Genomic DNA, 65,034 nt, shown 5'->3' on the forward strand with positions numbered 1-65,034 from the left:
GGGGACAGTGAGCTCCACCATGTTAAGTCCGAAGGCTCACGTGGTTGGAGCTCCCACAGTCGATCCGCAGCAAGAGGCCGCCAGCTCCACAATGTTAGGCCGCAGATAAAAAATGTTTCCCCCAACCCCCCCATCCCTCACATAAAACAAGCTAAAGGGCACTAAAACATACATTTAACACATACTAAAAAACAACAAAGAAGAAAAAGACGAGATGGACTGTTAGCGAGGCAGCCACTTTTCATATACGACATCATTTTTCTTCAAGTTTGATATTATTCTTATTCATCTAGAGGTATTTTTTTCCCCTTTCTGACAATCACAGTAAATTTAACACTTTGTTTTTTAAACTTCCTCTGTTAATTTTCTGGATTTTTTTTCTAACCGATTAACAGATTTTCACACTTAATAACATTTTCTTTTTCATCCTGTTGAAGATGGTTTGGCCATTTCACAAAACCCAGTAGCTGTTTTACATTTTTTCTTTCAAAGTCTCCCTTGAGCTTGGTTGTATTCTGACCACAAATGTTCACACACCATTAGGCTTTTAACTTGATCTGGCTTGTTATTTCGTGCTAAATCTAAACCTCTTCCCTTGATGGCATTTGTAGTATGTAAATATGTGACCAATATTCAAGACCTATGTGGGCAGTCATTCAGAGAAGGTGCAAAGGCCTAGTCCACATCTAAACAACTCTCCAAGATTCACCATGTATCATTACAATCTAGAACACATCGCAGTGCAAACTATCCTCAGCAATCAAGTCATGTGTTTGTGTGACCAGGGTTTGCTGGCTTAATTTAAGCTATGCAGAAGTTAAAATCCCTCATTAAACTCCCCCTTCACTGCATGCCTGTCTGATCAATGAATTCCCATGCATTGCACTTCACAAGAGCAAGAGATCAAAAGATCACGGGTTTATTTATCGCATGCACCGGATATGAACAGGAACAATGCGATTCTAACATGCGGTGTTACAGGCACATTAGACACAACAACAACAACCACAATATATCATCAGTTATTCCACGTAACCCAGACCATGACAGTGCACAAACCAACACACCAAGAGCAGAGGAAATGTGCAGGAAGGAACTGCAGACGCTGGTTTAAACCAAAGATAGACACACAAAGCTGGAGTAACTCAGCGGGTCAGGCAGCATCTCTGGAGAAAAGGAATGGGTGACGTTTTGGGTCAATACCCTTCTTCAGACTGAGAGTCAGGGGAGTACTTAGGGCAGAGACCCAGTTACCCCGGGTCTGACAATGAGCTGGAAGAGATGTTCGTGTTGAATGTTGAGTTGTAGTTGATGAAGAACAGCCTGTGGACCATATAACTGTACTTCTCATAACATGCATGGAGGCCATTTGGCCCATCGTCTCCATGTTGGCTCTCAGTTTATTCCCGTCACGTATTTCCCTGTAACCTATTCTATTACCAACTCACCTTCTCCTTCCAGCCATCTACACCAAGGGCCATTTAACTTACCAGCTTGATTTTGGGGTGTGGAAGGGTTCTGGCACACCCTGAAGGAATAGACGCAGTTATGGGGAGGATGTGCAAACTCCACACAGACAGCAGCCAGGGGCAGGATTGCCAGGGTTGCTGCACCAACCATTGTTTGCAGTTGCCAGACTTGACAACCATGTAGCCAATGACTGCCACCTCGTGCCAACTCGTTGTGCAAGATGGCAGAGACCCTGGCAACCCTTTGCTTGCTGTTCCCAGGAAGGATCTATTATCGTCCAAGACAATTATTCTCTCTGCTCCACCTGTTGACCTTGTGTGTGGCTTCTTTTATTGTGCACTATCCAGTCAGCGGAAAGAGTATGACTACATTCATTTATAATATCTGATTTAACTGGATAACACACAATCAAACTGTGTCTCAGTACGTGTGACAAGAATAAACTGATGCCAAATAATTTGCAAGCCTGATGCCAGTCTTCAAAACCTGAAAATGGTTTTATATTAAACATTCAGCTGTATCACCTGCCTTCCATCCTATCACCAACTAGAGAGTGGCCCTGACCTCCCATCTACATCAATGGAGACCCTCAAACTATCTGTAATCGGACATTACCTGAGTTTATCGTGCACTAAACATTGTTCTCTTTACCCTCTATCTATACCCTCTGTGGATGGCTTGATTGTAATCATGTACAGTCTTTCCGCTGACTGGATAACGCAGAACAAAAAAAGCTCTTCACTGTACCTCGGTACACATGACAATAAACTAACCTAGATTGGTCTCAGACTGAAGGGTCTCGTCCCGAAACGTCACCCATTCCTTCTCTCCAGAGATGCTGCCTGACCCGCTGAGTTACTCCAGCATTTTGTGATAACCTAGACTATCCATCAGAGCACGAGTTGACCGGAATGAGCAAATAATGCAAGTGTGGTCTGTAAGTCCTGATACAGTTGCTGGAGTAGGACTGTGTTCGGGACAGGGTAGAGTTCGATGAATTAGGGGCAACAGGAGGTACACAAGGACCACTGTTGGCTGGTCGCAATGGTCCATCGCCATACCTTCTACATACTGAACCAAGGCTGGTGTATGAGCTACCACACATGCATCAGTTACTGCGGATAACAACAGGTAATGTCATTGCTTAAGGATGAGTTGTCCTTACTTACGTGCCACGATTACTTACAAATTGATTCCCAGTCCTTTCTCTATTATTTGCTGCAATAATTCTGCCCATTCACTGGGTAAAGTTGTTCTTGATCTTCTAATCGGTGAGCTGTGGATTTGGACTCCCACATAGACACACCTCCTCTGCCAGTGCAATATCAACACAAACTGCTGCTCAATCATTCCCAGTAACCTGGTGCTTTGGTGACCAGTAATAGTGCCAGCTGTTTGTGGATCTGCTTGCCCTTGATCACTGGGCTCTGTGGTGGCCAACACACTGCTGAAGGCCAGGCTCTTTAACCTGACAGCAGCTCCTGGCTCAGCTCAGCTCACCCACACACTAGGTATGACTTACTCCCCTTCACTTGATATCCTGGAGATGTCAGGTAATTGCAGAGTTTGAGCTCTTGGGAAACATTAATTGGAGTCATTCACTTCCCTGAACTGATTAAATAAATTAGTGAACAGCCAAGATTGTTAAGATTGTATGTGGTTGATTGGCAAGAAGTGTCTTAAACAACACATGACCGTTTCTCATTTCCCTCCATTTGCTTTATATTCTCACTGCTGCTGCAATGAACAAGCAGCCAAGCTGTCCATTGGGAATGTTGAGACTCCTTAACGTTCGCTAGACTGAGCCTGATTATGTTCAGTTCTTCTTCCTCATGCCACCAAGCCAACAGCTCCTAACGAAGAAATAAACTGGCCAGTTGCTCAGAGAAATCAATAACGCAGCAGTTTTGTGGAAAGGAACCTATTGTAATAAAGACAGAAGAACTTTAGTTAATGTAGAGTTTTCTGATAGAACGAGAGGCAGGAGATACAGCTGAACTTTTAATATAAACCCATATTATCTGGATCAATTTTAACTCATTTACTCAGAAAGATAGCAAATAAAAACCTAAGAGTAGGAATGATGATGCAGAAAAGGCCAATTGGTTTACAGTGATGTTGATGCTCCACACAATGTCTTCCTGCTTCTCAGGAAACCCCCATCCCTCTCTCATCTGCCCACTCTCACCTGCATACCTTTCCTTCCCGCCCCCCCCCTGCCTCCATCTCCTGGTTCCTTTCCCTTCCTAACCCTCCCACCCTCCCATCTCCAGGTCATCTCCCACCCTCCCATCTCCAGGTCATCTCCCACCCTCCCATCTCCAGGTCATCTCCCACCCTCCCATCTCCAGGTCTCCCATTTCCATTCCATCCCCCAACCACCCCTGATACATGCAGATTCCAAGTAACCAGACCAGATACAAACACCAGGAACTGCTGATTGAATCTTGCACAAAACACACAGTGCAGGAAGAACCCGGTGGGTCAGGCAGCATCTGTGGAGGGGATGGACAGACAACGTTTCTGGTTGGGATCCCTCTTCAAATAGAGAAAGAGCGAGAGAGAGAAAGAGGTAGATAGATAAATCGAGAGAGACAACATCAATCTTGATGAGTGAAATTCAACAACTGCTATGATTTTGGCATTACAGCTTTTAGGATGGTTCTTTTGGGTTTAAAATGAACCCAACTGGCTGTCTCTATTCTAATCCACTTCCCTCTCATGTCCACCCACCTGCCCATGATTGTTGGCAATCTCAGCTGTTTGTTTTGACTCTGATAGAAAGGCAATTCAATGATGCAACTGCGCCCTGCCATTCTGAGTTCTGTAAGACATCTGTCCATCTGCTGCCTGTGGTAGTCATTGGCAGGACATCGAGGATTAGTCTGCATGTGGAGTCATGCGTAGACAGTCAGCACAGTAGGTGAGTTCCTCTTCCTGGGTTCCACTGGGGAAACCACCTCTTGATAATCTCTGGGCTATTTTACAGCAGAAAGTTCCTGGGGGAAGTACCCAGCCCCAACGGTTCACAGGAAGCCACGACTTAATGAGATGGCCGTGAAGATGGAGGCCTGTGTGGGCTAGCGTTTGCAGGAACAGTAAGTGTCATTCGTTACTGAATCAGGTGGAATTTTACATCAAACCTGCAATTTTTATTCGGTCACCATTACTAATTGACCGTCCTTATGCAATGACAATAAACTCGACTTGGCCTGACGAATACCAGCTTTCAGTTCTGGATGATCCAATTAACTGAATTTCAATTTTAGTTGCTCTGGTGAGATGTTAACTTGTGTATCCACATCATTAGTACTGCTTCAAGATCTCAGGTGCATTAAACATAACCACCATGTCACTCGGCCCCTGTTAAACCTCTCGTAATGCCTCACTGCTAAGGACTCCAAGGAGACACATTTAACCTGGGATTGTGTGGTGCAAGTGACTTCAATTTGCAAATGGCAGTGATGTGAGAACATCACACGATTGCTGCTGTGAATCTGGTGATGGGGAATGTTGTTCAGTGAGATAGCTGTGAGTCAGAAGCATAACTGGATGAGGCAGATGTAATACTATCCATGTGTAATGTTGTTTAGTGGAGCTTTGGCAATAACTTGCTGCTGTTCAGGAGACACTGCATTACACTTTGGTTCCCACCTGACATACAGAGGGATATGGGATTTCTCTTTGTAAGATATTTAAATAGCACTTACACCAAATAACCCAAAGTTTCTGGTCCTTGTTTTTCAAACTTTAAAATTCTGAACTTCAAAGACGATGTTGGGTATTGAGTGGCTCGGCTGAGGAGAGGCAGCTGAAAGGGCCACAGTGGCCTTCTGTGAATGAAGACCCTTTGTGCTGCAGGCTCAGGATTCTGTCTTTACATGATCTCTGACCCAGATATGATCTCATGGATAAAAAGCTCCACAATGCCAGCATGGATTTTGACCCCTTTTGAACCCCCTGCCCAGCATCGTTCTGCATCTCCTCCTCTCCACATCACTCAGAGAGAGATCACTCTGCAGGATGTGACCTTGGAAATACAGCCAGTGTTTCACAGTGAGCAGCCAGCGTTCACTAACAAGCCCTGGGACTTCAATCACCCCCTCCCTCATTGTACACCGACCCCATCTCTGTGCCACGGCCTTGTGTGAGATCGACAGCTATTTACCACTTGCACTGCAGTTGTGAATGACTGCCTTACATTCCTGCATTTACGCTCCTGACCCCATCTCCATCAGGACCCTTCCCCCAGTCCCACCCAACCCACCCACCCCTTCCACCAGACCCACCTGACAGGGACCCCTGCAGTTGTACAGGTGGCTGGATACAACTCTGTGGTCACCACGGAGACAATGAAAGGTAAGAACAACCGGCAGCTGCAGGAAACCAGAAATAAAAACCGAGAATCCTGAGAACATTCAGCAGGTCAGGCAGTCTCTGTGGAGGGAGAGACAGAGTGGATGTTTCAGACTGATGTCCTTTCATCCGAGCTGTCACCAGGCCTGTCTCTGCTGCACCTCTGCAGTACAGGCACTGTTGTTGTATGGGAATCCTGGCAATCAACATCCCCACTCAGTCCGACTAATTGAAAGACACGGCATGGAAACAGGTCCTTCGGCCCACCAAGCCCACCCTGACCATCGAGCACCCATTCACACTAGTCCTATGTTATTCCACTTTCTCATCCACTGCCTACACTCCAGGGGCAATTTACAGAGGCCACTTAACCTCGGGAGGAAACTAGCACCCAAAGGTCACGGAGAATGTGTAAACTCCACACAGCCAGTAAGCGGTCTCTGCTGCTGAGGCAGCAGCTCTAACATTTATCACAGAATCTGAGCAGACACGTGCCAAATATGCTTCCTCGTAGCCTTGAGTTCCCCGACTCTTGAGCCTCCTTCACCAGGCTATGTCCATCGCACTGGGGCCGCATGCACTGCACTGCAGAAGGAAGTACAGAGCTTTAATTCCTTGAACTTTGATGTCTCGATTTCACACCTTACTCTTCCTTATCTCTGTCTCCCTCTGTCTCCCTCTGTCCTGACTCTCAGTCTGAAGAAGGGTCTTGACCCGAAACATCACCTATTGCTTCTCTCCAGAGATGCTGCCTGTCCCACTGAGATACTCTAGCATTCTGTGTCTACCTAAGGAAGTAGACATGGGGCGATTCACAAATCTAGGCTTCTAACCAACCCCTCAGCTGGGAGCAAGGTTATTTGAATGAATGAATGAATGAATAAATGAATGAATGAATGAATGAATACGTTTATTGGCCAAGTATGTGCATATACAAGGAATGTGCCTTGGTGCTCCGCTCACAAATGACAACACAAACGTACAGTTAACTATTAAGAATAAAACATAAACACATCAAAACAATAAGGATACAACATTACGGTCTAAGCATGCATAAGCATCAGCTGCCCTGTGATGTAAACTCTACATTCTACCATGTAAATGCAAGCCTTGATCATAATTTAACCAACGTTGCAAAGTTACATCATTGGTGCTGTGATTTTGAGTCAATGAGATTGTGTTCTGATTCTGCTGAGCATCTGACGATGGTGGAGGTTGTCGCCATCTTGTGGAGGGAAGGTATCAGGTGCCATTCTCACAAGAGCGCCTCTGGGAATTTGAGTATCTCCTGTTACTGAATACATTGGAAGGAGATTTGGACTGTTGATGGGTGTGCACCTTGTGTCAATGCCGGGACTCATGGGCCTGAAGTATACGTAGAGAACGGGCAGGCTAGGAGTTTATTCCTTGGTGCGCAGGGCAGCGAGAGGTGATGTTATAGAGGTGGATAAAATCATGAAGAGAATAGACAGGATGAATGCACAGAGTCTTTTTCCCGGGGTAGGGGGAATCAAGAACTAGAGGACATAGCTTCAAGGCGAGAGAGGAAAGATTTAATAGGAAGCTGAGGGGCAACGTTTCCACACATAGGGTGGTTGGTGCATGGAACGAGCTGCTGGAGGAGGTAGTTGAGGCAGGTACAATAACAACATTTAAAAGACATTTAGATAGGTGCATGGATAGGAAAGGTTTCACGGGATATGATTTCTCCGTTTTTCCGGACCAACAGAGGTCACAAAGTCAGCCTCGGAAGTTGGCTATGGGACCGGAACTGCCGGCTCCGGCCGGGCTGGAGATCCAGGGCCCTGGCAGCAGGGGGCAGGTCCAACCCACTGATCAGCGCGGAGGTCCTGATGAGGTCGAGATCGGCCGCCTCACCCGGCCTAGGGGCCACATTTCTGGGGGGACTTCCAGCGGGGATGTCAAGTAATTTTGGCCAGATTAAAGGAGGTGCCGGGCCAACAGTTGCTGGAAAACCAGTGGTGGAGCTGCAGCAGCCAATGAATTTCAACTGTGTGGTCAACTGTGTGACGGCAGGGGTTTGCACAAGTGGCTTCTGGCATCACCCCCACACCTGACCCTTTCCCCAGTGCCTGCCCTGGGTGAGTGCTTTACCACAAGCATTAGTTACAGGATAGCTCTGGGATGACTTTGGGCAGTCCAGTGGTGTGAACCTCCCCTGCCCTCTGGCCAATTCACCATTTGTGCTGTGGACAACGCTGGCAGGCTTCAGACAGGGATCTCATCTTTCTCTACATATTGTTGGTGGCACGGAGGTGGGGGGAGTTGACCCTGCCATCAGGTGCCCAGGTATGGTTGGGCCACGTTCATAGCACAGCCCTTGGTCACCTCTCCTCTGGAGCACTTGGCATCCATTACAGAATGGATCCATGCCACTTCCCACATTACAGAAAGGTTATAGAGAACCTTGGTGGAGAAAGGACAAAAGGAAATTTGCAATAATGGTACCCACTGTGGGAGATATCAGCAACAGGATACATTGAACAGACTGAATCTCTTCGCCCTTCAGATGAAGCACAAAGGATTTTCTGATAGTGGTTTTTAAACTTTTGGGTGATACCAGAGGGTGGATATAGGAATGATGTTTCCTTTTACACAAGAATCCAAAGAAAGGGACTATAAATAGATAATAGACAATAGACAATAGGTGCAGGAGTAGGCCATTCAGCCCTTCGAGCCAGCACCGCCATTCAATGCGATCATGGCTGATCACTCTCAATCAGTACCCCGTTCCTGCCTTCTCCCCATACCCCCTCACTCCGCTATCCTTAAGAGCTCTATCCAGCTCTCTCTTGAAAGCATCCAACAAACTGGCCTCCACTGCCTTCTGAGGCAGAGAATTCCACACCTTCACCACTCTCTGACTGAAAAAGTTCTTCCTCATCTCCGTTCTAAATGGCCTACCCCTTATTCTTAAACTGTGGCCCCTTGTTCTGGACTCCCCCAACATTGGGAACATGTTTCCTGCCTCTAATGTGTCCAATCCCCTAATTATCTTATATGTTTCAATAAGATCCCCCCTCACCCTTCTAAATTCCAGTGTATACAAGCCTAATTGCTCCAGCCTTTCAACATACGACAGTCCCGCCATTCCGGGAATTAACCTAGTGAACCTACGCTGCACGCCCTCAATAGCAAGAATATCCTTCCTCAAATTTGGAGACCAAAACTGCACACAGTACTCCAGGTGCGGTCTCACCAGGGCCCGGTACAACTGTAGAAGGACCTCTTTGCTCCTATACTCAACTCCTCTTGTTATGAAGGCCAACATTCCATTGGCTTTCTTCACTGCCTGCTGTACCTGCATGCTTCCTTTCAGTGACTGATGCACTAGGACACCCAGATCTCGTTGAACATCCCCTCTTCCTAACTTGATACCATTCAGATAATAATCTGCCTTTCTATTCTTACTTCCAAAGTGAATAACCTCACACTTATCTACATTAAACTGCATCTGCCATGTATCCGCCCACTCACACAACCTGTCCAAGTCACCCTGCAGCCTTATTGCATCTTCCTCACAATTCACACTACCCCCCAGCTTAGTATCATCTGCAAATTTGCTAATGGTACTTTTAATCCCTTCATCTAAGTCATTAATGTATATCGTAAATAGCTGTGGTCTCAGCACTGAACCTTGCGGTACCCCACTGGTCACTGCCTGCCATTCTGAAAGGGACCCATTTATCCCCACTCTTTGCTTTCTGTCTGTCAACCAATTTTCTATCCATGTCAGTACCCTACCCCCAATACCATGTGCTCTAATTTTGCCCACTAATCTCCTATGTGGGACCTTGTCGAAGGCTTTCTGAAAGTCGAGGTACACCACATCCACTGACTCTCCCCTGTCAATTTTCCTAGTTACATCCTCAAAAAATGAATCTGAAGAAGGTTCCCGACCCAAAATGTCACGTCTCCATGTTCTCCAGAGATGCTGCCTGGCCTGTTGTACCTATTGTACAGAGATGCTGCCTGGCCTGTTGTACCTATTGTACAGAGATCCCATACTTTAGTTATACAACCATACGACACTGCGATTGGTTGTCAACGTTTGTGCATTGTACAATATTCTGGAATTGTTCCAGGTTCTTTTCCAGGATGTATCTAATGATTCCAAGTGGAATAGCTACTGTGAACACAAAATCAGAATGCACACCCTTCCCCATCTGCACCCAAAATCCTGCCAACATCAAAATGGGGAGGAGTGTAAAACTATTGTATGTAAAAGATGATCCCCTTTCTTACCTGACTGTCCGAGCGTTAAGAACCCCAAGAATGACAATTACTTATCCCTTCCTCAGAAGGAATGATTTTTTTCGGATTTATTGAAATTAAATATCCCACTCTTCCCATGGTTGGGGCTTAGCCAATAGGTGTAGGAGTAGGTCATTCGAGCCAGCACCACCATTCACTGTGATCATGGCTGATCATCCACAATCAGTACCCCGTTCCTACCTTCTCCCCATAATCCCCTGATTCCGCTATCTTTAAGAGCTCTGTCTAACTCTCTCTTGAAAGCATCCAGAGAATTGGCCTCCACTGGCTTCTGAGGCAGAGAGTTCCACGGATTCACAACACTCTGAGTGAAAAAGATTTTCCTCATCTCCGGTCTAAATGGCCTACCACTTATTCTTAAACTGTGGCCCCTGGTTCTGGACTCCCCCAACATGTTTCCTGCCTCTAGCGTGTCCAATCCCTTAATAATCACATGTTTCAATAAGATCCCCTCTCATCCTTCTAAACTCCAGGTGCAGGCAGCTCTGTGACAAAGTATAATACAACTTTCATTGGGACAAGGGGCTATTGATGAAGGTGGAGAATGACCCAGGGCCACAGACCCAGGGGATTACCTCCAGTGGTGCAGTAGAGGGAGACCTGATACCTGGGCTCATTGTACACTGCTTCTCTTCTTACGTTTCCTGACCTACACCAAATCCTGTCAGCACAGACAGACAATCCCGCAATACTCTTTCAAGGTATAGAAGTGGTGTTGCTTGGGGAATCTGCTTTGCGTAACTCTCTGGGATCATCTAGAAACGTCAGCCTTTTCTCTCCCTGACACTAAATCATTTATTGTCCCACATTTTAAATGCTCAGCCTCCACCTGGTATTGTCTTCCCATAATCTCAAGATAAGTTCACAAATCATAGGAGCTGAATTAGGCCATTCGGCCCATCAGGTCAACTCCGCATCCAATCATGGCTGAGCTATCTTTCCTTCTCAACCCCATTCTCCTGCCTTTTCCCCGTAACTCTTTGCACCCGTACTAATCAAGCACCTATCAATCCTTGTTTAAAAATACCCAAAGGCTTGGCAATGAATTCCACAGATTCAGTGTAAATCCTATAATTATATATTTCCATTTTACTGCGTTCACTCTGAAATAGCAAACTCCTATATCCAGGCAGACAGGATTTTATATGGAGAGCTCTATTCCCCATGTGTTTCTGGCTGTGTTAATTACCTGTTATAATGGTTAGATTGATGGTTTAATTGACAAATTCCCACAATCAATGTTCAGATTTACTTGCAGTATTGATTTATTGCCAACCTGGTCTGCGAATAAATAAGCAATAAATAATGTAGCGACTGCCTCTTTGTTTGATGATTAAATGTCTTGCAACAATTGATCTCAGTCCTCCTAACGATGAAGGAACCGAGCTGGGGTCGGTGGCAGGCAGGTAGGGAGTGAGGGAGGGAGGAGTGAGGGAGGGAGTTTGTGTGGGACAGTCAGCTGATTACTGTTCCTGATAGAGTGACTTCTTTGCAAGTGAAAGAAGATGATTCTCCCGTAAGGACAAGATTAAACTTGGTTGCGCTGCAACTCTATCTTGGAGTCATTTTGCTTCTTAGAGTCATCGAGTGATATAGTGTGGAAACAGGCCCTTCGGCCCAACTTGCCCACACCGGCCAACATGTCCCAGCTACACTAGTCCCACCTGCCCGTATTTGATACATATCCCTCCAAACCTGTCCTATCCACGGATTCTTCTAAAGCCTGTAGTGCCCCCATTGCCTTGCTAAGTCTGCACAGAGTTCTTGCTGTGAGATTCCACTTACCCATCATCTAAATTATTGGGAGTCACTTGGAACTGCTGGTACTGCCTTACAAAGAAAGGTACAAAGTGCTGGAGTACCTCAGTGGGTCAGGCAGTACTGCTGGGGAACATGGATAGGTGTTGTTTGGATCTGAACTCTTCTTCAGACTGGGAGGTCGGTTCATGTATGTTTGACATTAAGATTTAGTGACATTATGCTCATAATGTGAAGCGAGTGAAGTAAAGAAATGATAAAAGAAAGGCCGATAGCGGTAAATGAAATGTGGCTGTAGAAATAACACAGGTCACTTGGACATAATGGCATTTTGTGGCTTATTTATTTGCAATTATTTTTAAAATTCCATGTGATAAATGTTGTCAATGCACCTACATCTGAATGTAACCTGGATTTCTTTGTCAAATGTTAGTCCAGCTATTTTGGTATTTTTCACACCTATCTGTATTAATGGAGTTGTTGATCTTTATTGACCGATCAGTAAATGGTGCTCCACAGAAAGAGTGGTCACTGTTTAACACTGTTTATTTAGCTGGAGTATTACAACATTCAGGGCAACAATGACAATCACAAACCTCAGCAGTTCTTGGCTGAATACATAGGACGTGTCCAATTTTCATCAGAGTACAATATGTTGCAGGCATCACGTTGGAGGAAAGCCCACATGCCGTGACAACTGATGGAATTCCATTCCAGTTTGGGGTTCACGTAACAAACAGCCTCTTGGCTCGAGTTAACAACTTGCGTTTTTTGTCAGGTCCTGGTGAAGATTTATCGTTTTCACCTGGAGTGACCAAAGTATTGATGGGGAAATGGCAAGTCATATGTGGGAGAAAAGAATGGACGGCACTTGATGGGGTTGGATGTCCTGATGTTGTGGAAGAGGTTCATGAAGTACGTGATGATTGACAGGAATGATCAGAGCTTGCAGACCCATGATAGCCAAGCTCGTGATCTGCTGGAGGTGAAGCTCCAGTCTTGGTGCCTGCACACTGGGAACATGCAGTGAAACATGCCAAATACTAACTGTGTTGTTGTGTCAAAGCAATGATACAAGAAAATGAGAATATTCTCGCGAGCACGAGCAGTGACTGTCCTCTACAGTGTGACATTTTACACCACAATGATATATCGTGCTCAGAGAAGATAAAGTTGTGATAGGATCAGTGAGATGATCATTAAATATTCTTCTTTAAGAATGGATGAAGGATTGATCCCCAAGATCATTGGGGAAATAAATCTCCTCTGCTCGTCATCTCTAGTCTGTGCATCTGTGAATCCTCAATGCAAATACACCTAATGAAACCATGATGTGGTCTCCTGGGGAAAATGGGCATAACATTACAATTTGCAATAGTTCTTCACATTTAGTGAAGAATCGTGTGTTTCAAAAGGGAAAAACATCAGTAAAGTGGGAGAATAATTCAACGGCTTAAGGTAGCAGGACAAGCTTTGTTTATTAAGATCCCAGTGGATTCACAGCACAAGAGACACACAAATATGTTGCAGTGTTGAACAGCTTCTGGCCGCCTTTTGTTCCAATGACTTTCAGATTCTGCATTGCTTTTTACTTTCAATGGCAAGCGAGAAGAGAATCTCATACAGGATAAGATACTGAGTTATCGAGTGGGAACCAAGAAAAGACAAATGAACAATGATCACCGTGCAGTGATGTTTCATAAAGACCGATCAGAGCAGATTGTGTTTACCCATACCCAACCCAACCCATACCCAACCCAACCCATACCCAACCCAACCCATACCCAACCCAACCCATACCCAACCCAACCCATACCCAACCCATACCCAACCCAACCCATACCCAACCCAACCCATACCCAACCTATACCCAACCCAACCCAACCCAACCCATACCCAACCCAACCCATACCCAACCCAAACCCAACCCAACCCATACCAACCCAACCCATACCAACCCAACCCATACCCAACCCAACCCATACCCAACCCAACCCATACCCGAGTTATACTTTCAGGTCACCCACTCATTATGAACTTCATACATGGCACCTTTATTTAATAGTATACTCCTGGGATACTTAAGAATGAAGTAAAATCAGACAGGATTTAATCCACTGTTGTTTCTAGTCTCATCAATGTCCCAAAGGGCAGATACAATTATAATGATCAGCCAACTCTTTGCCCGTGAGCACAAGAGCTATTTCAACTTTATCCTGCAGTCCTCCATAAAGCAGTGGGAAATCATTTAGCCTATCTCATTGGGTGAGAAATTGGCTGCACATCTTCAGTTACCTTTGTGTGGCGGGTAAGATGGGCCATCATTTAATTTGGTTTCTCAATGAGGAGGTCCAGTATCACCCAGGACAGAAAGGGATCCTTCCTCAGCCGCTCTGCTGAAGGTACGATGTAGCGGTGGCCATTAGAGCCATCATCACCATCAGGGATTGCTTCCATCCCAATGAATGCAACAGAAGTTTGGAATCTGATTACGTTGGACAGTTGTAATATATTACATCTTTAGTCCGAGTGACTTAAGACAAAGATATTCTTAGTTATGGCTGTTAAAAATACTTTAACAATTAAAGCCATTCATAAATGTGTTGGATTGACACGTGCGGGAGAAAGGGGCGGATCCTGTGAGGAAGGGGTTTGAGGAACGCAGGGGTGCAGACCATCACTCAACGTGGAACCGAAAGGCCAACGTTGGGGCCTGTTCCGCAACTGTCAACAATCTAACGATACAAGACAAGATAGAAAACAAACCCTTCAGTGTGTACCTGGCCAGTTGGACAGAAATCCGTGGATTCTGATCCTTGGATTCAGGAGTGTTGCCATATGGACCACAGAATGCTGAGGATGATGACATAGACCACGACAACCAGCAGGTACACACGGTAGAGGAGGGCATCCAACACATAGCCCACCTCCAGCCACTCCTTGGCGATGTCCCTGTACCGCTCACGCTTCTCCAAGAACTGGCGGATGGCTGAAACCTCGTGCAGGATACTGTCCACTCCCTGCAGCGAGCCTGACAGAGGCAGCGAGCTTGACAGAGGCAGAGAGTCGGACAGAGGCAGCCCTGGTTCACCAGACACGTCACATGGTGCTCCATTCCTGCAGACAATCCGCTCCACTGCTGAGGTAAAATTAAACATGTCCTGAGGTGAAAACATTGACCTTTTTCCACAGATTAACCCTCACAACTCTGAGCTTCTTCAGGCCTATAATTCTTTCAAACTCCATTTCTGGTCATGTACATTCATGACTTCAATTGTTTGAGCCTTCACCCCTTCATTCCTACATTACCTCTGTACAAATCCCCACTATCAAACCACATTTCCATGTCAAGATATTCTTAAAGCTTGCTTCCTTCACCAAGCATAGAACTACATGCCCTTGTGCTTCATGTGGTTTAGTCATAGAGTGATATAGTGTGGAAACAGGCCCATCAGCCCAACTTGCCCACACCAGCCAACATGTCCTACCTACACTAGTCTCGTCTGCCTGCACTTGGTCCATATCCCTCCAAACTTGTCCTATCCATGTTCAGAGTCCAATTTGTCTGATAACATTTCCACAGTGTACTTGGGATGTTATAAGGTGCTTTATTAATAAAACTCTCTGCTGGTAAGAGATTCTCCATATATTTGTAATCAGAGCATCTTGTGCATAACACGTCTCAGAAATATCCAAACGATTCCTCATTCTAGTTATTTAAATTACAAATAGAAACATTTATCACTTGGGTCTTGTCTTTCATGATAACAGGGCATTCCAAAATGCTTAACAATTATTGACGTTAATGTAATGTGGTGCCTAGGGTGCAATCGAGGAGTGGGGACGATCGATATGTAAACAGCGAGTATCATGGAGGTAATGACTAGATCATCTATCTGAGTGATGGTGGTTGAAAGGTAAGCATAGGCACTGGGGCCACCCCCTGCTCTTCCTTGAACGAGTGCCGCGGTGAATGTCACATCCACCTGACAATGTCACGGCACTTGGTTTACCATCTCTCTTGAACGGCGGTGCCTGTGAGAAGACAGTGTTTCACTGGAACTCCAGCCTTCATTCTGTGCTCAATATCTCCAACTAAATTAGGGTGGAGCTCAACGATTCAATGATTCTTATTGTCACATGTACCCAAGAACAGTGAAATTCTTAGTTTTGCATACAATCCAGTAAAGTCATACTCTAGCTAAACCCGATCATAGACAAGTACAAAAGTGCAATGCTGACAGTAAATGAATAACAGGCTTCACCAGGGCAGTGCACAGAGTCACCACGTTTCTGCTAACTGGTCCTTCAGGTTTCAGAGTGCTGAACAGCACAGAGCCTTATCTTGGCCGTGAAGGCCATGGTCCTGGCAGCAGTACTGGGTCAGTGTTGCCACGCTTGAAGAGACAGAATGGATTATTCTGAACACTTCATTATCTCTTTCAAAGCTGCTCGGTTAAAACCTTTGCAAAGGTTCAACAGCTTACTGGACACTAATTTAAAACCTCACTCCCATGTTTGCTATTTTGAACGTGGTGACTGTGTTTGGAGTAATGTTCCACTGTTTGGTTCATTAATCTCTAGACTACCTGGGATGCAATGAGTTATCATGTTCCAACTTGATGTTTTACATGTCGCATGCCAACAACACCGACCTGACACATGCACAGGGAGACTCGATGAGAGAGTACAGAATCAGGCCCTTCAGCCCACGGGGCCCATGCTAACCACCAGACAACCAATCCTACTTTAACTCATTTTATTCTCCCCACTTTCCCATTAACTCCTCAGCCACTCGTAGACATGGGGAGGAAGGTGCCGAGGTCACAGGGAGAACGTGCAAACTCCAGACAGACATCAGCGAAGACCAGGAATGAATTTGGGTTGTTGGAGCTGTGGGGCAGTAGATTTATGTTCAGGCAGAGGGTGGTGAATCTGTGGAATTCATGTCCCAGGCCCTTTGAAGGCCAAGTCAATGGATATTATTAAGGTGGAGATTGACAGATGCTTGACTAGTACAGGTGTCATTTGCTGAAGGCAGGAGAATGGAGTTAGGAAGGAGATAGATCAGCGACGATTGAACGGCGGAGTAGACGATGGGCCAAATGGCCTAATTTTGCTCCTATCACTTATGATCTTATATTGAGTAGAGATTCCTTGTTCATTTACCTCTTATTTACTCAAAGTCCGTAGGTAATTGTTGCTTGTCCACTGCCACGTGACTGGTCCTGAACTATCCCTTTCTGAACTCAGTACCATAATAGCAACTACTTTAGATAGTTAAAGAACTACAGGTATTTAACTCATTAAATAACAGTACAGTGGGTTCATTTATTAAGAAATCAATCCTTAGATTTATTGACCTAAATGCCTTGCCTTGCTCTTTGTTCAATGCCTCTGCAGTGATGATGGAGGTTATGGTGCAAGCTGGTACTGGTGCATTGTTCAAGTTGTATTGGGGAAGTCCCACTGACCCATCAAATCATTCAGCAAGGAAACAGGCCCTTCGGCCCAACTCATCTATGCTGACCAAAGTGCCACATTCAAGCTAGTCCTATTTGGCCGGGTTTGTTCATATGTTCTAGGAGCAGAATTAGGCCATTTGGCCCATCGTCTACTCTGCCATTCAATCATGGCTGATCTTTCTCTCCCTCCTAACCCCATTCTCCTGCCTTCTCCCCATCACCCTGACACCTGTACTAATCCCATGTGGCCCATACACCTCTGAAGCTTTCCTATCCATGTGCTGCTTGAACCTACTTCATCTCAGTCCTTCGTTTCCAAATGCAATGACAAATTCTGGTGAAACCATTTGGTTTCGCTGGGATCCATCACTTACCGGGGTCGGGTGGTACGGGGCTGAGCGGCCTTTTGTTGGGGATGCAGAACCAGACAGTGACCTTTTCCAGAACCAAGTGCTTGAGCCAGTCAGGGACCTGCGGTTGGAGGTCTTGCTTGTGGATCAGACGCACGATGAGAATCGTCTCCGTCAGGCTGATCACCAGCAAGGCCATGCACACCGCAAAGTATACGCCTGGAACATAGATGCCAAGTGAGAGGGTCGACAGTGGTCCATTACTGCTAGATCAGCTTCCACAGACTTCACATTGATACATAATATACATATTATATTATACTAGCAAGGTTTTTATACGCTATAGAAATCCCACATAATCATTTTCTCTTTAAAAGACACAGGTCAATCAAACTTCAAAATGCATGAAAATTCTAATTTGGGATTTAAACCAAACTACCCCCCAAGGCAAAGCAAGAATGGGCAAGAAAGTGGGTCTGGTTCCACTCACCTATCAGCGGCGTGCCAATAGCCGTGGCTGGAAGGGTATCGGAAACGATGATCAGGAAAACCGAATAACCCAAGAGAAGGGTGATTTTGAAGGATACTCTTTCTGCACAATCTGGAGGCAAATTAAACCCAATGATGTCCATGACCATCAGTAAGATGCTGGGCAGCAGCAGGTTAACAGCATAAAACAAGGGCCGTCTTCTGATGACAAGCTAAGATAAAACAACGGGAGAAATATTCTTGTGACAACTCCAACAATTAAAGGTGTTTAGTTTAGAGATGTGTCGTGGTTACCGGATAGATGCAGCATTGACCCACTGGGTCCACATTGACCATTGATCACCCATTCACACTAGTTCTATGTTATCCAACTTTCACATCCACTTCCTACACACCAGGGGCAATTTACAGGCCAATTAACCTACAAACCCGCACGTCTTTGGGATATGGGAGGAAACCGGTGCACCCAGAGGAAACCCACGCGGTCACAGGGAGAATGTGCAAACTCCACACAGACAGCACCGAGGTCTGGATTGAACCTGGGTCTGTGGCGCTGTGAGGCAGCAACTCTCCCCACTGCACCACTGTACACCCCTCAAAACAACAAAGGAACATAGAATGAATGCAAGACCAAAGTTCATTGTGTAGGCTAATTATCAAGTAGAAATAGCAATGCCCTTGTTAGCAATGGCTCTGTCCACCTTCACCTATGACTTAAAAGATTCAAACCCCACTCCTGAGAATTAGATCACACCAGAACTACAAGGATACATGCATCAGAAGGCGATGAACAGACCAGGTCTCTGTCCTCTTACGGAGACTGAGGAGTGACCTATTAAGTCTTTGAAATTATGAAAGGGTTTGATACGGTTAATACAGAAAGAATGTTCCCATGTGGAAAAAGGTACAGCACAAGACTCAGTGGCAATAACATCCATGAAATAGAAAAACATTCTTTACCCAAAGAACAATAAGACTGTGGAATTCACACAATTGAACTGAAATCCTCATGTAAAGGGAGTCTTGACACATACTTGATGTGAAGGAAGAGATGGTTTTGCTGATAGCTTTAGATGAGGAACAATGGGAGGGGAGTATAAATGCCAACATGGACTAAAACAGACTGAACAATGGTCCCGTCCCAAAACAGCAGCTGTCCATCCCCTCTAAAGATGCTGGCTGACTGGTTGAGTTCCTCCAGCACATTGTGTTTTGCTTATGATTCCAGCATCTGCAATTCCTTGTGTCTCCACTAATGTGGACTAATTAGGTGAACTGTTCATTTTTCCTGCATGTTATATATATAGTTCGTGATATGGCACCACCGTTTGCATTGCTGAGATCAAAGGCTACCTGTATGTTACGTGGGGCAACTTACATAGAAACGCATTTCTGCGTAGCCATCATTGGTCACTTCCCGTTCCAGGTTGAATTCATTGAATTGTGTGTTGATGTAGAGTAGTTCCCACTCTCCTTTGTTCATGAAGATGCTCCGATCATATTTCACAGCCTCGGCTGATCGCAGCAGAGAGATGTTGATATCCCGAACTAGACACATTAAAGCAAAGCCATTGGAGCACTAATATCAGAACACCATTGCGGCCACAACATTGCAGTTAATGTTTGTAACATCGAGCATTGACCACAGATCCCAACTTCCCACTTCTACTGGAGTGGAGATCATCGGTCAATCACACTTGCTGCTAGTCCCATTGTCTGGTGTCCGCACGTGCTTTGCAGGATGTAAATGTGCAGCACCTTCCTTACGTTGGTTTAGTTTATTGTCACGAGTATCGAGGTACAGTGAAAAGCTTTTGTTGCGTGCTAACCAGCCAGCGGAAGGACAATACCTGATTACAATTAAACCGCCCACCGTGTACAGATATGGGAATAACGTTTAGTGCACGATAAAGATAAAGTCTAGTCAGGTCCGATTAAAGTATACATGCTCCATTTATTTTCAACTTTCAGATTTCCTGAATAACATTATCCAATGATTTCTTGAACAAAAGCACTGGATAATATTTAGGATCCTTTTGCACTTCCCACTTTCTAACTGATAATTCTTTGGACTTTGCAATGGTAAGCTTTGGAAAAGCTTACTGAGCCTGTTAATTTTACCCAGCCTGTTCTCCCAATGTTCATTTGGCACAAGTTGTTCATTAGAACGGTTTGTTAATGTTGAATTGTATCATTTTCACAAAGCATACCAATGATATCTTTGGAATAACATTCTCCCTCACCAATTTCCCTCCATTTTCGTGGTTAACATTTTTGATTTATCCATCTATTCTTACTCTGATATGAACAGGCCAGCTGTACAAGAAATTGGTGAGAATGCACTTGGAATATTGTGCGCAGTTCTGGTCCCCAGGCTTTTCGGAAGGATGGGGCTAAGCTCATGAGTGTGCAGAAAAGATTCACAGGGATATTGTCAGAACTAGACGGCTTGAGAAGTTGGGATTGTTTCCCTTGAAGCTGAGAGTTAACTTTACAGAGATTTATAAAATCATGAAAAGCATAAGTAGGATGGATTGTGACAGTGCGGTTCCCAGGGTAAGGGAATCTCAAAGTAAAAGGCCTTAAGGTGAGAGGGGGAAGATCTGCAGGAGACACAAGGGGCATGTTTTTTTCCACACAAAGGGTTGTTTGTCTATGGATACTGGACAGATGAAGTGATGGAAGTGAGTATAATTCCAATGTTTAAAAGACATCTGGACAGGTAGCTGGATGGGGAAAGGTTTAGAGATATGGGGCAAATGCAGGCAAATAGCTCAGGAAGACACCTTGGTTGGCATGAACGAGTTGCACCAAAGGGTCTGTTACCTTTCGTTATAACTATGACTCTGGTTGAATATTTCTAACAGTGTTAGAAATTGTAGGAAAGATGATCTGGGGAAAGTATTAAAAAAAATAAGCTTTGCTGGGTCTTAAGAAAAATGTTTAGAGGACTGGATCAAGGTAGACACAGGCTTAAATGGTTGAGAAATAATGAACATAGAATCTACATAAAAGAATGTCAGATCAATAAGACCAGAGACTGTTAAATTAAATGGACAGAGAAACAGAATAAATTGGAAATAAATTAGAAGAGCATTTCCTAACAAGGAATGCGATGAGTGTTTGTTGTAACCCAGCAGAAACACGAGCTAGAGTGAAATTGGAATAAACATCATTGGCCTAAATGACCATTTCCCATTTTTAACATGGCCCTGGTCTCAATAATCTGGAACACTGAACTATGAGGTTAGAAACATAGAAAATAGGTGCAGGAGTAGGCCATTCGGCCCTTCGAGCCTGCACCGCCATTCAATATGATCATGGCTGATCATCCAGCTCAGTAACCTGTACCTGCCTTCTCTCCATACCCCCTGATCCCTTTAGCCACAAGGGCCACATCTAACTCCCTCTTAAATATAGCCAATGAACTGGCCTCAACTACCTTCTGCGGCAGAGAATTCCACAGACTCACCACTCTCTGTGTGAAGGTTCCCTTCATAAACAACTCAGTTCTTCTATAAGACTTCAGTGGGGCGGTGGCAGTTGAATTGCATCCCCGCCCTGCTATCATCAGTCTGATGAAGAGTCCCGCCTGTCCATCCCCACCACAGATCTGCCTGACCCGCTGAGATCCTCCCGCACCTTGTGTTTTGCTCCAGAATCTGTAGTTCTTCGTGTCTCAGTACTTCTATCCTTCGTTCTCTTCCTTTATTTCTTCCTTTCTTTTCCTTTATTTCTTCCTTTTTTTTTCTTTTCCTCCTATTTTACCTTTTTCCTTTTGATCAGATTTTTAAAATTGTTTTCTTCCATTCTTTTGCTCTTGTACCTGAAGGTGTGGATTGAGGGAACCACTAACCAGTGCTGGAAACATGTAATTGTGCATTACATTCCAGATGGTTTGAGTAATGTACAACTCTTGACCTCTCCCTGAAGGTAATTGTAACACTTATTTTGTAAAACAAGTTACTTTATTGTCCATTTCATACCCCTTGATTTTTTTCAACATTTTCACTGGTTGAAATTGGACTTCTTTCTTTCTAAAGTCCCGTCATGCAAAAGCCTAACAATAAGAGCGGCCGGCTCGGTTACTTACTGTTGTGTAGCCAGCTAGTAAAGGTGAATGTACAGTTCTGGACATCGAATGGGAAGCTGTAGATTTCCAGGCTGCAGGCAGTGACCACCTGGATGGGTTTGTAATTCTTCACTTGACCCTCGTAGTTAACGTAAACATACGGAATATCCGGTGATTTACCTACATCAACACTGAGACAAAACTCATGTTTAAGCCGACAACACAGGGGGTCTCCACAGAAACAGGACAGGTGAATTGAGGCCAGATAAGGTGAAGATAGACTCCAGCATTTTGTGGCTTTCTTCGATTTAAACCAGCATCTGCAGTTCCTTCCTACACTTAAGGTGACGAAGGTCTCTGGGGAGTGTCAGTAGAAGACTTGCCCAGTTTGGTCAATGGATCTGTCCATTCACAGGACATGGTCACTGTTGGTGAAGCCAGCATGCATCGCTCCATTCACAGGACATGGTCACTGTTGGTGAAGCCAGCATGCATCGCTCCATTCTCCTCAATGGTCCTCACTTGTTCCTTGCAAGACCATCTCATTGGGTTGAGAATCTGGACTCACATTTCAGCTGGATCAGTCAGGGAGATTTCATGTTGTTGATATTTTATATTTCATAATGATGTGAAAAGGTGGCCATTTGGCCCATCAGGTTAGTGCCGTTTCTCAGAATCATCGCATTGCCCCACTCTTGTCTTTGTAATCTACTCTCTCACACACCATGTTACTCTGTCCACTCAGTCACTTCAGGGGCAATCTACAGTGACCAATTAACATTACAGCGTGGTTGTGGGAGGAATCTGTGGGAGTTATGTGCGGTTCTTGATTATGGGGAGAAGGCGGAATGGGGTTAGGAGGGAGAGATCGATCAGCCAGGATTGAATGGCAGAGTAGACATGATGGGCCAAATGGCCTAATTCTGCACCTTGGACTTATAATAATAATAATAATGTATTTTATTTATATAGCGCTTTTCATATACTCAAAGACGCTTTACAGAGATTTAGAGAACATAGGGAAATGAATAAATAGATAAATAAGTAAATAAATAAATGAAGAGAAAGGAGACAGAAGGTGAGGTGACCTTCAGTGGTTGAAGGCAGGACTGAACAGGTGAGACTTCAGCGATGTTTTGAATGTGGTGAGTGTGGAGGAGTCTCTAACGGTTTGGGGTAGTGAGTTCCATAGGGTGGGAGCAGCGATGGAGAAATCCCTGTCCCCCCAGGATCTGAGTTTGGTCCGGATGTGGGAGGATAGGAGATTGGCAGCGGCAGAGCGGAGGGTGCAGGTGGGAGTGTGCCTGTGGAGGAGGTCGGTCAGGTAGGATGGGGCCAGGTTATGGAGGGCTTTGTAGGTTATGAGGAGGATTTTGTACTGGATTCTCTGGGGGATGGGGAGCCAGTGGAGTTTATAAAGGACGGGGGTGATATGGTCACGGATCGGGGTGTGGGTGAGTAGACGGGCAGCGGAGTTTTGAATGTATTGAAGTTTACTGATGATTTTTGAGGGTGCGCCATAGAGGAGGCTGTTGCAGTAGTCCAGACGGGAGGTGATGAAGGCGTGGATGAGGGTTTCTGCAGCTGTGGAGGAGAGGGATGGACGGAGACGGGCAATGTTTTTGAGGTGGAAGAAGGCTGTCTTTGTGATGTGTTTGATGTGTTTGTCGAAGGAGAGGGTTTGATCAAAGATGATTCCAAGATTCCGGATGTGAGGTGAGGTGGATACTGGGAGACCATCAATGTTGAGGATGAAGTTTTGGGTGGATTTGGTGAGCGTTTTTGGACCAATGATGATGATTTCAGATTTGTTGCAATTGAGTTTGAGGAAATTTGATTGAAGCCAAGATTTTATTTCAGTGATGCAGTTTGTCAGTGTAGAGTGTGTGGTGGGGGAGATTGACTTGGTGGAGATGAGGAGCTGGATATCATCGGCGAAGCAGTGGAAGTTGAGACCATGACGGCGGATTAATTGACCAAGGGGGAACAGGTAGAGGATGAAGAGGAGGGGGCCAAGGACTGAGCCTTGGGGGAGGGGAGCGGTGGGGGATTTACAGTTGTTAATGGAGATGAACTGGTGTCTGTCAGAGAGGTAAGATTTGAACCAGGATAGGGCTGTGCCGGTGATGTTAAGGGAGGTTTCAAGTCGGGTGAGGAGAATGGAGTGATTTATGGTGTCAAAGGCGGCGCTGAGGTCAAGTAGGATGAGGATGTTGAAGTTGCCAGCGTCGGAGGAGAGGAGAATGTCGTTTGTGATTTTGAGGAGCGCAGTTTCAGTACAGTGGTTTGAGCGGAATCCGGATTGGAAAGTTTCATACAGGTTATTGGTAGAGAGGTGGTATTTGAGTTGGGAAGCTACAGCACGTTCCAAAACTTTGGACAGAAAGGGTAGGTTGGAGATTGGTCTGAAGTTGTTTGGGGTGTCAGGGTTTAGACCAGGTTTTTTCAGAATGAGGGTGACAGCAGCGATTTTGAGGGATGGCGGGACGATGCCAGTGGACAGGGAGGAGTTTATTGTTGCAGTGATAAGTGGAGAGAGAGCAGGAAGGCAGGCCTTGACAAAGCTGGAGGGGATGGGGTCCAGAGAGCAGATGGCAGTTTTTATTCCTGTGAAGAGGTCAGAGAGGTCGGTGGTGGAGATTGGGGAGAACTGAGGCAGGGGCTGACAGGATAAGGGGGGGGCAGGTGGTTTGAGGGGGAGCAGGTGCGTTGGTGGTTAAGGTGCTGTAGATGTTGTCTATTTTGCTTTGGAAGAATGAAAGGAAAGTGGTGCATTTGTCAACTGTGAATGATTGGGAGATGGTGTCCAGGGGGCTGAGGAGTTTGTTTATTGTAGAGAAGAGTGTTTTTGGGTTTCTGGAGCCAGAGTGAATTATTTGAGAGTAGTAGGTGGAGTGGGCGCGGGAGAGGGCATCTTTGTAGTGCTGGTACAAGTTGTATATTTTAGTCTGTGTCACCATCAATAATAAAATATAGGACTTACAATTCATTTATTAAAATGTCTGGCACCCAAATATTTTCCGTAGGAATTGATAACTGAATGATGTCGTCAAAATCCTGAGGATCCCACTGCAAGAACTCGTCTGTCCAAATCTGTAACGCATTGGTGAGAGATCATTAGCTAATGTTTGTACACAGCTCTGAAAATATTCCACTCTCAAAACAGGACTGCTTGAATATATATCTATATATCTATCTATATTTATACAGATGTGTATGTCTGAGATTTGGTTGTGGAACTAGAGCCAAAACGGTAAACGATAGCGCACAATTTTAGCACCACCTTAATCACCACTGTCCTGGCGATTGTTAAGGAAAAGTTTCATTTAAATTGGTCTTATATTTTTAAAGTAAGAGAGATTTTAAAGTTTAAAAATCACCTTTCAATCCGAGGTCTTACGTCATCGAGGTGTGACGTCATGATGGGACCCGCGCCTTTAATCCCCCCCCGGGAGCGCGGCGCCAGAGAGGGGCGAAACAAGATGGCGCCCGCCCCCCTCACCAGCCTGCGGCCCCGGGAGACACTGCTCGCCCGCCCGCCGACGGCCCCGGGAGACACTCCCCGCCGCCCGGTCACAGGCTTCGTCAGTTGGAGAGGATTGGCGGGCCCGCAGGATGGGCAGTTAGGGGAGCTTTGCCGCAGGAGAGATTTGGGCCCAATGGGTCCACTTTGTCCAGCGCAGCACCGGAGAGAGAAGACGAAAGAAGATGGCCGCTCGCTGGCAGGTTCTGGTTGATTACTGCGCAATCACCTCATAAGTGGCGATGGCCGGCCGGGGTGAGTGGCTCTCTCTCCTCTTTCCTCTCTCCCCCTCGCCCGCACCCGGGGATGATCACGAGCAGGACGAGGTCGAAGAAGGGGGTCGTCGTCCCCGTCGTCGACTCATCGTTCCTCCAGTGCCCGCTTCACCCGACGGCGTCGTCGAGTCCCCGCTACCGCCCGGGCCCAGCGCCCCGCACCATCACCGCACTACAACCCCAGCGGGCAGCTTCGTATCCACCTCCTCCCGCGTCTCCGCCAGCGTCCGCTTCAACCGACGGCGCCGTCGACGACTCCTCAAAAATGGCGGCCGCTCTCCTCTCGCTCCGCCATTTTGTGCGCGTCTCCCGCCGTCGCGCTGCCCGCTGCGAGGTGCAGTCCCAGTTCCGCCGCCGCTCGCCCGGAGGTGTAGTCCCAAACGCCGCCGCGCTGCCCGCTGGGTAATGTAGTCCCAATCCGCCATTGGGGAGGGGGGAAATGGAGTGGGTGCGTGGTGGGGATGGAGGGGGGGATGGAGTGGGGGAGGGGGATTGAGTGGGGGTAGGGGGTGTGGGGAGGGGGGATGGGATGGGGTTGGGAGGGTGGGATGGAGTGGGTGAGGGGGGTGGTGGGGGATAGGGAATGGAGTGGATGAGGGGGATGGAGTGTGTGAGTGGGGGGGTAGGATGGAGTGGGGGGGTAGGATGGAGTGGGGGGGATGGAGTGTGTGAGTGGGGGGGTAGGATGGAGTGGGGGGGACGGGCACAGGTAAGTAGCTTTCATCGCCAATGGGTCCACGGATCGTTAGGGTTGCTTTGCGCGCAGTGGTGAGGAGGGGGAAGGAAAGGGAGTGGTGGGGGTGGAGGGAAGGGGGAGGGGAAGGGAGTGGAGTGGAGGAGGGGAGTGGGAGGGGGGAGAGGGGAGGGGAGGGGGAGGGAAAGGGAGTGGAATGGGAGGGAAAGGGAGTGGGAGGGAAAGGGAGTGGAGTGGGAGGGAAAGGGAGGGGGGGGGTGCTGCACCAATGCAGGAGAGGTTTGGGCCCAATGGGTCCACTTGGTCTAGTATCTAAATATATATATCTATATTTATACTACGAAAACTCAGATCTTGTATATATATATATATATATATATATATATATATATATATATATATATATATATATATATATATATATATATATATATATATATATATATATATATGTGTATATATATATATGTGTATGTATCTATATATGTATTTCTGTGATTTTGCTAAAACGGTAAACCACAGCACCACATTTTTCACACATGAATGTAGCGCAACACGTACGCGCATGTGGTGTGCATATTTTTTCGCAGAAAAGTTGCATTACGTGCCATATTATGAATTTTGATGTAAAATTCTGAATTTGTAAAACCAAATGTTGGGAGGTCTGCAATAGGACCCGCACGACTTTAATTGCGCTCCCCCCTCCATGGAGGGTTGCCGGACACTCAGGAGAGATTTGGACCCAACTGGTCCATGCCCATCTATATTGTGGTAGAAATAGATTCTGAAATTCCATTAATTTTAACATCGATTTTGCTAAAATTGATTAATAATATCAATGATACATTAGAATAATTTGGTATCCTTATCTCTGTAAATACAATTCCTATACAGCTTAATGGGTGGGGCTGAAACTGGATGTGTGCAAAAATTGCCGATGGCATAAATCTGAAAAAAAATAGAACATGCTGCAGTATCTCGGTAGGCCAGGCAGCATTTGGGGAGAGAGGACTAGAGAGGAGCAAGCACTAGAGAGGAGCAAGCACTAGAGAGGAGCAAGCACTAGAGAGGAGCAAGCACTAGAGAGGAGCAAGCACTAGAGAGGAGCAAGCACTAGAGAGGAGCAAGCACTAGAGAGGAGCAAGCACTAGAGAGGAGCAAGCACTAGAGAGGAGCAAGAGGGCTAGAGGGAAGAGAGGACTAGTGTTTCAGGCCATTTACCGTCCATCACAACTGTTTTCACCACTGATCTGAAATGTTAACTCTATTTCTCGACCTACAGTATTTCTATCTGACAACTTGATTTTCATTGATGGCTTTGATGTACAGGTAAGCTTTCCAATATTGCGATCAATGAGACATCCTAAACAAATCATTATTAAACAACTCTTTTTATTTTACATTCAATCAAAATGCCCCACTCTTAGTCATTTCTGTGCAATTAATGTCTTACCTGTCGGTACCAGATATACGTGGTTAGAACTTGATTTTTCTCATCCTGTAATTAGATAAAGCAATCCATCAACCAATGATTTGCAACGGTTGAAGATGTGGAATAATTACACTCTATAGTGTGTGTGTGTGCGTGTGTGTCTGTTTGTCAGTCTGTGCCTGTGTGTGTGTCAGTCTGTGTCTGAGTGCATATATCAAGGAGCCTTGTCTTTCAACATAGAGTGATGAGTGGACCATTCAGCCCTTTGTGACTGTTCCACTACCCAGTCTCATTGCTTGATCTCCATTTAATGAATTTATGTCATTCTTTTAAGTTAATTAAAAAGAATATTAAATAATGCATGCATGTGGGGGTTCAGGCGTGTGGGGGTTTGGGCATGTGGGGTTCAGGCATGACAAGGGCCAAGCTGGGTTGTTCTCATTGCCAGAGGTGTGAATGTTGAGTTCAGACAGCCCGCAGGTACCTACCACATTTAGGATGGCGTACACCATCAAGTCGATGGCCACTGTTGTTGTTCTCCTCCAGTCCCGCACTGGACGAACTGCCTTGGAGTAGTTGGCCATTAGATAATTAGAAAGCTCCAGGAAACTTACTTGCGGCGGTGGAGAGTGATTTTCCATTGTCTGCACTGAAAATGATGGTGAAATGGCATTGTAAACTAAATAATTTGCAATAACCTAAAATAAGGTAGAAAGGTACTCAGTTAGGGAATGGATTGCTCTGCAAACAGGCATAGTCTCAAGGGGCCGAATGGCCTTCCTCTAGGTCATAAAGAAGATACTGGAAAAAAAGACTTAAATTTAGAGTTTGGAAGCAGTGTGGAAACAGGCCCTTCGGCCCACCCGATCCCTGCTGACCAGTGATCACCCATACACCCAGAGAGTTGTGAATCTGTGGAATTCTCTGCCACAGAAGGCAGTGGAGGCCAATTCACTTTTTCATAAAAAAAGAGTTCGATTTAGCTCTTAGGGCTAACGGAATCAAGGGAGATGGGGAAAATCGGGTACTGATTTTGGAAGGTCACCCACGATCATATTGAATGGTGGTGCTGGCTCATAGGGCCAATTGGCCTACTCCAACACCTATTTTTCTGTTTTTATCCTACACACCAGAGAAGCCAATTAACCTGCAAACCTGCAAACCTGCACGTCTTTGAAATGTGGGAGAAAACTGGTCATAGGGAGAAAGTACGAACTCCGTACAGGCTGTACCCAAGGTCAAGGTAGAACCTGGGTGTCTTGCGCTGTGAGGCAGCAGCTCTACCCGCTGTGCCACCGTGCCGCCCTAAAAGACATTTCTAGAGGACATTTTGTGTCCTTTTCAAAGCATCCCAGAATGACTGATGAAAGACTTGTGCAATCTAGACATTGTTGTAATGCAGGAGACAATTTATATAAACCATAGACAGACACAAAGTGCTGGAGTAACTCTGCGGGACAGGCAGCATCTCTGGACAGAAGGAATGGGTGATGTTTCGGGTCGAGACCCTTCTTCAGACTATATAGCGAGCTCTCACACTTATCAATGTTCAACAATAACTAAATAAGTGATTGTCTAGGTTATAAACATACAATTTTATCCTTAGTCACATATTAAACACTCATACATTGTAACAATGGTATTGTACACTGTTCCCAAACTTCACTTCGTTTTGTGTTTATTTAGCATCTGTAGTCAAATGTAAATTGCAACTCCTTGATTTTTTGATTCAATACTTAATTTTTGAGGACCGAGGACCATAAACAATAGAGGCCACTTGATGTCATTAATTGAGCCATCCAATGGATCCCACTGCCATGGCTTTACCACTTAGCTCTTGTATTATTGCCCTTCAAGCACTCACGCAATTCCTTTTCCAAAGTTTATCTTGAATTTGCTGTCATTGCCTTTTGCAGCAGAACAATGTAGACACCATCACCTCTGGTAAAACAATGTGTTTGACTCTGGCTCTCTTTCCACTCGTCCTAAATACTTTTCCTCGGGTTTGTGGTTCTGGTTGTGCAGGTTTATTGAGATGTTTGAAATGTCTATTTATCTTTCATGATTTAGTGACCATATCTGTACAAGCCACAGTACCTCTGAAGCTGGATTTTTAAATTATTTTGGGCACAAGATCAGCTAAAGTGGAAGGAAATAAAATTCTTGTAATTTTGCAAAATACTAATGCAACAAGTGACTTCAGAGTGCTGTGGAAGTTAACTCCTGACAGTTTAGAGACACACTTTAGAGACATAATGTGAAAATAGGCCCTCTGGTCCACTGAGTCTGTGCCAACCAGCAATCCCCCTGTGCACTAGCACTGTCCTACACACTTTACTGAGGCCGGGTGCTCCAGTTTTCTCCCACGTCTTTGGAATGTGGGAGAAAACTGGAGCACCCAGAGAAAACCCATGCGGTCACAGGGAGAATGTACAAACTCCGTACAGATAGCACCTGGAGTCAGCATCGAACCTGGGTCCCTGGCTCTGTGAAGCAGCAATTCTACCACCGTGTCACACATTCTACATAAATGAAGAGGGTGACCTACACAACTAGGACCAGATGAACAATAGCCACTGATCCCAACATGCAGCACGTCCATTTTACATCCGGTATAATGTAGAATTCCATAATTCACAATCTCTGCCTTTCATTATTTTCAGGCAACACATGGAAATAATAATTCTCCCACCTTGCTTATTCTCTCAATAGACTTGTACTTTGTTGTGCAATTAACACCCTCTTTTCCTTGTATTAATTATTTTTGTTGTTGTCCCTCCTTCCTCGAGTTTATCTCAGAATTGTGATATAAGAAAATAACTACAGATGCTGGTACAAATCGAAGGTATTTATTCACAAAATGCTGGAGTAACTCAGCAGGTCAGGCAGCATCTCGGGAGAGAAGGAATGGGCAACGCTTCTTCAGTCTGAAGAAGGGTCTCGACACGAAACGTCACCCATTCCTTCTCTCCTGAGATGCTGCCTGACCTGCTGAGTTACTCCAACATTTTGTGAATAAATACCTCAGAATTGTGTTGGAGTATTAGCGAGTCCCTTCAGTGCAAGGACATTTATGTTGTCGGGGGTGCCAAGACTGAGTGATGAAACAGTGTGTGCACATTGTTCACACTGTGGTTATAGCTAACTGGACTGTGTGTTGGGATACACTGATACACTGACCTCTCTGCCATTCTGTCTGCTCTCATTGTTCTGTCTGCACCACAACACAATCCATCCACACAAACTCCATGTTAGAATGCTTCTATCATTCTATTTTAAATCCTGGCTTAAACAAAATTATATTGATTCCAAGAACATTCCGGAGAAACTCACACCAAAACCTTTTATTGGTGAGATCTCATTTATGCTTTCATACATGAAAGGATCACAAGAATGTAAATGACCACCATAAAGCTTCTCGAGGAAGCTTTCAGAATGTGGTTCAACGCATCAGCTTTAAGGATCATCTGAAATGCATCAAAGATATCACAGGAAGGAACTGACGAGCTTACCTTTTGAAAAACTACTTCCATCCTGATAGAAAGTATGATTGTATGTTGGTTGTTAACTTCTGTCAGGTAACTCCACCAAAGACAGCAAAGTCTGTGTCGACTTTAGATTATCCATTGGATCTTGACACTCGTTTGATCACCTTGGTTCATATTGCCCGGTATAATATATTGGGTTCAGCAAGGCAACAATTTACACTACAAGACCTATCTCGGGGTACAAGCTAGACACCAAAGGAGAGGTGGGGGGGTGGGATGGAAGTTAGAGAGAGACAGTCACCCACATGCAAGTTCAAAAGAGCAACAAAGATCAACCTACCTCCAGAAGAGAGCAAAGCATTGAGAACTATGGGCACAACTGCCCAGGATATGTGGAAGCTCATGTTGACTCTTGAACCTCTTCCTATCAATGTAAGTCGGTGATTCTGAAGTCTAAAGGCAGATGTTTCAGTCGGGCAGTGAGCTGGAGGTCCACTCACGTTTGTTCAGGACAAAGGCAGTCTCCTAATCCCGGTTAAATTCATTAAAAGTGACTTTAACCCAACCTATTGAGTGATTTCTGAAGAAGGGTCTTGACCCGAAACGTCACCCATTCCTTTTCTCCAGAGATGCTGCCTGTCCCGCTGAATTACTCCAGGTATTTGTGTCTGTCCATGAGTGACTTTGTTCCTCTGCTCCCCTAGTGTTTATGGAGCAGCTGGTAATTAATGGCTCACGTAATCAGATGTACAGGGGCAGGGTTTCAGTCAGTATTGCTGGCTGATGTCATCCCTGTGGTCTGTTAGCACCGACCAGCTTCAAGCACTCTGCACAGAGTCAGTCACAATCTCAAAATCAAAATCCTAGAAAACTTCAAATTGATCAAAATAAATAGCAGATGACACTGGACACACTTTGATTTGAAGAAAGTGGCAATTTATACAGAGGAATGTAATGCTCTAAAATGGGATCTGTATTTAGTTTAGAGGGTTTTATAAATTGTATGATTGATTCTATAATAAAAGAGTTTGTAGTTTAGTATCATAGTTTAGTGGTTGCTGCCACTTAGGGAAGTAGAAACTTGCGTACATGGGTGTTATTCTCTTTCTCACACGTTAGCCTCTACTGATGAGACACCTTTAACTCACCAATGTTGTCTTATCATTGTCAATGACAGTGACTTAAAGGTTGTACAAAATATTTGTAACACGTTACATTACAAAGATGTAACCTTTGAGTCACCATCACCTATGTACCAAAACTCGTTTGTTTGTTTGTTCCTGAACTACAGCCAAAACAGTACGCGATAGCGTGACAATTTTAGGCCCATCTTATTCACCATCATCCCTTTGCTGCTAATGGAAGAAGTTTCATTGAAATTGTGTTATATTTTTGTTATTCACATTTTAAAGTTTAAATCTATCTCTGTGGGAGGGGGGAGGATAAGGGGGGTTGAGGGAGGGGGGGAGGAGTGAGGTGGAGGGGGGGAGGAGGGAGGTGGAGGGGGGGAGGAGTGAGGTGGAGGGGGGGAGGAGTGAGGTGGAGGGGGGTAGGGGAGGAGGAAGGATAAGGGGGGATGGGGGGGAGATTTGATATTACAATGATTTTTGCAACAGTGAAAAAGTTTACATTTCTGAGCTTGATGGTGGTCACGCGTCACGTGTGGCTGTGCCTAACGGCTGCGGCTCGCTGGCAGTCTGTTTGTCTTTTTTCCTTTTTTGTTTGTGTGTCGGTGTTGGGATGGTTTTTGTTTTTGTTTTTGGCTGTGTATGTGTGGGGGGTGGGGTGGGGGAAACCTTTCTTTTTTTAGGTCTCTTCCTCGGGGCGCGGCTTGGCCCGGCCGCGAGGCCTTCCATCGCCCGTGGGGCCTTCCGTCGCCCGGCGCGGCTCGGCCGCTGGACTTAACATCGCCGGCGCGGCTCGGCCGCGGGGCCTTCCATCGCCCGGTACGGCCGCGGGACGTTCCAGTGCTCGGTGCGGCTCGGCCGCGGGGCCTTCCATCGCCCGGCGCTGCTCGGCCGCTGGACTTAACATCGCCGGCTCGGCTCGGCCGCGGGAGTTAGCAGCGCGCGGTGCGGCTCGGCCGCGGGACTTAACATCGCCGCCGCGGCTCGGCCGCGGGGCCTTCCATCTCCCGGTATGGCTCGGCCGTGGGACGTTTCAGCGCCCGGTGCGGCTCGGCCGTGGGGACTTCCATCCCCTTGCGGGGGCTGTGCGGGTCGGTCGCCTCGGTAAGGGTCGAGCTGTCTGTCCGTGGGCGTGGGGGGAAGAGAGTGGAAGTTTTGTTGCCTCCATCACAGTGAGGGGGTGTTTGGAGTCACTGTGATGGATGTTTGTGTTGGGGTCGGGTGTCCTGTGTTCTTTTCTTTTTTGTTGTGTTCTGTGACTGCTGGAAATGTAATTTCGTTCGGTACCTTGGTACCGAATGACAATAAAGCTCTGTATTGTATTGTATTGTAGATTACTGAGCAGCTTATCAGTGAGGTAGGAAGAAGGCAAGAGGGAAATTCAATCGAAATTTCCACTCGCTTGCTAATGGTCAGTCTGTGTATGTCCCAGAGTTTGCTCAACACTATAATGTATTATAAAGGAGCAATTTGGTATTGAGTTTCACCCAGAGAGGGGAAATGCAATGAGGCATGTTTATCCGGCTCTATGCTGCACTAGATATTTTCCCAAAGGAATCTTTCCCCTCCAGGCTGGAAGCAATCAAGTCTGCAAACAGTTGGGTCAGATGACATACAGAAAATGTATTTAGTTGTTCAGCTGTAAGTGAATCTTATTAAAGTGAAAGGAAATAAGATTGGGATGCTGATGAACTACTGTTGGCAGTGAGATTCGTGGACTAACAAAATAACATGTTAGGAAAAACAATATTAATTTAATTTATTTCAATGTGACTCTCTGAGATATTTCATTATCAATAAGACAGGGAAGCTATGATACGAATGGATGATTTATTATCTTTTAAGTGAGATTAAAACATTCATTCTCCTGATAATTTAACCTCATAGTTTCTGGTCTGCTATAGACATGCTGGCGGGATAAACCTATGCAAACTGGAACAAACCAGCATAAGCCAGCAGAAACCTGCTGACAGCATAAAGTTAACGTGTTTGCTTCTTGCTTCTTTGTAAAATGATGAAATGTCCTGCAAAGTTGTATGTGCCTGAACATGCACCACAGGTATAGAGCTGCTGGTGTCTGCCACAGTGCTACAGGACGTGACTTTGGTGCCTGGTCACAGCAATTATGTCCAGTTACACATGAGGTCTCTGTATTTGTTGACTGCGGACATTAGCTGGGCTGCAGATTGCTTTTGGGGGAGCGTTACTCCTTCTGAAACTAACCGCTAAGTCTCTGCCTACCTCCAGCCTTGATCTCGTGAATTCCCAGTTTCACTCAAGGTCTGATGGCCAGGCCTCTAGCTGTCAATGCAAGTCTTTTCATGCATACGCGGCAGAGAGGCACAGCAGGTAGGGCGACTGCCTCACTGTACCAGAGACCTGGGTGTGATTGTGACCTTGGGTGCTGTCTGTGTGGAGTTTGCACGTTCTTCCTGTGACTGGGTTTCTTCCAGGTCCTCCCACATCCCAAAGGCTTGTAGGTTGATTGGCCCTCTGTAAATTGCTCCTAGTGTGGAGAGCGTGGATGCAAAAGTAGGATAACAGAACTGGTGTGAACGGGTGATTGATGGTCGGCATGGACTCAGTGGGTCGAAGGGCCACAGGTGCTGCTTGACCTGCTGGGTTCCTCCAGCACTTTCTTTTTTACTTAATGTTCAATATTAGTCAATTATCCTGAAGGACTCAAACAGTGGATCGATCTTCCCTTCAAGAGCCAGGTGATATAAGCGGTCAACAAGGTAAGTGGGGACTGAGCGAATCAAAGCTAAATAGATTAAAACCAAAGAGAAGTACGTTGAGGTAATCTGGGTTTCAGTTTTTCAATCTAAATTACTTTTACGGGAGAGCTAATGATTAAATTCTGGTAAATGAGGAGCAACAGGCCAAGATATTAGGTAGGTGGAGACGTGGTAGAATTACCAGGTTCCATTAGGTCGAACAGAACCTCCTCATCTCACACCACATTGGGTTGAGTGCTCCATCTCAAGAAGTAACAAAATAAATTCTTCAGGGATTTCGGCCCACAATGTCTGTACTGAACATGATGCCAAGTTAAACTGATCTCATTCCCTGCAAATCCATGTTCCCATCAACAAATCTCTTAAATGCCAATATTGTATTAGCCGCCACCAGCCCTGGCACCACCTTCCAGACGCTGGCCACTGTGTAGAAACAAAACTGCACTATGCATCTTTAAACTTTGGCCCTCTCACCTTAAAGCTCACCTGAATGCCCTCTAGCCTTTGACATTTCAACTCATCATTGTGTATACTTCTTCAGCTTTCGTTATTCATTCATTGTATAAGGTCATCACGGGCATTATCGTCATTTAGTCCTTTTGTGATTGTTCCTGAACGGAGAGATTTAGAAGTGGGCCAGATGATTGGGTCTGGAGTCACAGATATCTGGCCAGGAGTCAAGTCAAGTCAATTTTATTTGTATAGCACATTTAAAAAACAACCCACGTTGACCAAAGTGCTGTACATTTGATTAGGTTCCAATAGAAAAAAAATGAAAACATACAGTAGCACGCAAACAGTTCACAGCGCCTCCTCAATGAGCCTCAAACGCTAGGGAGTAGAAATATGTTTTGAGCCTGGACTTAAAGGAGTCGATGGAGGGGGCAGTTCTGATGGGGAGAGGGATGCTGTTCCACAGTCTAGGAGCTGCAACCGCAAACTAGGGGCTGGACCTTCCTCTACTGCGGGATATTTGTGAACAGTTGGATTTTTATAAAAGCACGGTAGATCCATATTTGACATTAGTGAGAATAACTTAGTTATTTTAATTCAGCATTAATTTAATTACTTTTATATTCCACAGCTTCAGGGTCAGTGGTTCAACAGTGCAGTATTCTGATTACAGTCTAATAACTAACTAACTATGTTATTATAGTATACAACATCGCTGCAAAAGATAGAACCTACAAATTGCAAAGGTAGCATCAGAGTTTGGACAGATTTGGACACAAAATGCTGGAGTAACTCAGCGGGTCAGGCAGCATCTGTGGAGAACATGGATAGGTGACGTTTCACAGAGTGCTGGAGTAACTCAGCGGGCCAGGCAGCATCTGTGGATAGGTGGAGAACATGGATAGCATCTGGAGAACATGGATAGGTGACGTTTCACACAGTGCTGGAGTAACTCAGCGGTTCAGGCAGCATCTGTGGAGAACATGGATAGGTGACGTTTCACAGAGTGCTGGAGTAACTCAGCGGGCCAGGCAGCATCTGTGGATAGGTGGAGAACATGGATAGCATCTGGAGAACATGGATAGGTGACGTTTCACAGAGTGCTGGAGTAACAGCGGGTCAGGCAGCATCTGTGGAGAACGTGGACAGGTGATGTTTCGGGTCGGGACCCTTCAGACTGAATGCAGGGGGAGAGGGGGAATGAAAGCTGGAAAAGAGGAGGCAGGACAGAGCATGGTGGTAACAGAACACATGCAAGGGGGTTTGATCGGCAGATTGTTGGACAGATGTGGATTGTTTTCTGTGGAGCATCGCAGGGTGAGGGAAGACTGATGGGTATGTACAAGTCTGAGATGCATCGATACGGTAAACAGTGAGAAGCTTTTCCCAGGGTGGGTATGTCAAAGACTAGCGGGTACAGCTTTAAGGTGAGAGGTTGGACATTTAAAGATGTGTCGGGCAATGTGTTTACACAAAGTGATGGGTGCCTAGAACATGTTGCCTGGGGTGGTGGTGGATGTAGATATGACAGTCTTTAAGAAGCTTTCAGACAGCCCCATGACTGTTCCTGTGCTGTAGTGCTCAATGTTCTATGGTGAATGAAATGTAGTGCATGCTGGAATACTGTTAACATAAATATAGTGCATGCTGGAATACTGTTAACCAAGCTTTGGATGAAATGTTCATGGACTGAGAGTTCATTAACCATTTGTGTCATCCAGTTTTATAAGTTGTTCATTGAATTAAAATCAACTCCCAGTTGAAGCAAATCTTTGCACATCAGCTTGTGATGAGTTACTGATTAACATCCGGCTCCACATACTAATTGCCTTGCTAATTCTGAGATAGGTTTGGCATTCTCACACAATTTAGCTTCAAATTACCTTCTATTCTCCCCTTCCACACTTTTCAACTTCAAATGTGTCAATCTCTAATAGCTCTTTTAAGAGTCAATACATCTCCTTGGAATAAACAGACTCAAAAAGCTGGAGTAACAGCAGGACAGGCAGCATCTCTGGAGAGAAGGAATGGGTGATGTTTTGGATCGAGTCCCTTCAAACTTGAATAAACTTAACCTTGCTCTCAACGTACAAATTCACAAAACAGGAGCAGTTGCAGGCCATTCGGTCCCTTGTGCCTGTTCTACCATTCAATTGGGTCACGACTGGTCCTTTACCTCAATGTCTCTTCACCACTCTATTCCCTTGACTCAACACCCAAACATCTAGCACTTCGTACATTGAACCTACGAGTAGCTTAGTTGTCTTGCACAGTAAATTCCAAATATTCTCTGCCCTCTGAGTATAGACGCTTCTCATCTTGATCCTGAATATTGTGAACACCAACCCCTCCAAACTGATTCTGGGCAGACCAATCAAGGGAAACATAAACTGTCCATCTACCTTATCAACCACCTTAAGGATGTTATATGTTTCAATATGGTCACTTCTTGTTCACCTAAACTCCAGAGAGTACAGGCGGAGACTGCTTAATCTGTTCACATTGTACGGAAACTAATTCTCGGGACAATCTGATGGACCTTCATTGCTCTTCCTCTATTGGAAGTGTTTGGACCACAGAGGCACAATATTGCAGAGGTGATGTCATCATGCTTCTACACATCTGGAGCAACATGACTGTGGGTCGGCATGGCGGTGAACGGTAGAGTTGCTGCTTTACAGCGCCAGAGACATGTTCAATCCTGACTATGGGTCATGTCTGTACAGAGTTTGTACGTTTTCCCTGCGACCGCGTGGGATTTCTCTGGGTGTTCCAGTTTCATAAATTCATGTCATTGGAGCAGAAATATTTGGCCCATCGAGTCTACATTCAATCATGGCTGATCTATCTTTCCCTCTCAACCCCATTCTTCTGTCTTATCCACATGACCCCTAACACCCGTACTAATCAAGTATTTGTCAATCTCCGCCTTTAAAATACCCAATGACTTGGCCTCCACAGCCTTCTCCTGCAAGGACGTGCAGATTTGAACAATCTTTATAAGATTGCCCACAGTGGTTGCCTCTTTCTTTTAAAATAAAATCTCTTCCTCGAGGCGCGGCTCGGCCGCGAGACCCTCCATCGACTGGCGTGGCTCGGCCGCTGGACCTTCCATCTCCTTGCGGGGGCTGCGCGAGTCGGGAGCCTCGGTCGCCTCAGCAGAAGTCGAGCTATCTGTCCGTGGGAGAAGCATGGGGGAAGATAGAAGATTTTTTTTTGCCTTCCATCACAGTGAAGGGGTGTCTGGAGGAGTCACTGTGATGGATGTCTGTGTTAAAATTGTGTGTCTTGTGTCTTTTACTCTGTACTGTTGTGGCTGCGTGGCAAATGATTTTCGTGCAATTCATTTTGAATGACAGTAAAGGTAATTCAGATTCAGAAATGTACAGTAGAAAATGTGACTTGTAACTTGGGTACTATCAAAACATTTAAGAACCATTTGGACAGCTACATGGGCAGAACAGGTATAGAAGGATATTGAACAAACGCAGGCAGGCGGGACTAGTGTAGATGGGACATGTTGGCTGGCGTGGACAAGTTGAAAACTCAAACCCACCAGAGGTCCCTGCCCTGTGGAAAAGCTCCACTTAAATGCGAGTGTTTTCTGAAGTCTGAAGAAGGGTCTCGAGCTGAAACGTCACCCATTCCTTCTCTCCCGAGATGCTGCCTGACCCGCTGAGTTACTCCAACATTTTGTGTCTATATTCAAGTGTTCTCTTCTCTTTGCTCCTTACTTTTTTTCAAATCGCATCACCTCCTCATCCATCTACTTATCTCAAAGATGTGAAAATAAGGGAGCTGTTCCTTGGTCCCTTCATTCCCCTGCAATCTCAGGAGTTGGTGTTGACTAGTTCCTGCATTCTGATACATGTCTCTTCTGCCAATGCTGGTGACTGATCAAATAGAACTTTACTACACACTTCGGTTGCTCAAATAGGAATTAGAAAAACGTTTTTATTTATTTCAGAACAGTATGCTTATTTTGTCATGTATATTCAGCATTCGTTCACAATGGTGAGAGTGAACATGCAGATATGCCATTGGTCATAGTGACGCTGGAATGACCTGCTTAGTTCCTGTGAACACAAGGTGACAGTTCAAATCCATATTTGCAATCATAACCAGCATGAGGATTCCAGGATGTAGCTTGCCCCAGTGAGATCTCTGGAGTTGCTTGCCAGAGAAACCCAGGCACACGGTCAGTGCAGTCAGAACCAGAAAACATGGGTTAAAGGTGAGAGGGGAAAGATTTAATAGGAATCTGAAGGACAACTTTTGCATACAGAGAGGGGTGGGTATATAGAATGAGCTGCCAGAGGAGATAGTTGAGGCCGAAACTATAACAACATGGAGTACATGGATAGGAAAGTGTGATGTGGGCAGGTGGGACAAGTGTAGATGGAACATCTTGGTCAGCATGGGAAAGGCGGGCTGAAGGGCCTGTTTCCATGCTGTGTGACTCTGTGACTCTAGTACTGTTATAAAAGCTCTTTCCACATTTGATTTGAAATTGTTGTACTTTCCTACTTTCTAAACTGCTCCATTGGGTTAAGTCTTGATTCCATCTGCACCTCAATCATCATTAGGGTTAGGATCACTCTGACACAATGTACCAGCACGGCACTTCGTCAGATTGGGATCTATCCCTATATCTAACCTAGTATCTATCCTAGGAATTAATAGTTACCTGGAGATTATGATTGATTACTAAATATTTCATTTCAGTATAGCTCAGGTGACATGCATTGAAGAAAAACAGACAAAAGTCATGCATTTGAGGAGTAGTGTTAATCTAACTGCTGGCAATTGTACATCCACGTGTTTGGCCCTAACATCAAGGATATCACCCTAAATTCACCAACAATTTTCACCTCCTTTAAGACTTTAGAAACCATCCACTTTGACCAAGCTTTTGGTCAAATGCACTAATTGGAGACGGTGCCAAATTTGGTTAATGAGGTTCCTGCAAAGCACTTCAGGATGTGTCACTTCCCTCATCAACAATGGACGTATTTGTTGTAACTCACCCATCGGCAAACAGTCGAGCAAACGGGACTGTATCATATGTTTGACTTCAGTTGAGAGGTAAGTTGGACACTGTTGGGGTAAGGGAGGGGCGGGGGTGGAAATGAAGCCATTTGCTCTGGAGCAGTAATAGAAATTACATAAAAATCTTGGGTCAAAGCATTTATCTCTGTTTCATTCATATATTTCCGGGTCCACTGAAGGGTTTGTATTTATTTTAACCCCAATTCAGCTACTTTCAAGCAGAAGAAAGTGGAAACTTTTTGAATGGTTCAGAATCTATTTATTTGGATGTGCAGATCATGTTGAAGTAGCCGACTTCATACTGAGCCGTTTCCATGCAGTAAATATTATCTCATAGTGCTAAATGTTATATAGACCTAAAAGTATTTCAGGATTTTCCCATGATAATAGGAAGTTAGATGCTTAACTCAGAATGAAACAACAATGTACATGCTGCTAAATGTGGCCAGCTTAGACATTGGACATCTAAACTTAGAAGCTGCTTATACAGCCTGCAAGCTCTCTGTTTGGGAGGCTTTGTATGCTTTGCCAGCTGAGAAGTGCTGGAATAGGGAACAGCTCCAGGGGGCAGTAATGGATTTCACAGATGATAATGCTGATGCAATGTTGTTGTTTAACACTACACAAAGCTGTTCAGTTTGTCGTATCATTCTGGTTAATCCCCAGAAGACTACAAACCTGTACCTTGCTTTCAGAGCAAATCTTAGATTTGGTACCATCTTGTCAGGGAATATAGAATCTACAGGGGTGGTAGTGGAGGTAGATACAGTCGTGGTATTCATGTTCTTAAGACAGGCACGTGGATCTGCAGGGAAGGGAGAGATGTCGACATATACAGGCAGAAGTGTTTGGTTTAACTGGGATTTATGTTCGGCACGGATATTATGGGCGGAAGGGCTTGTTCCAGTGCTGTATTGTTTTATATTCTATGTACTAATCTATCTCACTAAGGCTGCTTTAATGCCCTAAATCACAGAGTGTGCTAGTTTCACTGCAAGGTTCAAATGGGGAGGATTGTGAGTGGAGAATCAATCGGTGTGGTGAATCTTAGGGGTAGCTCCATATCAGCCAGAGGGTGGTCATGGTAACAGTGTAAACTGCAAGGACCACCAGATACATGAGGAAAAGGAACCGATCAAGTCTGTAACAGAACGCCAACCATTCATTCTTGGGATTGCTGTCCACGTCCAGATTGTGAAGGCAGAGCTTGATTGAAGAGATCTCATCCTGTAGCTCTTCCAGCGGTAACCTCTTGCGCTGGAGACCGCGGCTCTCTGTCTCCAGATACTCCTCCTCTTGCTGGACGTCGGGTTCAAGGTCACTCTCAGAAACTTTATCAAGAGAAAACAAAAGATCATTTAAATCAATGCTGAGGACCACAGGAACAGAAGTAATTCCTTAAGCCTATTCAATTACCACGTGGCTAATCTATATCTTAACTCCATTTGCCTGAGTAACTAACATCTGTCGATTTCACTTCTGAAACATTCAGTTGCAATGTGGTCTCAGTGGACGTCTGTGGTGAGACCTCACCCCCCTGGAATGAAGGAGTCCTTCCTCATACCATCACTAAACACTGCAGAAATTGTGGATCTGAAATGAAAACAGAAAATGGTGGAAGCACCCAGCAAGTCAGGTAGCAACATGTGGGGAGAGAATGGGGAGAGAATCAGTTCAAAGATGTTCACTGGACGGAGAATAGTAGAAACGGGACATGTATTAACTTGGGGCGGGGGAGAACAAGGGATCTGTAATTTGGTAGTGAGCAAGATAAAATGGATGGGAGCCTGCCTGAACCAACCTGATCTCCCAGTTGCTGAACACTTTAATTCTCTTTCCCATTCCCACACAGACCTTTCTGTCCTCGGTCTCCTCCATTGTCAGAGTGAGGCCAAATGCTAATTGGAGGAACAACACCTCATATTTCGCTTGGGCAGCTTACAGCCCAGTGGTATAAATGTAATTTCTCTCACTTCAAGTACCCAGGCAGCCCCTCTCTCTCTCTCTCGCTCTATCCCTCCCACACCCAGGTCACCAGCTTCTCGTTTTCACCCAACAAACAGCTTACAATGGCCTGTTTCCTTTATCATTGTTACTTTCTCACATATCTTTCATTCAATGTTCTTTATCTTCCCACATCACCGTCTATATCTCTCGTTTCCCTTATCCCTAACTAGTCTGAAGAAGGGATCTTGACCGGAAACGTCACCCATTCCTTCTCTCCAAAGATGCTGCCTGTCCCGCTGAGTTACTCCTGCTTTTTGTGTCTGTTTTCAAGATAAAACGGACTGATACCAGCTGTGGACAGTGGTGAAACCTTGAATTCCATTCTCTTAGCTAGAGCTCAACTCTGGCACAAAACGTGGGAAGGCTTGCTGAAGTGTGAGTGTGGATAGTGTGTGTAGGGATCGGGCAGCATGATGCTTCACATCATGGCCTTTGATGGAAAGCTTGCACAGGCATTGGGTGGGAGTTAGCTGTTCCTGTCTCTGTGAATGCTGCCTGGCCCAATGTGTGTTTCCAGCATTTCCTGGATTTGTTTTAGCTTCTTAGCATCTGATTTTCAATTTGTGGTCTGTTTATCTCTTTCCACAGACGCTGTCTGGTCTGCTGTGCAATCCTCGTATTATCCTTAACTTCAGATATCCAGCAACCAATGTGTTCTGTATCGCACACTTCATGCATTCTTTTAATCATTGTTTTTCCCCCTTTTCTACATCTATGTACATGTGCTCTGCGCAGATCAGTTGTTATCTTCAAGACTGTAACCCTCTCTCTCAGTTGATACCAACATGTACAATCCAACTTCTTGATCTTCAGTCAATTCCAGATATTCCACTCAAGGAATGTTGCCCGGTAAAAATGGTCACTTAAGGAATGTTGCCAGTTCTGATCTTTGGAGAAGAAAGGTGCAACTGCTGGCAACTAATATGGAAAGGGAGCTGACCAGAATGGGAATGTTCTGTAAAGCATGGCTCCTTACGCCTGTCATCACTGCTCCCTCCTCTGGCTTCCAGCGGTGGACACAGGCTCTCATTGGTGCTCTGACGGGAGAGGCCGTTGATGGCCGTAAAGCAGATTGGTTCTGCATCCTCGTTCAAGTTCACAAGATGTACGATAAAGATGGACTCGGCTAAGCTGACCACGAGCAGAGCCATGCAGACAACAAAGAACACGCCTGTGGAAGAGCAGATCACCACATTGGTCACCTCAGCAGACCAGGGCATAACTGCCACACTTAAATCTAATATTGTGTGTATTCATGTTCTCTGCTGACACATATCACACACTGTTCTGAATACAAACAGAGAGGAATGGATGTTAAGGCATCCGATTATGTCCATTATTTATTTTTTAATCATTTTTTTATTGGATTATCCTTTTACAGGTGGTGGAAGCTTGCTGCATGCAAATCATTATTATAATAATCAATAACAATTCAGAAGTACTTTATTAGCTGACAAAATATCTTTGTTCATGCTAACACTCTTCCCTTTCTCCGCATGATTCAAGCTAACTTGTTCATATTCAATTCAATGGTTTTTATCATCACATGTACCGAGGTACAGTGAAATTCTTTTTCTACATAAATACAATCCCAGATTAAGCACAAAGTGTATAGAAACTGAGACCGTAAACAAGAGTCGCCAGACTTTGGACATTTGCAAACTTGCCCTAAAGGCTCGTTGCAGCCGCCACCTCAGGGTTATTTTTGGATTGGAGGGTGGGAGTTTGCGAGAGATCGAGATGGAGTGGGGTAGAGAGAAGGATTGGCTGGAGAAGTGAGGTGGTGGGCTGGGGACCAGAATGTGCATCGTCATGGAACTGGCGGGTGGAATGGAGGGTGGGGGTGGATCGCCATGAGTAAACACATCCACCCTCACGGAGAAGCCCAGTTGGCCACCTTTACTCAGCAGCAATGTAAGGCCAGTGAAACTCAGTCACTTCTCTGACTTCAAGTAACCCTTGCATTCCCTCTCTCAGTCCCTCCCCCACCATAGTCATCCTGCTAGTTTCACTGATTATATTCCCCTTGTTATCACCTCCTCCACAGCCAACAATGGATCATTGTGGGCTCCTTGGCCATATGTGCCAGCTGTGAGTTGTTCTGTACATTTTCTTACCTCTAGTTTCCCGCTCCCCTGACTCTCAGTCTGAAGAGGGTCTTGACCTGAAATCTCACCCATTCCTTCTCTCCAGAGATGCTGCCTGATCTGCTGAGTTACTCCAGCACTTTGTGTCAATCTTCAGTATTTCTTACAATTACAAATTGTATTGAAATAAAGCCACATGCTTAAAAATAAATTCCAACCTGCTTCCTGGGAGCAGAGTATTTGCCCACACTCATTAAACAACAGCGTGAGCATTTTGAGGCTGGACGTTTTTACCTTATCCATCCCCAACATCCATTTTCAGAACATTAAAACAACCCGGTTTCTTTTCAGAAATGCCAGTTAACCTGCTGAATGCATTTTTCAGTATTTCACCCACTCATTTCACCCCATCATTATATAGATGCATTAAAGGTTAGCCGTGTAGCATGGTGCTTCTGATTCTAGCTGTCACGTGTTATTCATTTAGTCCCCAATGTTGAGACTAAGCCCAAACAGAGGCAATGTGGGGATGATTAGGTACTGTCCCTGGCAGTGTGGGGCAGTGACTCCACTGTTGGAGTCTATTAAACAACTATCCTCCACTAACTGCATTTGCTGCAAAAGTTATTCTGCTTTTATCGGGAGAAGTTGTCATTCCTCCACTATTTAAATAGATCATATTTAATGAGCAAATTTACTTTGTTGAATATTTCCAACTGATATGCTGTTGTTAATAAAGATGCTGTTATTTTAAGGAAGGCTATAAGTTGATGAGAAAGCATCGTACCGATGAGTGGAGTGTGCAGGGCGGTGACGGCCAGCTGGTTGTGGAGGTTGATCCGGAACACTGTGTATCCCAGCAAGATGCTGGATTTGAAAGTGATTCTGCCGCTGCTGTTTGGAGGCAGGAAGTAGCTGGTCACATCGACCAGCATCAGGAACATGCTGGGCAGCAGCAAACTGACCATGTAGAACAACGGTCTTCGTCTTATTACAACCTGCAAAAAGCAAACCGCTTTTGAAGAAAATCTCGACCCAAAATGTCACCCATTCTTTCTCTCCAGAGATGCTGCCTGTCCCGCTGAGTTACTCCAGCATTTTGTGTCTAAAAGCAAACTGCTGTTACATTCCAGTTATTTTATCAGTACTGTTCAAAGTTGTGTGGTGGGTTTAGGGCATTGATGGGTAAGAGTGGGGGAGATATGCTGAAATATTTGCCCAGCTGACCAGAGAACTAACTCTTCAATGATTCATTTCCCACCCCCTCCTCCTCAGCACCAGGGGAATGTGGAATTAAATCCCATTAAGACTTTGGGGGGGATTTAGGTCCAAAAAGGACTCACTCAGGGTTATGTAGGAAGGAACTGCAGATGCTGGTTTAAACCGAAGATGCACACAAAAAGCTGGATTAACTCAATGGGTCAGGCAGCATCTTTGGAGAAAAAGAATAGGTGACATTTTGGGTCGAGACCCTTCTTCAGACCGACAATCAGGGGAAAGGGAAACAAGAGATATAGACGGTGATATAGAGAGATCTATCATTTCCTTTCCCCTGATAGTCTGAAGAAGGGTCTTGATCCGAAACGTCACCTATTCCTTTTCTCCAGAGATGCTGCCTTACCCAGTTAGTGACTTCAGCTTTTTGTGCACATCATCTCAGGATTACCACTGTCATGACGTCTGCCAAAGTTCCCCCAGGATGTAATAGTAGGAGTCCCTCAGCTAATTCATATACACCCCTCCCCATAAAACATATGCCATTAATATCCTATGAAATTAACAATGGAAGATGTCTGTGCATCAGATTTACGGTTTCATTGTGTGAGTGATCTCGACGATTGACTTACGTTAAACTGAATTTGAGCGTAGTCATCACCTTCAGCATGCAACCTTTCATATTTGGACGGGACAGAGAGAAGCTCCCACTCACTGTCACTTAAAAATGCCCTGGTGTCATTCTCAACCTCAGCACGACTTCTCCAAAACTTGAGGTTGACATCATTTACTGTCATAAAGCAAAGAGAAAGGTAGCAATATCACTTCATATGGCAACATTGTCATTATTCATTCATGAGACTTTAGACCATAAAACCTAGTTGGAATATTATGGGAGAGTGTTGTAGGGGAGAAGGCAGGAGAATGGGGTTAGGAGAGAGCGATAGATCAGCCATGATTGAATGATAGAGTAGACTTGGTGGGTCGAATGGCCTAATTCTACCCCTATTCCCTATGACCTTTTGACCTTAGTAGGCCATTTGGCCCATGGGTCTGCACCACCATTCAATCATGGCTGATCTACTTTTCTCTCTCAACCCCTTTTCCCCATAACCTTTAACAATGGTTTGTTTTGGAGTCCCTTTCATAAGGGGACAGAATTGCTCCAGATGCATCTTACTGAATGCTTTATGTCTGAGGGGGATTTAAAAATTATAAAAGGTTTTGATAAACTAAAGTAGCAATATTCACGGGTCAATAATCTGGTAACCAGAAGGTAAAGTTGCTTGGGAGTTTAGGAGAGTTCTGATTAGGATTAGAACTTAGAAATATGGAGGAAGCAGAATCTATTATACTTTTTTAAAGGAGAAATGGAAAAACAAATGAGAAAAGAGGGAGTAAAGCAGGAAGATGTTTAGAAAATTACACCAGAGAATGGGATCATGTGAACAGTTCTGTCAGATTGGCAGCACTGACACAGAATGGACTTCTTGTGAATTGTGAAGCAGGTGGAGTAGAATCACCCTTTGTTGCCCACACCAATAATAACAAATACACCCTGAGCTCAACTTCTGAAATTCAGTTCGATTGCTGTCAGTGGAATTGAATCTTAGGAGCAGAGTTCAAAGCACTAGAGTTACTTTGACCACAAACCAGCCAATAATCGCCCCCCTGAATCTAACATTCAGGAGTTCTTCTCCAAAGATTCGTTACACAGCTGAAGAGAAATTAATGCGGAACAGCCCACATTGTGAATTATGTTAGCAGAAGTGTGAAATGGTTACAGTAAAGACTAGAGAGACAAGGAAAAGCAGATAAACTTATAGCAGAAAACAACCCCCATGCATGCGGTGATTTTGTGGTCACCTATCTGTTCTTTCTCCCTTCTCATGTGTCTTGCATAATATAATAACCACCCCTCAGACAGTCACCGATCCACTTCTGTAAAAGATGTCTCCATTAACTTGTCTTGATCATTTACCATCCAAAGCACTTATGTTGTAACCAAATCCATATTGCAATGTAAGTGGATAACAGCCTCGCGTCTGTAATTGGCCGGGTATCTGAGAGGGAAGGATTCATTGCCAGGACAAGTGGGCTTATACAAAGGCACTACTGCACAAAGAAAGAGGCAATAAAGTTCAGCTTTGAGCACTTGACTTTATTTCTTCTTTCCCCGTGTAATCTTTTTCATTTTCTTATAAACGTTTAACTGGCACTCGACTCCAGATTTATATTGGAGATTTAAATAACACGCTCACCCTACACTGACAATCTTCCCAATTCCCACCAGGGTTAGGGAAAACACGGGGGTTAACATCGATCCCCAGATCTCTCCTGCCCACTTTTACAATTATTGAAAGGGTAAAAACATACCTGATGCTGAAACATAGTCTTACTATTTTAATTACCTCTTCCATTATCTGTCCTCTGTATTGCTCCAGTGAAGATTAAGAAATGCAGGCTTTTAACAATTTAATGAACCCAGCACTATTATTACTGATCATACCAAAAGCTCGCATGTTGTTTACAGATAGCAGATGTAGGAAGTTTTTCCACAGTTACAATTTTTACCTATTCTAGATCCATTGGTTTTCGTTTCCTTCAACCTTTGTTACCAAAGAACATTGTTTAGAAACATAGAAAATAGGTGCAGGAGTAGGCCATTCGGCCCTTCGAGCCTGCACCGCCATTCAATATGATCATGGCTGATCATCCAGCTCAGTAGCCTGTACCTGCCTTCTCTCCATACCCCCTGATCCCTTTAGCAAAAAGGGCCACATCTAACTCCCTCTTAAATATAGCCAATGAACTGGCCTCAACTACCTTCTGTGGCAGAGAATTCCACAGACTCACCACTCTCTGTGTGAAGAAATGTTTTCTCATCTCGGTCCTAAAAGACTTCCCCCTTATCCTTAAGCTGAGACCCCTGGTTCTGGACTCCCCCAACATCGGGAACAATCTTCCCGCATCTAGCCTCTCCAACCCCTTAAGAATTTTATATGTTTCTATAAGATCCCCCCTCAGTCTTCTAAATTCCAGCAAATTCCATCGTCTTTCTCCTGCCAGTCCAGCCTCTCACAAACCTTGCCTCATTTTATTATCGCAACAACTTGATGCTCGGTGGACAGAAAGAGAGGCACAGTTAGCACTTCAGCTCGATGATCTTCGGTCACAACTGGGAATAGTTAGAGAGAACTAAACTAGAGGAATCTGAAGAAGGGTCTCGACCCAAAACATTACCAATTTCTTCTCTCCACAGATGCTGCCTGTTCCGCTGAGTTACTCCAGCTTTTTGTGTCTATCTATAGTTAAAGGGAAATGGATTCTGAAATGCAAATAGAGCAGGGAAAGGAAAGCAAAAACAGAAGGGGATGTTTTATTAGGCTGGGAGAGATTAAGGGGTAATAGTGTAAAATAATGTCTAGAGGAAGTGAAAATATAGATGGTATAGAATGATAGAGTCTTACAGCGTGGAAACAGGCCCTTCGGCCCAACTTACCCACACCAGCCAACATGGTCCAGTTAGGCTAGTTCCAACTGCCTGCATTTGGCCCATATCCCTCTAAACCTGTCCCATCCATGTACCTGTCCAACTGTTTCCAAGCTTGGTCATTGTACCATCCTCACTACTGATTTCACCCAGTCACCCTGCAGATGTTTATGGTGTTGAACAACTGCAGATGTTTATGGTGCTGAACAACTGTGCAGATGTTTATGGTGTTCAACAACTATGCAAATGTTTATGATGTTGAACAACTGCAGATGTTTACGATGTTGAACAACTGCAGATGTTTATGGTGCTGAACAACTGTGCAGATGTTTATGATGTTGAACTGTGCAGATGTTTATGGTGCAAACAACTGCAGATGTTTATGGTGTTGAACAACTCCACATGTTGATGATGTTGAACTGTGCAGATGTTTATGGTGCTGAACAAATGTACAGATGTTTATGATGTTGAACAACTGCAGATGTTTACGGTGCTGAACAACTGTGCAGATGTTTATGGTGCTGAACAACTGTGCAGATGTTTATGGTGTTGAACAAATGTGCAGATGTTTATGATGTTGAACAACTGCAGATGTTTACGGTGCTGAACAACTGCAGATGTTTATGGTGTTGAACAGCCATGCAGATGTTTATGGTGTTGAACAGCCATGTAGATGTTTATGGTGTTGACCAGCTGTATAATGGCCAGGTGCTTCTCTCTGCCCACCTGTGTGCATCCAGCTGCCGAAGGTGAAGCTACAGTTCTGTTGGTCAAAGGGGAATGCGTAGATCTGTAGGTTGCAGGCAGAGACTACTTGTATTGGCTTGTAGTTTTTCACCACTCCAGAGGCGTTCACATACACATAGGGCAGGTGGGGAGAGTTGCCGATGTCGATACTGCAGGCAGAAAATACCGCCACTTGTTTAACCTTCAACAAACCTAAAGTGAACAATCGCGATTGTTGGCAAAATCCCAGCATGCAAAGTTTGATCAAATATTCTAAGGCAGTACCTGGGAGATGAAATTACACTTGAGACTCAATGTGGGCCCTTAATCCAGGCAGCCCACATATCACTGAGGGTAAAATGGACAGACTTTCAACCTCATGAAGGTTACAATTTGTTATTAAAATGTACAGGCCATACAGAATAAATCTAACAACAAGAGATGGCATGGGTCGTCATTGAGATGCAGTGCATTGGAATTCCCAGAATGACATTTGGTCAGTAGACCCCCCCCCCCCCGACCATGAGGCCCAGGCACTCCAGTCGCGGCTGAGTGGGTTCCAGGCATGTTCCAGTGATCAGACCGCACAATGCTTCTGTGTGTTACCTTGCCAGTGTGGCAACACAGATGTTTAATACCTTTAGATGTGGCATTAAACAAGGTCCCATCTATGCTCCGCAGTGGATGCTAAAGCTCACACGTGCTAGTTTGAAAAAGATGTTTACTTGGGTTCAGTTTATTGTCACGTGTACTGAGGTACAGTGAAAAGCTTCAGTTGGGGAGAAGGGGTGTTCTCCCCAATGCTGTGATATTTGTCCCACACACAATGGCCTGGTCTCCATGGTGTTTGTGGGAAGTTGCTTCAGTTCCTCCAGTACAATATGAGGCGGCCTGAGGAAGTTCTGCAGGGCATTCCTTTGGATAATAGACAAATATATTTGATGAAAAGTCAAAGTTCCCTCATCTACTGCTCAGAAAACATGGTTCATGCCGATTACTTACAATTCTTGAATTATTATATCAGGGATCCAGATGGCTTCAACAGGCAGAGAAATTTCATTGATCTCGTCAAACCGTGTTGGATTCCAAACCAGGTAATCGTCCATCCACAGCTGCAGCGAGAGTGAGAGGAGGCTGTGTGTCAGATTGCCTGTTTATATCCATGTGTGTGAACATTGTTGACATCCAAATTCAATAAAAAGGAACTGCAGATGCTGGTTTATCCCATAAATGGACACAAAATGCTGGAGTAACTCAGCGGGTCAGGCAGCATCTCTGGAGAACACGTTTGATGAAGAGTCCCGACCCAAAATGTCACCGATCCATTTTCTCCAGAGATGCTGCGTGATATACACATTTTGTGTCTATCAGCCCAAATTCAAGATTGCGCAGAGGAGAGTTGAACCGGTGAAACAAGTCAAGAACATCAGAAAGAGCCAAGGGAAGCTATACATCCTTTAAGCTCTTAACTTTAATGGTTCAACCTTTATGTTCCTGTCCATTCTAGGGTTGTTCAAAGTGTTATTGTTGCTGTCTTTGATCTCCGGGGGTGTTGTGGAATGGTTGACTGCCCTGCTTTGATGTTAATGAGGGCTTTTGCTAAAATGAGCTGCAGAGTTCTCTGCTCATTAAGTAACAGTTGGTCCTCATTACACCGGGACAGTGTGCAGAAATGTCCACAGAATAGGTTGACAAAATGTACCAATGAGCCAGGAATGGTAGAGAAGAAAATTCCATTCTCTCTGCACTCAATCATCCTTCACTTAAAAACTTAACATTCAGAAGTCCACTCATTTTCAAATGCATTTTGAAATAGGGCTGGAAGCATGGGGGCGCAGTGGTAGAGTTGCTGCTGCCTCACAGCGCCAGAGACCCGGGTTCGATCCTCGGTACGGGTGCTGTCTGTACGGAGTTTGTACATTCACCCTGTGACCATGTGAGTTTTCTCCGGTTTCCTCCTACATTTCAAAGACATGCAAGTTTGTAGGTTAATTGGCTTCTGTAAATTGTTGCTAGTGAGAGGGATAGAACTGGTGTATGGGATCAGTGGTCAGCATGGACTCGATGGACTGGAATGTCTGTTTCCAGGCTGTAAACTAAACTAAACAGGTCATAAAAGACTAACTCCTACCATGCTGTGGGCAGGACAGCAGCGGGAATTTGTCCAGATTGACATTATCCTCAGTGTAACTGCTGAGAACTGCTCTGTGCTTCCATCTCACCAGACAAGCGCTGTAAACGGTGATTTAACACATTGGCTCATTCTTTAAACCAGATCCCCTTCGGTGTCAGCTAGGCCTCCAGAAAACAAATTTTAATTGGGTGTCTTTGGTTATTTAATAAAAGATGTTGCAGCTTTAAGGACACTGACTGCTCACAGTTTTGTGGGTTTCTGACATGAGATGTTAACTTTGTTTTTCTTCACACAGGTACTGTCTCCGCTGAGTGTTTTCCCCATTTTCTGTTTTTATTTCAGAGTTCCAGCATCCGCATTTTTTTGTTGTTGCTTTAACCAATATCAATCACTCTAAATCTGGCCTCGCATCCTAGGGGGATGAACTTGGTAAGTGTAAATAAAATAATTAAACTAAAGAAAGAAAATTGGTTATAAATAAAACTGAGTAAAAATCCAATCCTCTTTGGTAATAAAAAAACATATAGTTTAGTTTAGTTCATTGTCATGTGTACCGAGGTACAGTGAAAACGTTTTGTTGCATGCTAACCAACACACTAACCAACGCACTAACCAACACACTAACCAACACACTAACCAACACACTAACCAACACACTAAAAAACACACTAACCAACACACTAACCAACAGGTTCCTGTCCCTGCAGATTTCATAATGGTGGGAAAGGTACACTAGTGTATTTGTGTGTTAGGTGACATAAACCTGTGACATACTGCTGTCAGCAGCTATAACTTAGCTCATGCAGGAGGGGATGTGGTGAACAGGTTGACAATGGCTGGTTCTAGACATACCTGTCGGTACCAGACACTCGTAGTCAGCTTCTGGTTTTGGCCATCCTGAAAGGTAATAAAGAAAAAATATTTGTGAATAACAAAGATAATTCATGACCAAGTTCATTTTGATGCAGAATTGTATGCATGTTTGTGAATATTAGATAAATAATTTGATCTAATAATAGGTTGTTTTTACTGGGCTGTTTTAGCATCTCAATCGTTAACTGTTACTTATGAACTAACTTTGTCAGAGCTGTGTAAATGAGATATTAACCCTGTGTGGTAAGGATAAGTAAGAAAGTCTGGTCTTACACACCAGTATTGAATTGAGTAAACATTTCACCAAAAGGGCCCTTCCTGTTACACAAAGAGTCAAACTACATTCACACAACACTCCAACACTCACCCCTCAACCAACAGAATTAAAACTCTGTTAGATATTTGACTATTATGTTTCACACGACAAAGACATTATTTCAAACGTGTGGCGGCAGGCGGTACATGGGACTGCTCTGTACTTTTGTAACTTTCTCGCATCAACATGTGGTGACACTTGCGTACTGCCTAGGTTGTGTACAAAACACAGGTTTTCACTGTACCTCAGCACCCAAGGGACATGTGACAATAAAGTCATTCATTCATTCATTCAACATACTTCATTGCTTAAAAAAACTTGCTACATCCTTGATAAAAGGTTTGAACAAATCTGCACGGTTTTTCTCACAAAGCCCTTAAATGTTATCTTGATCCATGCAGTATTCTTCCAAATTTAAAGCATAATCTTGTTTTAAATGTTAGATTAAAAAATAGCCCCTGTATATGAATATGTATGTCCGTGTGAATACTTTACCACATCCAGCACAGCATGAAGGATGAAGTCAATGTAAATGGTGGTGGGCTGGGTCCAGTTCTTTACTGGTCGAATGCCTTTGTCATAGTTCAGCAGTAGTGTCTCCATTAGTTGGTGCACTGTTGAATTCTGCACTAATGCACCGTAGCCAACACTACCTGTAAGGAAGAGACCAAGTTAAAATAATCGCCCACAAAGCTGTTGGGGTGATGGGATTTCCATTTTACACACAATACTTACCACACTATAGTTAACCATGGTGGCACAGCTGGGAGAGCTGCTGCCTTACGGCACCAGAGACCTGAGTTTGGTCCTGACCTCGGGTACCGCCTGTGCAGACTTTGCACGTTCTCCCTGTAACCATGTGGGTTTCCTCCCACATCCAAAGCCATGCAGGCTCCTCGGTCATTTGGCCTCTGTAAACTGCGGCCAGTGGGTCAGGAGTGGATGAGAAAGTGGGATAACAAAGAAACACAGAGTCATAGAGCACAGAATAAGGTCCTTTGGCCCATGCCAACCAAGATGCCCCATCTCTGCTTGTCCAACCTGCCTATGGCCCATATTTGATAAACTTTTCCTGTCCATATAGAATTAGTATGGACGATCGTTGGCACGGACTCAATGAGCCGAAGGACCTGTTTTCATGCTGTATCTCCAAACTAAACTAAACTGGGCCTGGTTTTGATGCACAAGAAGGGCTGTGAAATATCTGTCTGAAAGTGGACGGCTTGCAGAAATTCATCTGCATCCTCTGTCAGCTGCATGAAGTGTTGCAGGCTGTGATCTTAACCAATGAGTCCCAGCAGAGACAATCACAGTTCACATATGGTGTCAAGTAACGTCATTGTCCTAACTCTTCCCTCTTCTGCTTACTATATGGTTGCACTGCACCTCCACTATACCTCCACTGTATCTCCACTGCATCTCCACTGTACCTCCACGGTACTCCACTGTATCTCCACTGTATCTCCACTGTACCTCTGTACCCCACTGTACCTCCACTGTATCTCCACTGTACCTCTGTACCCCACTGTACCTCCACTGTATCTCCACTGTACCTCTGTACCTCCACCGTGCCTCCAGGAAGCTTTTTGCAGGAGTGCAGCTCATCTAAGAAACCAATGACAAACTCTTCAAATTCTATCTCATCTGCTCCAGAATCAAAGTGGGTCTGACCTCAGAAGCCACAGTGAGTTGTGGTCTACAGCTGATGTAGTCATAGACACATGCTGGAGACCATACTCTAGAGCATGAGAGATGAATCTGACACCAACCATCCACAAAGCAGAGGTCCTCTACCAACCTGCCCCTGTTGCATAACACCAACCTCTGACAATGAACTGCACAATGAGATCCTGCAAGAAAGAACCACCTCCTTTATCTGCAATGTCACCACCCCACAGATAGACACCAATGAGGACATTCACCATGACTTTTCTGATGCCAGCACAGCCTTTGGCTAGCCAAGGAAAGAGGTATTGGAAGATCAACAGCTCCTATCTGGCACAAACCCACAGTCTAACTGGGACCTGCGGTTTCTGCCTTCCTACCACATCTGTGTCATTGACAACTTACAGCAACAAACACTTCAAGGCGCCAGAGAACCAGCACCAACACTGCCTCGGTAACATCCTTCAACGCCATCGGCAGAAGAAGCAAACCAGTGTCAGCATCTTCTCCCTAGTCAGCATCTCCAACACCACTGCACTCCGCTCATTCTGAGGCCAAGTCCTGTCACCTATGAACCCTTCACCTGGTTTGCAGGAGTTCTAGGAAGCAACTGTAGAGTGAAACTAATAGGGGCATTGTTCAAACAGAATTCTAACAGTTCTGCTGACATTCATGTTACAGAATAGACAGGGTGAATGCACAGAGTTATATTTTTACCAGGGGTGGGGGAATCAAGAACCTTTTCACTCAAAGGGTGATGCATATATGGAATGAGCTGCCAGAGGAAGTAATTTATATCAACATTTAAAAGACATTTGGACAGGTACACGGATAGGAAAGGTTTAGAGGGATATGGACCAAACGTGGGTAAATGGGACTGGCTTAGATGGGGCACCTTGCTTGGCATGGAAGAGTTGTGCAGAGGGCCTGTTTCTTGCTGGATGACTCTGATCCTTAACAGGGGGATTTTATTGTAAGTACAGAGAGGACGGATACATACACTTAGAATCCAACCCTGATAGGCACAAAGCAGCTGCAACATATTGCCCTCCACATCCAAAGTTCAATGACTGGATCGTGGAAATGATGCTTGGTCGGTCACTGCCATAAAGTGTGTTTAGCACCACTACTTATTGTATAATCCTTCAAGCCACCGACTGCCTTCTGCTCCTACCACCAATAGAAGTTAATATTCCTTTTTTATTGCAGTAATAAATTTTGCTTTCAACTCCTTAGATGATCTTGCCAGCCTCATTTGTGATCATGTTAATTATATCTGTTGATGGTAATGACGTTACCCTTGTATTAGATTCCCATTATAAGGCCCATCTCATTCTAAAACAATTTTCAGTGCTTATTCCCAAAGCACAGTGGATTGTTAACGGCTGTGTGTAAGAGCCTGATTTCCAAAGTAATTATGTCTCTCAAGGCCTCTTTCTGAAAAGGCATTTACCTTGCAAACGATCCCTGTGGAAAATTTCCACTTGGTAATTAATGCTCAGATTATGGAGCTGTAGAACTGTGCAGAATTTGCCAATAGGGAGGGATAACATGGAAAGGCAACTTTTTCTTAATGTTTTAGTTCCTTTGTCTTGGAACATTCACCTGCCAATAATTACATTGAAAGGTGAATATCAACTATTTTTAAAACTCATTCACTATCTTTCAGACAAACATGTCAAGGAATATAAGGCCCAATGTTTTAAACAACACGACACTGGGGTGTGTAATCATAGGAAGTTGGATTAATGGTGTTGAATATAGAAACATAGAAAATAGGTGCAGGGGGCCATTCGGCCCTTGGTGTCAGCACCGCCATTGATTGTGATCATGGCTGACCATCCACAATCAGTAACCCATGCCTGCTTTCTCCCCAGATCCCTTGATTCCGCTAGCCCCAGGAGCTCTGTCAATGAGAAATGGCTCCTGTCGTGTTTAAGGTTATTAAAATAAATAGCATTCACAATAATGTGAGCAGTGAGGTTTCAGGCATCATTTCAAACACAGTTTTTTAGAGGCTCCTGGTTTGTGTTACTTTATCAACAGCCAGCATGAATAGAGTTCACTGTCATTGAGGTTTGCAAACCAATGAATTGGTCGATGGGATCCAACAAGAAGGGTCCAGCTAGAGGGGGAAAGTATCAGACGTGATTCATAATTAAGAGATAAATTTAGAAGAGCAATAATTTCAGTTGATCTAATAATATAGGGAAAGAAAGAAAGGTTTTGATAATTGCATTTAAACTGGTAGAGACGAGTTTGTAAAAACAAAATTGTTGGGATTATTTACTCAAACATTTTAAACACAATAGGTCAAAGATTCAGCAGACCCACTTATTGGTCAAACTGGAAGTATTATTCTTGTAAGGAGCAAAAAGAGATACTATTGACTAATACACTGCACTACACAACAGTACATACACTAATATATCACTGAAACAGTCCAGTAACTGGACAATGAGGTTCTTCACTTCTTACACTGGCACACTGGCCAAAAAGGCAAGGCTAAAAATGAAACGTAAGATAACTACAGAAATGGTTAAAAAGCCATCCTTGGACTTTAACATCTTGTGGCCTGAAGTAGATACAGGTAACCAAATATAAAATACTTACTGTTAAAATTCTATTCATTTATTTGAGATAAAGAACTGCTTTCCCCATAAATGGTACAACGTTTGACCCCACATACTTGTAGTTACTAAACCATTTTCATTGTCGATATGAATGCATAAAATCCATTTCTTTCAGCAGAGCTACTTTATAAGCACCCATTCCTTCAACCGGAAAGATTGTAGAGATATATCACTGTGAATCGCTTCAACATAATTTCTTCTGCTGTGGGGTGGATAATAGAATCATAGAATAAAACTTTAGTTACATAATTTTACACCTCTTTAATGCAAGATGTTCATCATCTATTCAGTTAAGAAAAGCAAAACCATTCTTAAAATATCTCAGTATTTTGTTAAATATACTTAAGCTTTTAAGTCATTTCAGTTCTGAAGAATGGGTGACATTTCTCAACCCGAAATGTCACCCATTCCTTCTCTCCAGAGATGTGTCCTGTCCCGCTGAGTTACTCCAACATTTTGTGTCTAACTTCATTTCAGTTCTGAAGACTCAGCGGGTCAGACAGCATCTCTGGAGAAAAGGAATAGGTGACGTTTTGGATCGAGACTCTTCCTCAGACTGAGAATCAGGGGAACGAGAGATATAGACGGCGATGTAGAGATATAGAATAAATGAATGTACTATTTTTCCTCTTTGAACCCATTTGGTAACAGTACTGATAAACATCTTGCAGCAATGTCAAAAGCCTTGTTACAACGCTGGCCAACGACAAGGATGTGGAAGCCAATCGCAGTTTATAATTATTCCAAAATACATCAATCTAATACATACAAATCCACTTAGAAAATTCAGAGAGAGAATAGAAATGTTTCCTCGCGAGACCTTACCTGAAATCAGGCAGAAGAACAGAGGCAGTGACATTTCTTTCCGGAGGAGTTGTGTTTTGAGTCTTTGCTGCTTTATCTCAATCACAGTGAACGGAATGAAAAGCATGTGGCAATTCTGACTATGCAGTGTTTTCCATCTTTAAATAGCAGCTCGGTGAATTAATCCCATTTAAACCGTATCAATTTATTTTCTTCTGTGATAATGTGATCTCTGGTATTCTGATTCAATAGGTCTAAACTAAGAAGTATTTCCTGAAAAGATTGTAATTTGGGCTGCAGTTTTCTGACAGTGGATTGGAATTTGATTTAACTGCAGGTTGAGAGGAGGTAAGTGGATAAAGGTTTAATGGGAGTGAATCTCCTGGGGTTTGTGAAGTCTATGCTCAGTAAATGTAAATGTATCTAATGCTTTCCTACGACTGTTTGTGATAATGCATAAATAGTCTTGGCAGGACTAGATCTTTATCAGTAATCAATGATAAAATCATTTCTTATTTTGTGCTCAAATAAGAAAGTATTTGATTATTAATAATCAGATTAATATATCCACTTCAGTAACTGCAAGAAAAGGCTGAGGGTTTTATTGCATTTTCCAATTATAGTTTCTTCTGAGCGACATAGCACCAAATTAACACAATGAATTGAAGCAGATATGATGTGTTGAATAATGATCATTTACAAATATTGGCAGATGATCATATAAAATTTTCACAATGTCTGTTATCATTGACACACCTATTTTGAGCAATTATTAAAAGTCAAATGGCCAATTAAAATAAAAATTGAAAACGTAATATGAGCATTGCTTTTATCTGTCAAAGACCAACGTCAAATTCTGCAGGAGAATTGATTGGTTTGGGTAAAGGCTTTGGGCTGCCAGAGCCCGTGGCTGCCCTGTGCTCAGGGGAAGAAAGTGGCGATGGGGGATGGTGGGACAATGGGTGTGCACCAGGGTGGGGCTTTCGAAAGAGTGAGAGATAAAGAGAGGGGGCTTACGTAAAATTGAAGAATTCAATGTTCATACCATTGCTGTTCCTCCAGTTTGTGTCACTCATTGTCTCATTTGTACTGAGACAATGAGTACATTGGGCCAGGTTTACTTCTGATTAAAACTAGTATACAAACCCTGTGATGTTCTAACACTCTCCAGCAAAATGGCATCATTCATTGCTTATTGCAAAAGGCACAGTAAAATAGTTGATAAACTATAGTCACATGGCAATCCCTTTAGTCCCTGAGATGACATTAAACATCAAGTACCCATTCACGTTAATCCCATTTTATTCTCCCCTCAGTTTCTATAAATTTTCTCCAGATTTGACCATGCACCCACCTCTTCAGGGCAATACACAATGACCAGTTGATCTACCAAACTGCAAGATTATCAGATGTTGAAGGAAACCAAAACACCCAGAGGAATGTTAATGGCCACAAAGTGAATGGCCACAAAGTGAATGGCCACAGGAAGCATGTGTACACTCCAGACAGAGAGTACAGGAGGTCAGGGTGGGGATATGGACATAGGCTGCCGGATGGTGAGGTGGCAGCTCTGCCTGCTGTACTACTCATGCTTCCAGTAATGTTCAGTCTGAAGAAGAGTCTCGACTCGAAACGTCACCCATTCCTTCTCTCCAGAGATGCTGCCTGACCCGCTGAGTTACTCCAGCATTTTGTGTCAACCTGCGATTTAAACCAGCATCTGCAGTTTTCATTCCTACTCCCAGTAATGTTGTTGATCAGATCTGAAGATGGCAGTTCAAGTTTCAGTTGGAGAATCAAATTTATTGAATCATCTTTTGAGCATCTATTGGACTTGATGATGAGGAATTCTGCAGAAGGGTCTCGACCCGAAACGTCACCCATTCCTTCTCTCCAGAGATGCAGTCTGTCCCGCTGAGTTACTCTAGCTCCTGTGTCTATCTTCGGACTTAATAATGAGTGTTTGAGTTTGACTCTTGAGGCCTTTACCTTCTGTCACTGAAGTTTAGAACAAATCCATATGGGGGCAGTAAAACACAAAGACATACTTTACCTTCACACAATGGGGAGCTCAGAGCAAAATAGTAAAGGCCTGTATTTATATGTTGAGAAAGTAATATTGTACTTCATTGGAAAATATTGTTAAAAAATGCCTTTTTAATTATACATTTCTTTAATTTAGAACATTACATTGGCCTTGGCTGAATACCAAAATACAAAATTTATGTTAGACTGGGTGCATGAGGAGGCCATTCGGCCCTTCAAGCCAGCACCGCCATTCAATATGATTATGGCTGATCACCCAAAATCAGTAACCCAAATGTTGCATTTGTATCATTTATAACTTTATAGTATTAAAAATTAATCAATGTGTAACCTAGATAGTATTTGGATTAGTTACGTATCAAAATATTGTTGCATTTGATTTATATTTGAACAATATTGTTGTATTTTCCTAGAATATTCTGTGTGGTGTGTTAGTTTGTTGGGTAATTGGCTTCTGTAATTTGCCCCTAGTGTGTAGGATATAACTAGTGCACGGTTGATCTCCGGTCGGCACGGACTTGGTGGGCCGAAGGGCCTGTTTCCGAGTTGTACCTCTGAACTAAATATGCTAAATGTACTGCTGAGGATGCATGATAGTGGTCCTTTCATAGTCACTATCATTCGTGCTAAGATTAAATATTTTTACCTCGTGGTCAGCTGAACTTCAATTCCATTCTTAGCACCTGGACAGAAGCAGGGTCTCAACATGAAACTTGTAGAAAGGAACTGCAGACGCTGGTTTAAACTGAACATAGACACAAAAAGCTGGAGTAACTCAGTGGGTCAGGCAGCATCTCTGGAGAGAAGGAATAGTCTGAAGAAGGGTCTCCCATTCCTTTTCTCCAGAGATGCTGTCTGACCCGCTGAGTTACTCCAGCTTCCTGTGTCTTTTCTCAATATGAAATGTCAGGTATTCTCTAGATTGGAGGGAGGTGTACTGGGCATCTGCCTAAGGCTGTGCATTGGGAGCATTGTATTTCTTAATGCATAATAATCCTCTGTGTCTTTGGCACAGATTCTGCATGTACAGACAACACAAAGCTTAGGAATAAAAAGGCACAGTGCTGGAGTAACTCAGCGGGTCAGGCAGCATCTGTGGAGGGTAATGGGCAGACGCAGTGTGGTGGGACCCTTGTTCACATATGAAGGATCCCAACATCATCTGTCCATCTCCCTCCACAGATGCTGCCTGACCGGCGGAGTTACACCAGCACTTTGTCTTTTGTTCCAGATTCCACCAGCATCTGCCGTCTCTTGTATCTCCGCCATTAGATGTCCACACTTCCAGATAAAGAGCTTTTTGACATTTGTGTTCTTTCTGGAAATGAGTGAAAGGTTCCAAACAGAAGTGATCTCTCCTCCGGCGCAGAGAGGTGAGGCTTGAGCCAACATCACCCGTCCCCTCTCCTCACAGATAGAAACATAGACAATAGGTGCAGGAGGAGGCCATTCGGCCCTTTGAGCCAGCACTGTGATCATGGCTGACCACCCACAGTCAGTGCCCCGTCCCTGCCCTCTCCCCGTGCCCCGTCCCTGCCCTCTCCCCGTGCCCCCTGCCCTCTCCCCGTGCCACCTGCCCTCTCCCCGTGCCCCCTGCCCTCTCCCCGTGCCCCCTGCCCTCTCCCCGTGCCCCCTGCCCTCTCCCCGTGCCCCCTGCCCACTCCCCGTGCCCCTGCCCTCTCCCCGTGCCCACTCCCCGTGCCCCCTGCCCTCTCCCCGTGCCCACTCCCCGTGCCCCCTGCCCTCTCCCCGTGCCCACTCCCCGTGCCCCATGCCCTCTCCCCGTGCCCCCTGCCCTCTCCCCGTGCCCCCTGCCCTCTCCCCGTGCCCCTGCCCTCTCCCCGTGCCCCACTCCCCGTGCCCCCTGCCCTCTCCCCGTGCCCCCTGCCCTCTCCCCGTGCCGCTGCCCTCTCCCCGTGCCCCCTGCCCTCTCCCCGTGCCCACTCCCCGTGCCCCCTGCCCTCTCCCTGTGCCCACTCCCCCGTGCCCCCTGCCCTCTCCCCGTGCCCCCTGCCCTCTCCCCGTGCCCAACTCCCCGTGCCCCCCTGCCCTCTCCCCGTGCCCACTCCCCGTGCCCCCTGCCCTCTCCCCCTGCCCTGTCCCCGTGCCCCCTGCCCTGTCCCCGTGCCCCCTGCCCTCTCCCCGTGCCCACTCCCCGTGCCCCCTGCCCTCTCCCCTGGCCCTATGTCCCGTGCCCCCTGCCCTGTCCCCGTGCCCCCTGCCCTCTCCCCCTGACCTGTCCCCAGTGCCCCCTGCCCTCTCCCCCCTGCCCTGTCCCCGTGCCCCCTGCCCTCTCCCCCTGACCTGTCCCCGTGCCCCCTGCCCTCTCCCCCCTGCCCTGTCCCCGTGCCCCCTGCCCTCTCCCCCTGACCTGTCCCCGTGCCCCCTGCCTCTCTCCCCCTGCCCTGTCCCCGTGCCCCCTGCCCTGTCCCCGGCCCCCTGCCCTCTCCCCGTGCCACGGTCCCCGTGCCCCCCTGCCCCTTCCCCGTGCCCTCTCCCCGTGCCCCCTAGGCCCTCTCCCTGTGCCCTCTAACTCCGCTAGCCCCAAGAGCTCTATGAAACTCTCTCTTGTACACACCCAGTGATCGGTCCCCCACTGCCCTCTGTACAAAGCCTGGGACCGCGGGGACGCACATGGAGGCGGCGGGGGCGCGCGCGGCAGCGGGGCGCGCCTGGAGACGCGGGGGCGCGCATGGAGGGGGCGGGGACGCGCGCTTGGCAGCGGGGGCGGCGCATGGAGGGGAGGGGGAGGGAGGCGGGGACGCGCGCCTTGGCAGCGGGGGCGGGACGCGCGCGTGGCAGCGGGGGCGCGCATGGAGGGGGAGGGGGAGGGGGCGGGGACGCGCGCTTGGCAGCGGGGGCGGGGACGCGCGCGTGGCAGCGGGGGCGCGCATGGAGGGGGACGGGGGAGGGGGCGGGGGCGGGGGGCGCGCGCGTGGCAGCGGGGGGGCGCGCATGGAGGGGGAGGGGGAGGGGGCGGGGACGCGCGCGGTGCAGCGGGGGCGCGCATGGAGGGGGAGGGGGAGGGGGCGGGGACGCGCGCGTGGCAGCGGACGCGCGCCTGGGGCGGGTGTGTTGACGACCCCGCGCTCTGATCTCTCTCTGTGTGTCTGTGTCTGTCCGCAGCGCGTTTGTCACCAACTTGAAAGAAGAAAAAGTGAATTAAAAGTTTGCGGGACCGCCGGGGAGAGAGAGTGGAGAGTGAGAGTGTGTGTGGAGAGTGAGACAGTGAGAGAGAAACAGAGAGAGAGAAGACAATGACTGCGGGGGGCAGCCGTGCGCAGCGCGGGGACAACAAGGTAACTGGCGGGGACAGAGAGACCCAACCCGGCAGTGGGGGGGGGTGTGGGGGGGGGGTGTGTGTGTGTGTGTGTGGGGGTGTGTGTGTGTGTGTGTGGGGGGGGGTGTGTGTGTGGGGGGGGGGGTGATGTGTGGTGGGGGGGGGTGTGTGTGGGGGGGGGGTGTGTGTGTGGGAGGGGGGGTGGTGTGTTGTGGGGGGGGGTGTGTGTGTGGGGGGGGGGGTGTTGTGTGTGGGGGGGGGGTGTGTGTGTGTGGGGGGGGGGGTGTGTGTGTGGGGGGGGGGGTGTGTGTGTGGGGGGGGGGTGTGTGTGTGGGGGGGGGTGTCGTGTGTGGGGGGGGGGTGTGTGTGTGGGGGGGGGGTGTGTGTGTGGGGGGGGGGTGTGTGTTGTGGGGGGGGGGTGTGTGTGTGGGGGGGGGGGTGTGTGTGTGGGGGGGGGGGTGTGTGTGTGGGGGGGGGGTGTGTGTGGGGGGGGGGTGTGTGTGTGGGGGGGGGGTGTGTGTGTGGGGGGGGGTGTGTGTGGGGGGGGGTGTGTGTGTGGGGGGGGGGTTGTGTGTGTGGGGGGGGTGTGTGTGGGGGGAGGGGTGTGTTGTGGGGGGGGGGTGTGTGGGGTGTGTGTGTGGGGGGGGGGTGTGTGTGGTGTGTGTGTGTGGGTGGTGTGGGGGGGTGTGTGTGTGGGGTGTGGGGTGTGTGTGTGTGTGT

At 45.5% G+C, this 65,034-nt stretch overlaps 2 protein-coding genes across 3 annotated transcripts; both read right to left on the bottom strand.

Annotated features, from left to right (window-relative positions):
- Positions 1-14,702: 14,702 nt before the first annotated feature.
- htr3a (5-hydroxytryptamine (serotonin) receptor 3A) lies at positions 14,703-32,072 on the bottom strand. Its single transcript, XM_078426652.1, has 10 exons — positions 32,009-32,072; positions 28,669-28,829; positions 28,202-28,246; positions 25,240-25,349; positions 22,278-22,447; positions 19,563-19,732; positions 18,186-18,396; positions 17,720-17,914; positions 15,350-15,392; positions 14,703-14,997 (listed from the first exon to the last, which is right to left on the bottom strand). The coding sequence occupies exons 1-10, from the start codon at positions 32,070-32,072 to the stop codon at positions 14,703-14,705; spliced, it is 1,464 nt and encodes a 487-aa protein (XP_078282778.1).
- An 8,969-nt stretch (positions 32,073-41,041) lies between these two features.
- htr3b (5-hydroxytryptamine (serotonin) receptor 3B) lies at positions 41,042-59,174 on the bottom strand. Of its 2 annotated transcripts, XM_078426573.1 has the most exons (9): positions 59,010-59,174; positions 54,382-54,539; positions 53,550-53,594; positions 51,566-51,675; positions 50,564-50,733; positions 46,977-47,134; positions 45,917-46,127; positions 44,019-44,213; positions 41,042-42,366 (listed from the first exon to the last, which is right to left on the bottom strand). In XM_078426573.1, exons 1-9 carry the CDS (start codon positions 59,113-59,115, stop codon positions 42,083-42,085), a joined length of 1,437 nt encoding a protein of 478 aa, XP_078282699.1. In that variant the 5' UTR covers positions 59,116-59,174; the 3' UTR covers positions 41,042-42,082. The 2 variants fall into 2 exon arrangements, with proteins under 2 accessions (XP_078282699.1, XP_078282700.1); XM_078426574.1 differs by lacking the exon at positions 44,019-44,213.
- Between the last annotated feature and the right edge of the window lie 5,860 nt (positions 59,175-65,034).

The sequence above is a fragment of the Rhinoraja longicauda genome, chromosome 32 (genome assembly GCF_053455715.1).
Source record: "Rhinoraja longicauda isolate Sanriku21f chromosome 32, sRhiLon1.1, whole genome shotgun sequence".
NCBI lineage: Eukaryota > Metazoa > Chordata > Chondrichthyes > Rajiformes > Arhynchobatidae > Rhinoraja > Rhinoraja longicauda.

Coding starts and splice junctions, on each gene's coding strand:
- htr3b (XM_078426573.1), bottom strand. CDS start 59,115: ATGCTTTTCATTCCGTTCACTGTGATTGAGATAAAGCAGCAAAGACTC. Junction 53,595..54,381: donor TTCATGCTGTGCTGGATGTG/GTAAAGTATTCA, acceptor ATTACCTTTCAG/GATGGCCAAAACCAGAAGCT. Junction 42,367..44,018: donor AGGGAGCAGTGATGACAGGC/GTAAGGAGCCAT, acceptor CTCTTGATAAAG/TTTCTGAGAGTGACCTTGAA.
- htr3a (XM_078426652.1), bottom strand. CDS start 32,072: ATGAGCTTCCACATATCCTGGGCAGTTGTGCCCATAGTTCTCAATGCT. Junction 28,247..28,668: donor TGTACGCCATCCTAAATGTG/GTAGGTACCTGC, acceptor ATCTAATTACAG/GATGAGAAAAATCAAGTTCT. Junction 19,733..22,277: donor TACTAGCTGGCTACACAACA/GTAAGTAACCGA, acceptor TAATGTGTCTAG/TTCGGGATATCAACATCTCT.